This window comes from Mus musculus, chromosome 18, assembly GCF_000001635.26.
Source record: "Mus musculus strain C57BL/6J chromosome 18, GRCm38.p6 C57BL/6J".
NCBI lineage: Eukaryota > Metazoa > Chordata > Mammalia > Rodentia > Muridae > Mus > Mus musculus.
The window spans coordinates 60,791,739-60,855,000 of record NC_000084.6 but is presented as its reverse complement, the minus strand read 5'-3'; the positions used below and the strand labels follow the sequence as shown (position 1 = coordinate 60,855,000).

Genomic DNA, 63,262 nt, shown 5'->3' with positions numbered 1-63,262 from the left:
CATAGTGAGTTCCAATATAGTCAGGGACACATAGTGAGACCTTGTCTCTAAAAACAATAAATAAATAAATAAATACATACATACATACATACATAAATAAATAAATAAATACATAAATAAAAAGATTGTTATTATTTTAAATTATGTGTATATGCGTATGGGTATGTGCCCATGTGTAGAGATAATCTCTTGTACACTGTGTAAAAAACAGTCACCTGTCAATTTAAAAAAACTGACCAATGAGCTTAGGCAGAAAATCAGGAGGTGGGACATCCGGGAGATAGAAGAGGGAGAGGGGGATGCTGGGATAGAGACAGACAGGAGATTGGCCCCACCCTCAACCCCCAAATGAAGATATAGGCAGCAGCAACAGAGTATCAGGTAACCAGCGACGTGACAGAACTTAGAATAAAATAACAGGATGATTAACTTATGAGCTAGTTGGGGGATAACCAAAGCCTATGGCATGAGTGTTTATAAATATATTTGAGTCTCAAGAGTCATTATTCCAGAAGAGGGACCAGGAGGAAAAAACAGGAGCTCACAGAAAACACACAACTACACCCTTGAGTGGAGGTCCCTGAGGAGGTCAGAAGAGGGTATTGGATCCCCTGGAGCTGAAGTTACAGGCAGTTGTGAGCCATCAGATGTAGGTGCTGTGACTCAGACTCTGGTCTTCCACAAGAGCAGCGAGCGAGTGCTCCTGACTACTGAGCGATCTCTCCAGCCCCTGGTTTCCTCCTTTTCCTGACCTGCCTGGGAACCTGAGGTGACTAAGGCAGGATGCTTTTCCCAAGGACACTTAAGTCAAGTGCTCTGGAAGCTTCCAGCTTCTTCCATGAACAAGGTCAACTTTTCCAAACTGGCGGAGAAAGGCTCCGAGGCTAATGTTTTTAATGCACGCCTTTGTTTGCTTCTGCCCTGACTGTGGCCTTTTTATATTTTATGGGCTTAATGTTCTAATTTCGTGCTAGGGCCCTGAGGCAATTCACCGAAGGATGTGATTTTAGAAAATCCAGGAAATAAAGGAATTGTCCGCCAAAGAGGCATCTGACAATGAATTTTATTAGGGACAAAGCAAATCAACCTGTCGCCAGACTGAGGTATTAGCATGTCCTGGTTTAATGTAGGTTTGTCTTTTTAATTTAATACTAGCTCTCCGTTCCTGCCGGGGTCAGCTGGGGATACATACCCGGCTCCTTCTTGGCTCACACTACTGCTTGTAGAAAGCACCCTGGCCTCTTCTCAAGGCACTTGCCAGTAGTGACCAGAGAGCCTACTGTGCACAGCCTCTGAGCTGGGGGCAGGTCCATGTGCTCAGACAGGGACCACGAGATCCTTTTTAAGGGCCTGTTCATTATCGTTTGGAGAATGCCCCAGAGGAGGAGGAACTTGTGGGGAGAGGCTAGTGCGAAAGAGCACGGGTCTTTGAATGCTTGCCTGCTCATTCCGCACGCTCATCAGCCTACCATACCACATCACATCATACTACACATGACTGTGCAAGTGAAACCCCAGGCTCATCATTCACCCACCTGCCGGCGTCTACTTTCCAGGTCTCTAGTTGCCCGAACCTATGGTGGCCCTACTCTCTGAAGGCTGTATCCCTAAAACCTGACCCTTTGCATCCCTCTCCTACCAATTTAATTCCTAGGGGTGGGGTACTGTGGTTCTTTTGGGAACACCTTAGACCCCACACCCTTTTGTTTCCTGGCGGTTTGACAAAACCCCTCTGAGTGTTTTTCTTTGCCCGAATCTGGGCAGGTAAGCCCTGCCTTCAGAGAACCCAGCAGACTGGCCACCGTAGCTCTAGCTGCATCATCAAATCCATCAGGCCACCCAGGATCCTGTGGGCAAGTTGCTTGACTCTCTGAATGCTGGCTCTCCCTCCTTCCAACTCCTCACCACCTCTTCTTCACTCTCAGCAGACCTTGCCTCCCACTTGGAAGAGGAAAATAGAAGTTCAAGATGAAATCTCCCTTAACCTCCCACTGCAAACCCACATCCACATGCGCTCCCATTCTCTCCACGAGCCTGCTTTGGGCTTCTATTGAAGTCCTCCCTCCTCCGTTCTCAGACCAGCCCTTCACCCACACCAATGCCTCCCTCCCACGTACCCTCAGACATCGCTTCCCAGCTTCCTAAAATGCCCCCCACCACCCCATCTCTCTCCCCTGGATCTAAGTTGATTTTTAAACCAACTTCGGTCTCTTCCATCTCAAAACACTCCTCCCCCAATAACACACACACACACACACACACACACACACACACACAGAGTGTTAGTTCTTTTTCTCCCCTCCACGCAAACCTGCCCAACAGCCCAGCATCTCCCCAGCCCTCCCACACTTGTGGTACCATTGTCCCTGCCCTGTTCTGCATGCAGCACTTTCTGAGTCAGTCTTCAGTGATAGCAATCAGACCAAGCATGACCCATGTCCATCTCTTCTGGCCTTAGAGCACTTCCCAGCATTTCACATTACTGAAACTCTGCGCTCAGCTCCCTCGTGAGCCCCCTCTGGCTTTGCTATTCTGCTGCAGCAGGCTTGTCTTTTGAACAGCCCTACCTGTGGGCATGCCTCAAAAACACCTCTGGTACTACCTTCTTTCTCTCTGTGTGTTCTTGGTGGGCATGGTGTCTACATCTAGAGTCCCAAAGAACTTCTTTCCATTGACAAATTTCTTTCTTTTCTCTGACTCAGACCTCTAATTTGTGCCCAAACCAGGTTTCAAAGTACCTACTAGGGACCTGGGACTCTCTGGACACTTGCACAGGCCATGTATAATTCATATGGTGTCCTGTCCCTCTAGGGCTCAAATTGCCCCTGCTCTCCAACCAGCCTCAAGCTAAGGAAACCTCTAAAATGGAGTCTGTCTTGTGCTGTCCCTTTGCGCCCTTCAGTCCCCACATCGGAGTCCTCCTGTGCCCTGCCAGCAAGGCCTTCACCTGGGGTATATAGCTCAGTGGGGAGTTCTTGTTTAGCCTTCACAAGGCTCTGTTCTCCAACCCCAGCACCCCATCCTGGGCAGCACACATACACACAGAGGAAAGCAAACATCTATTTGCCTTTTGCCCTTTCTAGCCACAGGGTGGATGAAGTAGGACAGATTCTGCTTCTCCTCTGCCATTGCCTCCCTCAACCCTTCCCCAAGCCCACTTCCTGCTACCTCATCTAAAAGGTTCCGCCTACCTGTCTGCACAGACACCCCAGAAGACACACAAACACCCCAGAAGACACACCCTGAACTGCTTCTTGCTTACCATCCCATTCCAGCCGGAGTTAGTGGTGGCTGGGACCAGCTCTGGGGACCTCCATAGGTCATTGTTCTATGCCACAGATGTTGCTCCACCCTCTGTTTGCTACCCTGCTGCCTGCACCTCTCACCATTATTGATTTTACCCCTCACTCTACTCTCTGGACACTTGCACAGGCCATGTATAATTCATATGGTGTCCTGTCCCTCTAGGGTTCAAATTGCCCCTGCTCTCCAACCAGCCTCAAGCTAAGGAAACCTCTAAAATGGAGTCTGCCTTGTGTTGTCCCTTTGCGCCCTTCAGTCCCCGAATCGAAGTCCTCCTGTGCCCTGCCAGCAAGGCCTTCACTCGCCTCTCCCCTTAGTTGTAACCTTTCCCAGGGCAGAACAAGGTTAAGACAGAGTGTCACTGTATAGGTAGCCATGGTTGTCTTGAACTTATTATGTAAACCAGATTCGCCTCCAACTCAGAGCAAGCCTCTGGTCTCTGCCTCTGGAGTGCTAGGATTTCAGGCATTGGACACCACCCCCAGCTTCAGCCATACCATCTGCCTCAAGATCTTCTACCAGGTGCCCCTCTGACCAGGTGCCTCTGACCAGGTGCCTCTTTTACCAGGTGCCCCTCTGACCAGGATTCTGCTGATCCAGACTCCCTCACACCTAGCTCAGGTTTCTTCATAAACACCATTTCCTCTGGGAATCCTTCTACTTCCCCTAAGAAGAGAGAGATTCCTTCTTCCTGTTATTTTACAGTAATTGCTAAGGTACTCAGTTCTATTGCTAAGGAGCTTTCTAAACATTTCTGCTTAGAACGCCCTTCCCCTTCCTGACAACTCTTGGAGGTAGAAAATGGTAATTATCTCCACTTCTCAGATAAACCAAGGCACAGAGAATGCCTAGAATTGCCAAGCTCACTTAATAAGAAACAAAGCCAAAATTTAAATCCAGATCGTGTGACTTCAGTGTAGCTTTCAGACACCATACCATTCCACAGGAAGAGGCTATCCACCCTTTGGTGTACGCTACAGCTATTTGTTTAACAGGTACCTCTCTCATTAGCCTTGGAAGTTCTGCAGACGTATAGACCATGTGGTCTCCAGTAGTAGGTATTCAATAAATATCTGCCTGGTGTCTGAATGTAGATTAGTCTCCTGTGTCCTCACACACTACGTACCACCCATTCCTGTCACCTGGTCCTGTGTGCTTCTCCCTGGAATGTGCATTTGTCACTTTTCTTGTCCCTGTGGCCAAATATCACAAGAACAACTTATATTAGAAAGGTTTATTATGGGGGCTGGAGGGATGGCTCAGCAGTTAAGAGCACTGACTGCTCTTCCAGAGGTCCTGAGTTCAATTCCCAGCAACCACATGGTGGCTCACAACCATCTGTAATGGGATCAGATGCCCTCTTCTGGTGTGTCTGGGGAGAGCAACAGTGTACTCACATATATAAAATAAATAAATAAATCTTTAAAAAAAGAAAGAGGCCAGGTGGTGGTCGCGCACGCCTTTAATCCCAGCACTTGGGAGGCAGAGGCAGGTGGATTTCTGAGTTCAAGGCCAGCCTGGTCTACAAAGTGAGTTCCAGGACAGCCAGGGCTACACAGAGAAACCCTGTCTCGAAAAAAAAAAAAAAAAGAAAGAAAGAAAGAAAGAAAGAAAGAAAAGAAAGATTTACTATGGCTCACAGTTCACAGGCCATGAAGGAAGGAAAGATGGTGGCAGGAGCTTTGGTTACATGTCAGCTGACCAGAAAACAGAGAAAGAAAAATACAAGCAGGCCCTACCCAGACATATCCACAGGAGTATCTCTTAGGTAATTCTAAAGTCCAGTCACCACTAAGGATTAATTATCATATGTGCTTATGTGGGTCCTAAACTTTCGTAGAAATGTATGTTGACACATATTTCTAGAGTGAAAGCTATCAGCAGATTTCCAACCAGTCCTTGAGGAACAGCCGCCTCAAATATTCTCAGGGTACTCCCATTCTCTCCTGGTCAGTGCCTCCTCAACAAACACAGTAGCCTACATCCGGAGTCTTTTCTGTATTTTGGACTTTCTTCTTCCCAATTCTACAGCCTAGCAGTACAGGGTTCTGTTTGGGGTTCCCTTACCAAATACCAAGGTGGTTCTCACATTCTGACTCACTCAGTACCTCCAGCCTCTCTGTGGTGCTTAAAAGTTCCTGCTGTCTTTGGGGCTAAATTTAAATGTCTCTTGGGGGTTGGGTGCTCCTCCTCCATGCTTCCATGAGCTCTGACTTCTCTCGACAAGGTGCACCAGACATCTGAACTGTAATTACTAGGTTATTCACTGTGTCTCCCACATGGGTGATTTTTGAGTCAACTGTTTGCTTTGTTTCTCTTTACGTGCTCCTAGCCTAGCTAGGCGCGATCCAAACATATAGAGCTCAGGTAAGGGTTTGTTTAGAGATTCAACACACTAGTGACATCTCATGCCTCATTCATGGATCCTAAACACTGTGTGAAATGAATACTCGGAAGCTGGGGACAGTGATCAGGAAGTTCAAAACTGAATAAAGGCGCCGCAGGCATCAAAAAACCTAGACAGTAAATCCCTTCAAAGGGTAAGAATTAAGATGCAGGAGACTTTTTTTTTTTTTTTTTTTTTTTAAATCATGGCGGCCCAGAGGGCGGGTCTAGATCGGGACACGCCTTCGAGCCAATGGCAGAGCTAGTTAGCCTTCGTGGCTCAGCCCTCTTGGATGGGATTGCCCACTCCAGCTGCAAGACTACACTTCCCAGCGTGCCGCGCGGCCCGGTGACGCGGAGCCGGAAGTGAGGAACATGAGGTTCTAGGGCGCGAGGGAAGCGGCTAGCGGGGGCGAGGGGGCGTGCACGTGAATCCCCTGGCCAGATCTCTGGCATGGCCGAGGCCAGGAAGCGGCGGGAGCTGCTTCCCCTCATTTACCATCATCTGTTGCAAGCAGGCTACGTCCGCGCGGCGCGGGAAGTAAAGGAGCAGAGCGGCCAGGTAAGCGTCAGATGGCCCAGTACAAGATCTAGAGAGCAGTAGCCCGCTCCCCTCCCGGGAGACCTGGCCAGCGGGAGTCAGAGATGCGGGCTAGGGTGGAGGAAGAACATTAAGCTCTGCTCTACTCCCTGCGACTTATAGCCACTTCCCAGGGCTCAGTTTCCCCATGGGTGCAGTGGGCGGGCCGGAAACTGGTCCAACTAGTGCAGCTTTGTAATTCCCGCCCGGGTTCCCGGTAGCGGCAGGTTTAAGTTTCCCTAGTATCTGGCCACGTGGCTCTATGCAGTTTCCCTGGGACACCACATGGGAGTCCAGCTGGAGTGGATTGTCACCACTGTTGTTGGGAACACGGAGACGAAGGTCCCCTAAGTTGATGATCTAGAATGCAGGGCGTGCAGGCAGGCCCTTGGCTGTCTTCGGTTATGACAAGACTTGAACCCGTGGTGCGGTGATTTCAAAGTTCATTCATTTGGCAACTTTTGTTTTGTTTTGTTTTTTCGAGACAGGGTTTCTCTGTATAGCCCTGGCTGTCCTGGAACTCACTCTGTAGACAGGCTGGCCTCGAACTCAGAAATCCGCCTGCCTCTGCCTCCCAAGTGCTGGGATTAAAGGCGTGCGCCACCACTGCCCGGCTGGCAACTTTTAATTTGGCCCTGTCGTGCGGATGATGAAATGGGACGCGCCAGTTTCAGACTCCTCTGCCCGTCTCACAGCCTAATAGCTGGTACAAAAAAAAAAAAAAAAAAAAAAAACCCAAAGTGACTGTACAGTTAACATATTAAGCTATAGAACGAGAAATTGGAGATGCTAAAACATGGGTGGAAGAACCTGGGTGGGAAATATCCAGGACTGCTTCCCTAAGGATGTAGTAGCTGATCTGAGATCTCGAGGGAGATGGGTATTAGAAGCTCTGATGCGAGGCTTCTGAGTGTCCTAGCCACCAGAAAGTTTGCTGAGCCTGAAGTTTGAAATACATGACTTGGAATGGAGTCTCCCAAAGCAGACAGACAGGAATGGCTGATGGGTAGTCTTCCCAGAACTGTGTGTGATTAAGTCACTGGTGAAATGGATATTGACCTGGAGGATCCCGGGTGTTGTAGTGTCTGCCTTTAATCCCAGCACTCTAGAGGTAGAAGCAGGTAGATCTATTTTTTTTGGGGGGGGGGGCAGGGGGGTGTTTTGAGACAGGGTTTCTCTGTATAGCTGGCCTTGAACTCAGAAAGCCACCTGCCTCTGCCTCCCAAGTGCTGGAATTAAAGGCATGCGCAACCACCGCCCAGTTGGTAGATCTCTTAAGTTCAAAGCTAGCCTGGTCTACATAGTGAGTTCAAGACCAGCCAAGGTTTGCATAATGAGACCCTATCTCAAAAAAAAAAAAAAAAACCTTAAGCTGGGGTTGGGTGCACCCTGAGTTGGCCCATAACTTTAATCCCATCACTCTGGGGACCAAAAAGGATGGATTTCTGTGAGTTCAAGGCCGGCCTGATCTACATAGTGAGTTCCAGGACAGCCAAGGCTACACAGAGAAACTCTGTCTTGAAAAACAAAAAAACAGACTTAAAGCCCAAAGTTGCTGGGCCCTTAAGATGTTATCTATTGCTTTCTTAATCTTCCTGTATGGTTCTCCATGTCCATTCATACTCAAACTATAAAACAGAGGAAATGGGTTATAGTGCCCATTGTTGTGGTTCCTGTGCCCAAGCCAGAGTTCCCTGCTCTCACAGAAAAGATGCAAATACAAACAAACAAACATACATACATACTTAAATACATATATGTATGTGTATTTAAGTATGTATGTATGTGGCTTAGCATATTGTGGCAGGTGCTGGCCATAATAAGGCTAACAAGTGTCAGCCCTCGGTTATAATTAAGATGGTCAGAGAAGCTTTAATGGGGAAGGTGACGTTGGAGTAGAGACTAGAAGGAAATGAGGAGATAGGCTGTGTGGTTGGCAAGAGAAAGTCTCAGTAGCAAGAATGGCAAAGCCCTGTTAGGAATTGGTAGCCCAATATACTTTGTCATGACGATACAGTTGGAGCAGGATGGAACTGACTGACTGACTGACTGGACTGTGCCCTTCAGACCTGACAGGGTTTCTCTGTATAGCCCTGGCTCTCCTGGAACTCACTCTATAGACCAGGCTGACCTTGAACTCAGAGATCTGCCTGCCTCTTATCTCCTGGGAGTAGAGGGAGATACTATCCATTTCCCTCTTACATTTATGGTGCTGTGAAGAAGGATCCTGAAGTTTGCAGAGGTAGAAGATGAGCTGAGCGGTCCAATAGGTGCTCTCCCTGACTCCAGGCCAATCTGTTTCGGTGCTAGCATGTTCTTTCCTTTGCACATGGCTCTTTGGAGTCCATTGGAGCTATTCTTCAGTCTTAATGGTCACACAGAGTGTGTCCTCACCTTAGGCCTGGATTCTACCTGTCAACCTCTGTTTTAACTCCGACCCTAGCACTCAGTCTCTTTCCAGACATCCACTGGGTTCCGTTATGTCACGTGGAAGCTTTCAGGGTTTGGGCTGTCTTGTATTTGGGGGAAGATTGACTAGCCAGGAAGCCCTGTCATGTGGCTTCCATCCCTGTACTGTAGTAGGATGCTGGGTAGTGCTAGTTTGGACTGTTGAGTGCCTACCTCTCAGAGGCGCCCCTTTCTGATGTATCCTATTGAAAGGTTTGTAGCTGGAACTGTTTGTCCTTCTTGACTCTGGAAGACTGTGAATGGTGCTGGTGAAGCCCAGAGGACCTGGAAGAGCAAACGGCATTTTCCAAAGCACTTGTTGCAGGCCCTGATGTCAGGGAGCATCAGGCCCAGGGACGATGCCTATCGTGTTGGGTATTTTTTTTGAAGCTCTCTCTCTCTCTCCATTTCTCTACAGAAGAGTTTCCTGACTCAGCCCGTCACCCTTCTGGACATCTATACACACTGGCAACAGTAAGTCTGGTGGAATGGAAGGGAGGGAGCAGGGATACCCTAACACGTCATCTTTGCATTGAGCTAATATGTGAATGTGTTCTAATGGCCCACTGTGGGCATACTTGTCACCTTCATTTGGTCAGTTCCACCTCCCCCACTTTCCATGTGTGTTCTGTTTTAAAGAGAGGATCTCACTATGTAGATCAGGCTACCCTTGAACTCACGGAGATCCTGTTGCTGCTGCTGCCTCTTGCATGCTGGGACAATTGGAGTGTGTCTGGGATTAAAGGCGCACGCCTTGGGAGGCAGAGGCAGCCTGGTTGGTCTACAAAGTGAGTTCCAGGACAGCCAGGGCTACACACAGAAACCCTGTCTCAAAAAAACAAAACAAAATAAAACAAAACAAAAAACCAAATGCTCACACCTTTAATCCCAGCACTCCGGGGATATTGAGGTAGTCAGGTCTCTGAGTTCAAGTCCAGCCTCGTCTACAGAGTGAGTTCTAAGAGTCTCAAGAAATAAAGGAAAAGAAATGGAACAGCTGGGTTTTTATTTTTTTATTTTTGTTTTGTTTTGTCTTTTCAAGACAGAGTCCCTGGGTAGCCCTGGCTGTCCTGGAACTCCCTCTGTAGACCAGGAATTCAAAGATCCACCAGCCTCTGCCACCCGAGTGCTGGGACTAAAAGGCATGAGCCTGCACGGCCTGGCTTGTTTCTTCTAGGTTGTAATCAATGCGGCAGGCACAAGTCAAAGGAGATGCTAGTGGTAGTGAGAACTAGTGAAGGCAGGAGCCTGGCGCCCAACCTGAGCGCTTACCATCTGAGCTGCTGAAAAGTGAGGTTGGTAGTGACAGTTCTATCATGGCAGCACCGAAGGCAGGGGATGCCAGGCTCCGGAGGAGTACTCGGGTCAGTGAAAATATTGCCCACCCTCCCTCCATACTTTTCATGCTCCTCTGCTGCTCGACAAGCTCGGAGCACGGGTGCGTCCTTGCCCAGGTGTGTGGGTGTTGCTTTCTGTGCTTCCTTCCCCAGCAAACTGTTGGAGCTGTGCCACACACAGTTTCCTGCCTCTGCCCCCTCTGTGGGTGAGGGGTACAGAGTGGGCCAAAGATCTCACCCACTGAGCCAGTCCAGAGCAGCGATTACCTATCAAGTCAAACCCAGTAAACGAGCTACATGACCTTGAGCAACGTTTGTGACCTCCTAGAATAACATCATCTGTAAAGTGAACTCTATCATCACGTATTGGGAAGAAGTTCAAACACAGTGATCTATTTGATAACAGTCCTAAAACTGGCCAGTGAGATCTGTCCTGGCACTGGTCCTCAGATACTACATTCTTGATGTTACAGAGAACAAGCAAGAAGGGGGGGAAAAAAAATCCCTGTTCTTGTGAAATTCACATTCTGTTGGGGGATGGGGTGGGGGGGTGGAACAAACTTATACCTGTAATAAAGCCTCTTCTAACAGCTTCCTGGCAGGTGGCCTTCCTAGGAAGAAGGAACCTGGGTAACACAGCCCAAACTGTGGACAGCAGTGTCAAACCCAGCTAGGAAGAATGGGGCTTAATGACTTCCTGCCGGTAGAAGGGTGGAATCAAAGTTCAAGGGACTAAGCTGTCTGAAGACTTACAGCACGCGTGCGCGCACACACACACACACACACACACACACACACTCCCCACTCTGCTTCCTTCCAGACTCCAGTTCGATGGTGGTTCCTTTCTCTAGGTGTGTGCCAGATACTGGGTGGGATGCTGTATGCTCTCTGGGGGCCTGTTTGTATAGTAGTGGAGTCGTCCAGAAATCAACCAGAGAAGGAAACGAAACTGAACGCCAGGGCGGAGTGCTGGGGGGAGGGGGGAAGGGGTGTCAGCAAAGATGCTTCACGCCAAACTCGAGAGTAACGAGAGTAACGGAGGCTCCTTCCTCTTTGATGACTCTAGCTTGTGTCAAGTTAACTGGCAAAACCAGTCAGAGCTGGGCGTGGTGGCGCACGCCTTTAATCCCAGCACTCGGGAGGCAGAGGCAGGCGGATTTCTGAGTTCGAGGCCAGCCTGGTCTACAAAGTGAGTGCCAGGACAGCCAGGGCTACACAGAGAAAACCTGTCTCGAAAAACAAAAAAAAAAAAAAAAAAACCCAGTCAGGACAGCACCACAAGAGAAGGACGCAGTTCTAGGGTCGGGAGAACCTGGATGGTTCTGTGCAGCCTATGGGCTGTGGCCAGTCAGCCGATAGTAGTGAGTGAGCTGCTGCCGTCCTGTCACCTCGTCGGCTGCTTGGGACCCTGAGACTGGTTAAGGTGCATTAGGAAGCGGGTGAAGAACAGATCATTTCTGCACTGTGTCGGCGCCACTGTTTAAACTCTGTGTGCCCATTTCCTTTGAAAGACTGAATAGGTAAACAGGTATCTTTCCAAACCTCATGGATTTGTCCCATCTCCCCTGCCCTGCAGGACCTCAGAGCTTGGCCAGAAGCAGAAGGCAGAGGATGATGAGACCCTTCAGGCTAAGAAGTCTCGAGTGTCGGATCCTGTTAGCAGCTCAGAGAGCTCGGATCAGGAGAAGGAAGAGGAGGCAGCAACCGAAAGGGCCAAAGCCAGTAAGAGCCCTCCTTGCTGTGTGAGATTGGGACCCGCCTTGGCAGTTGCGGGCTTCTAGTCTGCTCTACCGGGGTGTCTGCCTCTGAATCATTGTTTAGTGTCAAACAAGAAAAGGTGGGGCTTCTCAGAGGGAGGTTGTAGTACCTGGGAGGCCTTCCTTTGGCAGGCATTTTAACCCCTGAGGGCAGGCATTCTAATCCTCTGAGGATCCAAGGATGAATCCTAAGATCCCAGGAGGCTGGGTAAAGTGGCGCACACTTTTAATCTCAGCACAGAGACAAGTGAATCTGAGAATTTGAGGCCAGCCTGGTCAACATAGTAAGTTCCAGGCCAACCAGGGCTACAAAGTGAGAACCTGTCTCCCCCCCCAATCTCCCTTCCCCCAAACAGGATGGCCCACACAGTCAGTTGCTCAGTTCACTTCACAAGGACTGTTTCCACAGCTCCTGGATGCTGCTGCTAGAGATTGGCTAGGCATGGGGGGGTGGGGGGGAGGCATTTGTGCAGGTGTTGAGTCCATTTCAGAAGGTTGATAGTTCTGGCTTCTGTGTGGCCCTGGGGCTGCTTTCAGACTTGCTGGTTGTTTTAGTTACTGTTCTGCTGCTATGAGGAGGCACCGTGAGCAAAGCAACTGACATAAAAGGAAGCATTTAGCTGAAGGGCTGGCTTACAGTGTCAGGGGAGTTCATCCATGATCCCCATAGCAGCAGCCAGGCAGGCATGGCACCGTAGCAGTTCCTGTGAGCTTACATCCTGATCTGTAGACAGTGAACAGAAAGCTGGAGACTGGGCTTGGTGTAGGCCTTTGAGACCTGGAAGCGCACCCCCGTGATACACCTCCATCCACCAACCAGGAACCAAACATTCAAATATAGTCTCATTCAAACCACCATACTAATTGTCCTCTTATTTTGGCGGTATGTGGTGGGTCTGGTAGCTATGTGGCCTCTTCTCTCCTGACAGAAGCAGCTAGAATGCTACACCCAGCAACTGGCTGTGTCTCTGTGTCCCACAAATATCATATTGCTTATACAGAAGACAGTTTCTTGATTTTTAAGTAGGTTTTCTGCTTATAAAAGAAGTGCAGGATTTATTATAAAATGTTCATTACAGAACATTTGGAAGTTGTTTTAAGAAAAGGCAGGGGAGAAGTCACCCACATTCTTGACATCTATACCCCCACAATCTTGTCTTTCATTATTCCTCCTGTGTATGTTCTGTCAGATGCTCAAGAGGACATTTTCGGTGCATATTTTATATCTTAATCTTAAATTATAAATGCAAAGCAGGTCCAGTTTATAGACAGAAGCACAGAGAAGGGAAATGTAAGAATCCTTGTTGCCAGCCCCATCACTTCCTACCCATGTCTCTTGGTCGGCAGCCCATAAACCTGCCCTGTTGCTTCCAGTCAAACAGGAGTCCAGCTGTGTGCATGTGGACTGACCCACAGCGGGCTTCAAACAGAAATGGCAAATGCTTGTGCTATTAGGTATCTGATAGTAATCGGTTTTTTTAAAAATACCTTACTCTTTAACAGTTTCATACAGTATGTGTTGATCATGCCCATGCCCAGCTCCCCCGGGGCACGCCCCCAGTATGTCCCCTCTCCTTAGTACCCTCTTTTTGTTTCCCGAGTTTGTTTTTTTATTGTTGCAATCAACTGGCTGGATCCAGTTAGTGCTGCCTGCAGGGTGTTGACTGATCCTGTGTAGGTCACCGGGCTACATCAGGTTCATGAGTATGACCTTGTCGTGACCATGTTTCATCAGCTTTGCATTCTTTTGTTTTTGTTTTTGTTTTTTTGTTGTTGTTATTGTTTTGGTTTTTTTTTTTTTGTTTTTCGAGACAGGATTTCTCTATGTAGCCCTAGCTGTCCTGGAACTCACTCTGTAGACCAGGCCGGCCTCTAACTCAGAAATCCACCTGCCTCTGCCTCCCAAGTGCTGGGATTAAAGGTGTGCACCACCACTGCCCAGCCAGCTCTGCATTCTTTTTTTTTTTTTAATATTTTTTTTATTAGGTATTTTCCTCATTTACATTTCCAATGCTATCCCAAAAGTCCCCCATACCCTTCCCCCCACTCCCCTACCCACCCACTCCCACTTTTTGGCCCTGGCGCAGCTCTGCATTCTTAACACCATCTATTCTATAATGCTCCCTGAGCCATGTAGGCTTGATAAATGTCCCACTGAGGGCTAAGAGCTCAGGTGTCACTCAGTCTCAACTTTGACAAGTTAGGAGTCTCTGCATTGCTATTGCAGAAAGGTGAATGTGTGTGCATGCGTGTGTTTGAAATGTTCTCATGGCAAACTGACAGTAGTAAGTCCCATCACTTATACCCCCAGCCTACAGTCTTGAGCTAGTAGTCACTTTTAAGAATTATTTATTTTATATATATATATATATATATATATATATATATATATATATATATATATATATATATACACACACACATACATACATACATACATACATACATACATACATACACACACGGTATCTAGACACACCAGAAGAGGGCATCGGATCCCATTAACAGATGGTTGTGAGCCACCATGTGGTTGCTGGGAATTGAACTCAGGACCTCTGGAAGAGCAGTCAGTGCTCTTAACCACTGAGCCATCTCTCCAGCCCTATAATTGACTTTTTACATTTTGGGTTTTTGTTGTTTCCCCCTAGTTCTTCTTGCAACAGGGTCCTGATGTGTACCCCAGACTGGCCTCAAACTCAGGGACGTCCTGCCTCAGCTTTCTGGGTGTCTGGCTTAATTTAAGAGTCCTCAGAAGTATTTATGGGTAACATGACAGGGTGTGAAGTTCTTCAAAATAATGTATGATGGGGAAGGGAAAATGAGACATTGGGTGAACTGAGGTTGGCTACGGGTTGATATAAAGTTACAATAACAGCTGAGGCTGCATATCATACATACACACACACACACAAAAGCTGGAGTTAGGTGACTTTGGTGTACTTCTGAATATTTTGGAAACTTTGCTCATGTGCAGAAAAGGGAGTGTCAAAGAGCCCCGAAATGAATTCAGTCCTGCCGTTCATTTCAACACCTGTCTCTTTAGTGATAACTTCTTCCCCTGAATGCCTGAGATCCAAAGCACCGTTTCTTAAAACCCTCGAGAGTCTGAATCTCAGTGTCTCCTACTAGTCCCAGGCTCCTGGGTCGGCACAATTGACGACCACATAGCTTCCTCTATGGCCTGGGGCTGGCTGCTTGACCACTGCCCTGCCTGCCAGTGACTTATCAGGACTGATGATGGTTGGCACCCAACCCAAAGAGTAGTCACCAGAGTTGGGCATGTCTTGTGGTGGTGGGTGGTAAGATTATAAGCCTGTCCTTTCCCTCTGGGGGCCTCCAGATCTCATGCCACAGAACAGCTGGGAGTCCCTCGGGGATGCAGGCACAGTAACCACCATGGGTTCTGGGCGAGGCCTTCTCATGGTTCTGGGCTAGGCCTCAGGTCCTCATACTAGCACCAAGCAACTAGTACCTGTAGGACCATTAGGTGGTGTAAAGTCTGCCCATCTTCTTAGATGAGAAGAGCCCACCTTGCTCACAGCGTTTGTGTCTTGCAGCCCCAAGACCGACACCTGTCAATTCTGCAACCGCAGCTTTGCCATCAAAAGTAAAAGAAAAGGTGAGTTTATTTCCGAGTTACTCATTACCTGTGGGAGCTGTATCCAGTGGAGCATAGTCTGCCGTGTCAGGATAGGGTCGTGTGGTTCAGCGTGTGTCTCTAGGTGTCTGTGACTTCATCTAGCTATGCCTCGGGTGCCTTTTCTGTGAAACAGAAGTGATGCCTCAAACCACACACTTGGGCAAGTGCCTTCCTCTGTCGTCCTTGCACCCACTCACCGGTTGTATAAACAGCTCCCCTCCAGTCCCTGGTGTGCTACTAGGCCGTCAGTACCATCATAAGGAATGCACTGTACACATTTTCTAGATCAAAAAATACTTCAAAAATGTCATTTTCCAGTAATCCATACACACTGTTGCAGACACATAAATGATGTGTCACCCGAACCAGGCGATAGCTATCGTATGTAAAAGCAATGATGAAATAATAATAGTATCACAGTGAACTATAGCTTCATGTAAAGTAGGAACTACTCTGACCCAGAAGCAGTAATGCTCCCTTAATGCTTGTGTGGAAGGCATCTTTGTCTTGCTGTAGAGATGAGATGACAAACCAGTGGACTGTGAAAGGCCAGAGCTGGCTGCTCTTAGTCTGTGGGAGAGGTGGGACACTCAGAGAGCTCGGAAGTCGCCTTGTAGGACCCAGTGTCCTCCTGATGCTTTTCACATGTCCTGTCATGACAGAGTGCTCATCCCTCCCATACTCTGTAGGGAAAGACCAAGACAGCCAACAAGACGGTGAACTCTGTGTCGCACCCTGGGTCCGGAAAGACGGTGGTCCACCTGCTCTCTGGGAAGTCACCCAAAAAGTCAGCAGAGCCCTTGGCAAACACTGTCTTGGCCTCAGAAACTGAGGAGGAGGGCAATGCCCAAGCCCTCGGACCCACTGCCAAGTCTGGTGAGACCCCCAGAGCCTGGGGCAAGGGGTCAGGACTGAACACTGTGGAGAGACATTCTGAGTGTGGGTTTGTCTCTGACAGCCAGGGTCTTACAACAGCCATTTCCACCTTTTCTGACTTCCTAGACTATTTTAAATTTACTTTTATTTTATATGCATCGGTGATTTGCCTGCATGTACATCTGTATGAGATATCACACTTTGTAGTTATAGACAGTTGTGAACTGCCATGTAGGTGCTGGGAGTTGAACCCAGGTCCTCTGGAAGAGGAGTCAGTGCTCTTAACCTCTAAGCCATCTTTCCAGCCCGCTATATGGGCTTTTTAGAGGGTGGCGTTTCCGGCCTTCTCTCTCTGGTGGATTATAGGGAACACTGTGGTCACCTGGAAACTAAATGAAAAGGTGTAGGTCTTGATGCAAAATAGGCCTTTGCCCAGCTTGTCCCCCATTCCCCAACTTGATAGCAAATAGTGACTTGATTAACTAGCAGGTACTTCTAGCCTTTCCAAGACCTCAGAGAGGCCTGCAAAAATAGGTAGTGAGGGTCCCTGTTCCAGCTAGGGGACTTTGGGTCAGAGCAGATAGCAAGCCCTGTACAGTTGAGAAGCATGTGCTACCTAGGTTTGACTAACAACCTGCATGGAGGCTCTGGGAGGGGAGAGGACTGTGGGAAGGATCCTTAGTCCCCTGTGTCCCCCCCCTCAGGAACGGTGTCAGCGGGCCAAGGCAGCAGTTCCAGTGAAGATTCCTCCATCTCAAGCGATGAGACAGATGTCGAGGTAATTGCCACCCATCCCCAGGGATTGATCTCTTCCAGCTTCTGACCCTCTCTTGCCAGTGTTCAGATCCCAGTGGCCAGTCATCAGCCCAGCAGTTGTGTCCGACAGCTGCATGGTTACAGACAGGGCTAGGCAGTTGGAGAATGAGGACCTCAGTACTGCTCTGGATATGCTGGGTATCAGAGTCCAGTGCTGGGAGAGGAAGACACGGGAGCAGAGACCTGAGTAGGAGTAACTGGGACATGTGGCCAGGGGTAGGACTGCCTCGAGGATTCTGAGCCCAGTGGTGAATGTGCGTTTGGGGATAGAATTGGATGGGATCCTTGGTCTGCAGCCTTGTCTCTTTGTAGGATCGTTGGGGGGGTGGGGGGTCATCACAGGGTTTTATGCACCGAAGTGAGGTGGCCTGGCTCGCATCTCAAAAAGATTGCTGTAGCGTGGCCTGGAGGAAGATTTAGAGTAAAATTAGTGAGGCCCACTGGCAGACTGTCAGGTAACAGCCACAGGTGCCAGTGGCAGGAACCAGTATGCCCCATATGTATGACATATATTATTTGGCATAATAACCAACCTCTACCCCAGTACAAAGCCACAAGCTTATAAAAACAAAAGACAAAAACCATGAGGGTGTTTATATTCCAGTTGTTGGATCTTGGGCATGAACTTTGTAAATCACAAGACTGTATCACACTTTCAAAAGGTTGGACATTTAAGGGGGTAGCAGGAGCCAGGGATAGACTGTGCCTACGCAGCTGCCCCACCAAACCCAGTGGCCCTGTGTAGCCCGAGCCATCCCCTTCTGTTCAAGACTTGACCACAGCTGTTCCCTGCCTGCCGTCTCTCTGTTGGGCCCTGAGTGTAATAAGGCCCACGGGATTCCTCTGTGTCCCTTTACTCCAAGCCTTGCTCCCACAAATCCAGCTCCTACGTATACGTATACAGCACGTGTACAGCACTGGCAACAGGAAACCAGCGCGGAGCTCCTGCCGCTGCGTTTGAAAGAGGGTGGTGCCATAGGCTGGTGTGGGGCGTGAGGGGCAGCGTGAAACAGGCGCTGACTGGCCTGCTGGCTACCTCAGGCCTGTCGGGATTTTGGAATGCTAAGGAAGTCCCAGGAAGAAGTTCAAGTCAGTGCAGATCCAGGCTCCTCTGTCCGGAAAGTACCTCAGTCAGATGCTTTTTAGTTGAGTGGCCCCTCAGGATGGACCCTCTTATAAACATGTCAGTGGGCAGGCAGGCGCGGTGGCCGAGTTCTGCCCCAAAGGTAGCCAGGGGTCCTTATAAGCCTTTTGTGCTGCCCTTAAATGATCTGTGCCTTTTTAGGAGAAGGGTGTAAGATTCTGTCTGCCTCTGGGAGATGGAAAGGAACATGCTTTTAAGAAGGGGCTTGTATTCCTTTTCTGTTGCTAAGAACAGCCCCCATAGGCTCATCTATCTGAATGCTTGGTCACCAGGGAGTGGAACTATTTGAAAGGATTACAAGGGTTAGGAGGTGTGGCCTTGTTGGAGAAACCCCATCACCGCTGGGGGTGGGCTCTGAGGTCTCAAAGGTTTCCAAAGTCCTTTTGTCTTTGTCTACCTGTGGATCAGGCTGCAGCTCCCAGCTACTTCTCCAGCAACACGTTCTTCCTTTTAAACGACCACCTTGGTCACGGCGTCTCTGCACAGCAATAGGGCAGTGACTCAGACGCCAAAGCAAGTTTTTTAAGAAAAAAGTTTAGTTGAACTTATGGTTTCAAAGGGTTAAGAGTTTGTGACGGCAGAGCAAAGGCACAAGAACTGGAACCGCTCGGAGCTCGAACCCCGATTCACAAGCAGGAGGCAGTGAGAAAACGCAGGGCATAAGCCTACCCCAGTGACACACGCCCTCCAGCGGGGCAAACACTTCTCGTAGTTGGGAGCCTATGGGGCCGTTCCCATTCAGATTGGCAGAGAGCTGACAGCAGAGGGGGAAGGCTCTTCATGTGCTGCATCTCTTGCCTGCTTCTAGGTGAAATCTCCAGCAAAACCAGCCCAGGCCAAAGCTTCAGCAGCCCCTGCCAAGGATCCTCCAGCAAGAACAGCCCCAGGCCCTACCAAGTTAGGGAATGTGGCGCCCACACCTGCTAAACCAGCCAGGGCGGCAGCGGCAGCTGCTGCTGCTGCTGTGGCTGCTGCTGCTGCTGCAGCAGCAGAAGAGTCTGAGAGCAGTGAGGAGGACTCAGACAGTGAGGACGAGGCCCCTGCTGGTCTGCCCAGCCAGGTGAGTCCAGGGGCTGCTATCCGTGACCCGCTGCCTGTAGTTCCCCCCCCCCCCCATGCTGGCAAAGCCACTGTGTGATGGAGAACTCCTGAAGAGGGCCCATTCTAGAGAGAGAAGCAATGGCAACTGGCCAGGGGGCTTCGGTGCCTGTGGAAACGTCCACTGGGCCCACACCGCAGCCAGAGTGGCTGATGCCTTTGGGGAGTTGGGGGGTTGTCCTGCACCTACTCTGGTGATGATGTTAATTTTCTTGGTTTTCGTGTGTGGTCAGTGTAGCTGCCCTCAGCACAGCTGCTCGGAAGAGACCTGAGGCTTTCTTCATTCTGAGTCGGTTTCCCTATAGCCCAAGCTGGCCTCTAACGCATTCTCTTCCTGCCTGAGCGCCCCAAGTTTGGGGGCTACAGGCACGTGCTATCTTGCTGTCTTAAGTTTTCTATCGCTTCAAAGAGTCGTCATCACAAAGCAACTTATAAAAGCGAGAATTCAAATGGGTGCTTGCAGTTCCATGGCCGTCCTGACTGAGAACATGGTGTCAGCCAGGCATGGCACTGGAACAGTAGCTAAAAGCCTTAAAACTGGTCCACAGGCAGAGAGAACGCTACCTTCAAAGCCATTTAGTACACCTTCTCTAATAAAGCCAGGCCTTCCAAACGCTCCCACCGATGGAAGGGGTGGGGATGGGGGAGACACAGCAAGTATTCAGATATCACATGTGTCCCAGTGAGTCCTGAGAATGTTCAAGGGCTTGGTTCTCTCTTTAGCCAAACCAGACCCTGAGCCGGCAACCACCAGAGAGAATCTCTTTTGTTCCTCTTCTGGGGCCTTTCCCATGGAGTGTAATTCAGATAGCAGTCTCACAGTCCTGCACACATGCTGGGCGGAGCAGAAAGGGCTGGAAAGCTTTTAGAGGTAGAACAAGAAGAAGTGAAGGGGTCTGTATCCAGGACTGGGGCAGGGGTAGGGGGTGGGGCGGGGGCATGGCAGTTATTAAAATGTTAAAGAAGAGTTGGTTGACAACATGAAGTGGACAAGGAAGGACCCAGAAGGAGATGTGACCACAGACCTATAGTTGAAGGGTGTAGAGGATATAGTTGGCTGCTGAAGTTCTGTGGCAATAACTTGGGACCCAGCCTACTTGGGGCTGCATTGTGGGTATTGGTTCATGTCTGAAGAGAGGAGCCAAATGCAGCTTGTGTACAATTACTGCCCCTCCACACAGAAGGCCTTAGAAGGTCCAAAGCCATTTATTTTCTAGGAAGCTTAGGGCAGAGCGGACAAGGCAGTCATGAGAAGACTGTAGAAGCTTGTAGCCACCCTACCAAACAGGGAGGCAGTGGTGAGCCTTTGGCTGAGAACAGTGAGGAGAATGGATAAAGAGGAGGCCAGTGAAGGGACTGCATCTAGAACAGTAGTTCTCAGCCTCCCTCATGCTGTGAGCCAATACAGTTCCTCATGTTGTGGGGACCCCCAACCACAAAATCATTTCATGGCTACTTCATAACTGTAATTTTGCTACTGCTATGAATCAAAATGTAAATATCTGGTATGCAAGATATCTGATGTGTGACCCCCACAGGGGGTCGTGACCCACAGGATGATGACAGCTGATCTAGGAGTCCTGTCTACCACAGGAAGCCCTGGGGAGTTTGAGCCTTTTTCCATGCTCAGGCTGTTCTTGAAGAACTTTGCATACACCCCTTCTCTGCCTTGAGCATTGCTGTCTAGTTAATGAGCCGGACAGTCTCACAGGCCAGTGCTTGTACCCACAGAACAGACTATTCCAGCTAAGGATTTAACCATTTACGTGCTAGGGCTCTGTCCAGGGCCAGAATGAAGGCCACTATATGGTGTCACTGGGTGCTGAGGAGGTCAGTGCTCAGGAAGCCGAGGGCCAGCCGGGGTGGCTGGGGCACCAGTGAAGGTGAGAAAGGAAAGTGTTATCTCCAGAACCTCTGGGCTTCTTCCTGATGGCATCACCTAAGGACTGAAAAAGAAGAACGGGCTATTCTTTCTCTTCACCAGGTAAAAGCCTCTGGAAAAGGTCCCCATGTCAGAGCCGACTCGGTGTCTGCCAAGGGGATCTCTGGGAAAGGGCCCATCTTAGCAACCCCAGGGAAGACTGGGCCTGCAGCCACCCAGGCCAAGGCAGAAAGGCCAGAGAAGGACTCGGAAACCAGCAGTGAGGACGATTCTGATAGTGAGGATGAAATGCCAGTCACTGTGAATACTCCTCAGGTAAAGCCTGGGGGGAGAAGGGAGGCATTATAGCCCAGACCTGAAGGCTGCTAACCTGTCTCCTCAGCTGGTCCCAGCCCCTGTCCCTTCTCCTCAGCTGGGCCCAGCCCCTGTCCCTTCTCAGCTGTGCCCAGCCCCTGTCCCTTCTCAGCTGGTCCTAACCCCGTCCCTTCTCTTCAGCTGGGCCCAGCCCCTGTCCCTTCTCCTCAGCTGTGCCCAGCCCCTGTCCCTTCTCCTCAGCTGGTCCTAACCCCTGTCCCTTCTCCTCAGCTGGGCCCAGCCCCTGTCCCTTCTCCTCAACTGGTCCTAACCCCTGTCCCTTCTCCTCAGCTGGGCCCAACCCCTGTCCCTTCTCAGTTAGTCCCAGCTCCCATCCCTTCTCCTCAGCAGGTCCCAGCCCCCATCCCTTTTTACTGGTAAGGCTCCCTGCTCCTGTCAGGTCTCTGCCCACATCTGCCTAATGATTTACTCCTCAATTTCTCATACCAGGCAAGGACTTCTGGGAAGAGCCCTCGGGCCAGAGGTACCTCAGCCCCCGCCAAGGAGTCATCCCAGAAAGGGGCTCCTGCAGTCACCCCTGGAAAGGCAAGGCCTGTGGCAGCCCAGGCAGGGAAACCAGAAGCCAAGAGCAGTGAGGAGTCAGAGAGTGACAGTGGGGAGACACCAGCTGCTGCGACTCTGACCACGAGTCCTGCCAAGGTGAGGCCAGGTGTGCCTTGTGCTCTGCCTAGAAAGGAAGGCCTCCTTCTTCAAAACCAGAGCACGTCCCCTGATCTTGCCCTCTGTCACTCCCAGGTGAAACCTTTGGGGAAGAGCTCCCAGGTCAGACCTGTTTCCACCGTCACCCCGGGGTCATCGGGAAAAGGTGCCAACCTGCCCTGCCCTGGGAAGGTGGGGTCAGCAGCTCTCAGGGTCCAAATGGTAAAGAAAGAAGATGTCTCGGAGAGCAGCAGTGCAGAGCTGGACAGTGACGGGCCTGGGAGCCCAGCCAAGGTGAGTCCTCAGAGGTCTCAGCCCGGGAGCCTACATGGCCTTACACCCCAGGTCTGTCGTCTGGGTCTCTAATTGCTGCCTGTCTCCTACCTGGGGCTCCCACTGATCTCATTCCAGGCAAAGGCCTCCCTTGCGCTCCCTCAGAAGGTGAGGCCTGTGGCCACCCAGGTCAAGACTGACAGGGGCAAAGGCCACTCAGGGAGCAGTGAGGAGTCATCTGACAGCGAAGAGGAGGCAGCACCAGCAGCCTCTGCTGCTCAGGTGGGGACCAGGGAAGAGAGGCAGTCTGGCTGTCCTGGCCCGCCCCAGTCAGAAACCCCACCTCTCAGAATTAGATGGGTTCTGGTTAGTAAGGAGACCAGGGGGAGCTGCATCTCAGAACGAATTAGTCCAGGAGTCTCCCCCAACCTCCATCTGCACTTTCTCCACAGGCTAAGCCAGCTCTGGAAAAGCAGATGAAAGCTTCCTCTAGGAAAGGCACGCCTGCATCCGCAACAGGAGCGAGCACCTCGTCCCATTGTAAGGCAGGAGCGGTGACCTCTTCAGCCAGCCTGTCATCCCCAGCTCTGGCCAAGGGCACCCAGAGGTCAGATGTGGACTCTTCCAGTGAGTCTGAGTCAGAAGGAGCTGCTCCCAGCACCCCCAGGGTACAGGTAAGGGCTGGATTTACCCAGGTAGGCTCACTCCCAGCCCCCATGGGGCATCTCTGGCCCTTGAGAAACTCTTTCTTCTCCTTGACTTTCTAGGGGAAGTCTGGGGGCAAGGGCCTCCAAGGGAAAGCTGCCTTGGGGCAAGGGGTGGCCCCAGTGCACACTCAGAAGACAGGGCCTTCGGTCAAAGCTATGGCTCAGGAAGACTCAGAGAGCCTCGAGGAGGACTCCAGCAGTGAGGAAGAGGATGAGACCCCAGCACAGGTGAGGTAGGGAGGAAGCAGCCTGAACCAAGACTGGGGATGAGCTCAGTGGAGGCTGCCCTTGGCCCTAGGAGCACAGAATCCTGGGACTCAGGCTCAACTAAGTCTCACGTTCTCACACGCTCTTGTTTCCTGAGCCCCCTGGCTCTAGGTTCCTACACATCTGGGTGTGCCACGCATTCTGCCCACTGCCACTCTAGACAGAAGTCTGTGGCTTTGGCCTTGGGGAAGTTGCCACCTGGGGCAAGGTGTGATATAGTACACACCGTTACAGCAGGATAGGGATGTGCAGTAGGGCTAGCCAAGCATGGTACCCGAGATATTTTAAGAGGAGTGTCATGTCGGTGAGGAACTGAAAGTCGTCTGGTGAGGTAGAGGGTAGACTCTTTGCAGAAGCCAAGAAAGTTGGCTCGGGTCGCACCACAAGCAGGATTAAATGGCAGAGGCCAAGAGCCAGGTTACCTGGGCTCAAGTCCAGTTCTATTCCTGGGGCCTTGGCTACAGTCCCATCTGTCATCAATCCACCCTTGTGGGTATGGGTAAGGCCTCGCCTGCCGGAAGCCCGGGGACCTGCCTTCCTGGCCGTGGGCTAGGCTGCTGGGGGCAGAGTTGCAAGGCACACCACCTGGCCCGAGAGAGCAGGAAATGAAAAGGAGCTTGTCACGGTCTGCGCTATGGGGGACCTTCCTTAAGTCCTAACTCTGTCGTACACATGAGAGGCATTGGGAGTTGGAGCTACTTTGAAACTAACTAGATGGTGATATCTGAGTGAGTCGGGGCCTTTCTCAGGTCCACACTCACCGAATTGCACTCAGAGCCTATCAGTGTCTGTCTTACTCTGGCTGAGGCCATAGCTCCTAGCTGGGTGGTATAGTGTTTGCCTACCATGCACCAGGCCCTGGGTTCCATCTCCGGCACAGCACTGACTCCGTAATGTGGGTTTGTACAAGCTGAACACCCTGACAGGCATGGGGGGGGGGGTGAGATTAAGCAGAAGCAATGACTCTATCGTGTTCTGTTAACCTGCCCAGTTCCTAGTTCCTGGGCTGAGACGGATGCTTGAGCTCTGCATTTCAGGGAGAAGAAAGCACAGATTGACGATTCTATATGGCACTCAGCTTCCATTCTGTAGAGTAGAATTTAATGACAGACACGGAGTCTAGTTGAAAGGGAACCTAAAAAGCAGTTGTGTTTGGGTAGGAGTATATTTAAAAGGCTTTACAGTGCTGAATTTGAGTGTGTGTTAGTGCCAGTTAGACTACTTAAACACATAGTCTGTTTAATCTTTGCAGAAATCCCATAGATAATGTTTTATTTTTACACTCCTTTTATAGAGATGAAAGTGAGGCCTGGTAAGATTAAGTGGCTTCTTCTTGGTTGTGTTTTGTTTTTGGAATCAGGTCTCACTGCATAGCTCTGGCTGTCATGGAACTTGCTCTGTAGACCAGGCTGGCCTCAGACTCACAGAGCTATGACTATCCCTGCCTACCAAGTGCTGGTTAAAGTCGTGCACTGCCATACCTGGCATCAGGGACTTCCTTTTTTTTTTTTTTTTTTTTTTCCAAGACAGGGTTTCTCTGTGTAGCCCTGGCTGTCCTGGAGCTCACTCTGTAGCCCAGGCTAGCCTTGAACCCAGAAATCCTCCTGCCTCTGCCTCCCAAGTGCTGGGATTAAAGGCGGGCACCACCATCGCCCAGCAATCTTTTTTTTTTTTTCTTGTTTTTTGTGTTTTGTTTTTCAAGACAGGGTTTCTCTGTGTAGCTCTGGCTGTCCTGGAACTCACTCTGTAGACCAGGCTGGCCTCGAACTCAGAAATCCGCCTGCCTCTGCCTCCCGAGTGCTGGGATTAAAGGTGTGTGCCACCATGCCTGGCTTGGCATCAGGGACTTTTTTTTTTTAAACATTTATTTATTTTATGTATATGAGTACACTGTAGCTGTCTTCAGACACATCAGAAGAGGGCATTGGATCCCATTACAGATGGTTGTGAGCCACCATGTGGTTGCTGGGAATTGAACTCAGGACCTCTGGAAAAGCAGTCAGTGCTTTTAACCACTGAGCCATCTCTTCAGCCCAAAATATTGGTACATCTTTTTTTTTTTTTTTTTTTTGGCTTTTTCAAGTCAGGGTTTTTCTGTATAGCCCTGGGCTGTCCTGGAACTCACTCTGTGGACCAGGCTGGCCTCGAACTCAGAAATCTGCCTGCCTCTGCCTCCCAAGTGCTGGGATTAAAGGCATGCGCCACCACTGCCTGGCTTGGCATCAGGGATTTCTTAAACTCACACTGCTGTTAGTTGGAAGGAGGAGCCAGCATCGGCTCAGTGTCTGCAGCATCAGTGTTCTTTGATGACTGCTCTGTTGCCCTTTGCCCTTCCTAATTCCCTTCCCTTCCTTCCAGGCCACGCCCTTGGGGAGACTTCCTCAGGCCAAAGCCAACCCACCTCCCACTAAGACACCTCCAGCGTCTGCATCTGGAAAAGCTGTGGCTGCTCCAACCAAGGCAAGTAGGACCAGAAACCACAAGACACGTTAGGATAAAATCTCAAAGGGCGTAGTCCCACAGTGATCCAGCATGGACCACCCGCTGTCCCACCCCCTGTGATATTACAGCCACACACTAGTAGAAGGATGACTGCCGCCCTTTCCTCCTCCAATACCATTGCCACCTCTCGATTCAGGGAAAACCACCTGTTCCGAACAGCACCGTCTCTGCAAGGGGCCAGCGGTCTGTGCCAGCCGCGGGAAAAGCAGGGGCCCCAGCAACCCAAGCCCAGAAGGGTCCCGTGGCTGGCACAGGGGAGGACTCAGAGAGCAGCAGTAAAGAGGAGTCTGACAGTGAAGAAGAGACGCCAGCCCAGGTACCCACCCAGCTGGACTTGGGGTTAGAGCACCATGTGTTTTGGCCCAGGCCTATAGGCACACTTGACATGCCTCTCCCCTTGCTGTTTCTCCAGATAAAACCTGTGGGGAAGACCTCTCAGGTCAGAGCTGCCTCAGCCCCTGCCAAGGAGTCTCCTAAAAAAGGAGCCCATCCAGGAACCCCCGGCAAGACGGGATCTTCAGCTACCCAGGCCCAGCCAGGGAAGACAGAGGACTCAGACAGCAGTAGTGAAGAGTCTGACAGTGACACAGAGATGCCATCAGCCCAGGTGAGCTCTGCCAGGCCCGAGAGCCACCGTCACCAACTCTGCTCATAAACAGATCGTGCCCCAGAGGGGAGAAAGAACAGATAGAAGTCCTAACTCCAGGATCCCTTGCCTCCAGGTCCTCCCCACCATGCCCCTGGATGAAATGAGCTGTAAGTCCCAAACCAAGGCCATCCTAGTATAGGACATCCTAGGTACTCCTACAGCTCCGCAGGGGCCTCTGCAGCACTGGGCACGGCAGTCCCATGCAAGCTGAGTCAGGTTCTGCTGAGGAACCTGGAGCTATCCTGCAAAGACACCCCTGTCAGAGTCACCAGGAAGCTTGGGCTACGGCGCAAGTCTCTGTCTAAGAAGGGCCCGTCTCGCTCAGTGATGCCTAGGCCCAAGGAGTGGAAAAGAAAGAGAAGCTGTCTCATACTCAAACCATTGTCCAGTTCTCAGCCTGGTTGGTTGCAGCGAGCAGTGGGGCTTGCTCTGGCTGACAGTCTCTAGTCTGAGCTCAGGCAGCCTGGTAGAATCGGTACGTGATGGCCTCTGGTGTCGCACCTTAGGGAGGTGGCAGCAAGATCAGAAAGAAAATGGTTGGTCCTTGTCAGTTTCAGCCGACCGTGGCTTTATAGAAACAAAGGGAATGTCACATATAAGTGGAGATTTTGTAGCTTCTCCTGAGAAACCCAGTCCTACTTGCCGATTGAGCACAGGCCACCCGAGCAGGGAGACATAGAGCCCTCCCTGGGCCTCCCTTAAGTTGGCATCACCACCAGCTCTTCTTCACTGATTGACAAGTTCTGTGGCTTTGGACCACCCGGCCCGTGAAGAATGCTCTTAACAGGGCTTAAGAAGTGTCACTCTTCCGCATTTTCCCCTCACTGGGAACCCTCCCGTGTCACGTGCTTACTCAAGTCTTGTCCCCTCCAAAGGATGCTATCTCCCAGCCTGCCAGAGGCAAAGCGTCAGGTCCAGCGTCCCCAGAGAAGAGCATAGAAGGGTCCTCAGAGAGCAGTGATGAGGATCTGCCCTCCGGCCAGGTAGGCTGTAGCTACTCTAAAGGCTGCCCCTGGCTGGGCCAGGCTGCCGCTCTCTGTGAGAGGGTGCAGCTTCCCAACAGGGATAGTCTCACCACATGCAGGTAGCACTTCACAGCTCCTAGCTGTCTTCTGATACACTCCTGGTGTGGTCGGGCCTCAGGCTTCACACCCCTGGCTCCACTCTGCTGCCCAGGAGCCTTTTAGGACTCTGATGTTTTATGTAAACTGGAGTTGGTCATGGTGCCCAGGCACCTGCCTGAGCACTGTTAGGCGGGCACGTTGTCCTGGCGGCCTGTTCGGGGCCAGGGTTGAGGCCCCTTATCTTCTCGTGAAGAAGTTTGAGGAACCCAGAACACTACTGCCCAAGCCTCTCTGGTCCCCATGGACAGTTGGGGCTCTAGATCCTCCCTTGCGACCTTCGTTGGAATCTGTGGGCCCCACCCCAGGTCAGGCCTATGCAATTTATGGCACCTGCTCATTGTCTGCTGGTCCCCACTCCTGCCTGGCCTTGTTCCCAAGGGTGAGGTCCGGGACACCTTCTCTGATTTCAGGAGCCCAACATAGCCACCAAGATGGTACAAGCTCTGTGTGAACCCAGGCCTTTGTAGAGGCAGCACTGCCCTCTTTCTGAGGGAGTAGGGTATTTCCATTTGAAGGAGAGAGGGGCCTGTGACTCTGAGGCAGCTCAGAGAACATTTGAATCCTGGCAGTCTGCACTTTCTCCTGCCCAGCTGTCCCTTTAGCCCCCTTCCAGGCTTGGCTTTTGCCCTCTGGCTCTGCAGTCTTTCTGAGGTACCTCCCTCACTCCTAAAGGACAGACAGCCAGTATGGAAGGTTGCCTTGGTTTTTCTCTGTGTGAGTAGACTTGCACAATTAAAATGAGCATTATGCTAAAATTGAACCTTTAAAGTGGTCTTGCAGATCTGGGGGTCTCTATTTTGAAAAAAAACAAAGCCAATAATTTTCTAGGTTCCCAGAAGGAATTCAGGGAAACGGGCACAGCCCAGGAAGCTGTGGTTTCCCTCTGGGAGAGTGCTAGCCTACGCGGGATTGCTGTCGCTGTTGGGCATTTATGAAGCACTTCTCTATGGAGAGCTGCAGATGGTCCTTCCTAGGGCTCCCCGTCTGGTTGGTTGTTTTTCATTAGCCTGTCCGTGGGAGAAAAGGCCGGGTAGTCCAGCTCTGGGCCAGCTCTGATCCCAGGTTCTGTCCTGCAGCTCTGTGTAATGCCGTGTGGAGTGTAAGCCTCAAGCTGAGGCTGGCTGGAACCCGGGGTGGCTACAAGTTAGAAAGAAGTGGGCATGTGAGGTAATGCAGGCACGAGACGGCATGGCTGATCCATTCTGTTGTAGCCATGTATCGTACTGCGTCACGCACATAGTCATGCGTAACCTCCCACATAAATTATTATTAAATGTATCAGCGTTTGCCTGCATGTATGTATGTATGTGCACCACATGCCTGCCCGGTGCCTGTGGAGACGAGAAGAGGGTGTCAGATCCCTCTGGAACTAGAGGTACAGACAGTTGTGAGGTGCTCTGTGAATGCTAGGAATCAAACCCAGGTCCTCTAACCTCCGAGCCATCTCTCCAGCCCCCTTAAATTGTTTTAAAGGCTACTTCAGCTGCTGTTTTGCCAAAACAAAGGCATAGGCTATGTCCTTATTGAGTGAGAACAGGGGACCTGTTAAAAAAAAATCTAAATTTTAGAATTAAGTCAAGGCTTGCATGGTTAGGTCTGGCTCCCAGAGCGCTTCCTTCCAGTCCTGTATCTTGAAACCAGTTTGCTGGTCGTCCTGGACGAGGTGCTTGTCCACTCTGAGAGCCTCAGCCTCAGCTCCGAGTCAGACTGGGGTTTATAAACCTCAGGTCTCCTAGCTGCATCCCCAGAAAGTGTCGTTTCTAAGTCTCATGGGGAAGGATGAGCCCCCAGGTAATAGTCATCTTCCTCCTCTCTGGGGGGGGCGGGGAGGGGTCCTCAGGGGGTCCCAGTGCTGAGGACACACCCTCCACTGCACTGCACCTCTAGCCCCACAAAGCTGCTTTGAGGGAAGCTCTCGGTGACTGTCCCCTTCGACAGAGCTCCACCTCCCCTCTCTGCCCCAGACTAACTGGAATAAGTAGATAGAAGCCCAGCTAAGACAGCGGGCAGTGGGCACCGCCCAAAAGGGCCCCAAATCTGCTTCTGTAAGCATCATTCCTGCAAATAGGTAGGGTATCCCCCTAATCTGCTCTCAGCACCCCAGGGGGGTGGAGGTGAGATGCTCAGGTGGCTGTGGCGGTAGCGTCCTCTTCCACCGCTTTGCCTCTCTGATCAAAGCACAGCCCACACCCGCTGGGCTTTGTGCTTTCCCCAGGTGACCACACGCAGCACCCACCACAGAATGAGGAGCAGAGGCGCTACAGACCTAAGCACTGCCCCTGTGCCCAGCCCACCCTCATCAGCCAGGCCGCTGCCTCCTCTATCGCCTGCCCGTCGCCTGTCGTCCCTGCCTCGAGATGGGGTGGTGTGGGCAGGTGGGGCTGGAGGAGGCTGTGCTGCAGAGCTGCTTTTAACATTCCAAGACGCTATTGTTTGCCTCAGTGGGTTTGCTGCCTCTCTTGGTCCCCAACAATCTGTTCTTCTGTCTTCTCACATATATATAGATCCCCCTCCCTCCACCGCAAGCCTTCTCCCACTTTCCATCCTTCTCCTTCTCATCACGTGGGAAGGGAAGGCTCTGGAAGTGGCAGCTCAGAGCAGCCGCGGGGGAGGCTGTTTGGCAGGGTAGGGAGGGCCTGAGCGCAGCGGTGCCGCCGCCACACTTGGTGGGTACCATAGTGCTAAAGTTTGTTGCTTTCTCTGTGTCTCACAGCCCCTGGGGCGGTGGGAGCTTGGTAAAGCACTGCAGGCAGGAGGGTGTCCGTGGATAGAGACCCAGCTACCCCTCAGGCAGCCCTCTCATTAGCCAGAGCACCAACAGCCTTCAGCCAGCACTGGCGTTTGGAGAGTAGAAAGTGGAATTCTAGTTCCCTAACTACTGCCTCTGTACCTTCATCGGCTAGGACTCTGAAAGGAAATAGATCTGGAGTCCCCTGGTATGTTGGTGACATATTTGGGAATCTGGTCCACTGCCAAATTGACCCTCCCAGTACTAGGATCTGCTGCTGCTCTGCCGTCTCAGTGAGATACAGAGCAGACCCACAGGTGAAGTGCATCAGGGCATGTTAGAACATATCTGTAATCCCAGCATCCAGGAGACAAGGTAGGAATATCAGAGGCCAATGTGGTAGGCTATACAATGAGACCCTGTCTCAGGATTAAAAAAGTAAAACTGAACCCTACGCATTATCCCAACCTGCAGCTGTCCCGGTCCTGAGCAGGTTGGCTTTGTGCACATTCTACTTGAGTCCTTGACTTTGAAGCTGGTCTCAGGCCCGTCACGTCATCCATCAGAATTTCAATATGCAACTCAAAATGATAAGAGTCTTCCTAGTCCTTGTAGACACAACCACAAGACAGTATCTCGGCTAGAAAGCTGACCGGCAAGCAGGCCTTGTGCCTGTTTCTCCAAAGTATCTGTCTGATGAGTGGCATTTTTCATGCTTGTCCTGTTTAAGAGTGAGTCTAATAAATAAGGTTAGTATGTGGAGATCTGTTCCTCTAATTCCAGCAGTGGAGGCAGAGGCAGGTAGATTTCTTCATCCAAGGATAGACTGGTCTACAGAGCAAAACCTGTCTCAAAGCAAATAAGGGCCACATATACACATATATCCTGAGCGCTCTAGTCTGTTGGCTGGCCTACCCATCCCACCCCCCCTGTTACTCCAGGCAGTTTGTGTACTAAAGAAACTAGTTCAGTATAACTGGGGTCTGCATGCTGAGCCACATCTCAGGGAGGATGCTGTCAGGGTCTCTGGGGGAAGGGACAATGAGACTCCAGGGAAATCATACAGTCACACTGTTACAGGAAATGCTTTTTAGAATTCCCCACTCAGCAGGTGGCCATCTGATGTCACTAGAAGAAAGGCTAAATTAGACATTCCAGCTCTCGCCTTGCTTCCTTCCCATGTGGCTGTGTGGCCTGGGCGCTCCTCTTCTCCCCTCTGGACTTAAGGCTTTCCTGTTAGGCCAGTGGAGTGGGTGGATACTGCTTAGCTTGGGGTCACTGTGAAGGTCAGCTGGGCTCTAAGAGCTCTGAAGTGCTGTGCTGTGCTGGGTGTCTGGCTGTTATGGGGTGGGAGTGGGCCTAGAAGACCCCAACTCCTTGAAGTTTGCATTACAAAGCCCCTCCCTCACCCATTTCCTCTCCCCTTCCCCTGACCAAGCCTTTAATCAGAGGCGGGATGTTTCTGTTTTTGGTTTTCAAGGCGATTAAATCCCCTCCAGTTTCTGTCAACCGTAACAGTAGTCCAGCTGTCCCAGCTCCTACCCCAGAAGGAGTCCAGGCTGTGAACACCACAAAGAAGGCCTCAGGCACCACTGCCCAGAGCTCCTCCTCTGAGAGTGAGGACGGGGACGAGGACTTGATTCCTGCCACACAACCCTCCACCTATGGTAAGCGCTGCTGCAGTGGGTGCTGTTCGGCCAGGACGGGCCCCAGCCACGCATGCCCTCCCCACTGAGGCCAGAAGGCACTAACCAGGTGGCCTAGCAGAGGCATTGGCGAGGACTGGGGACTCAGCCTTAGGCACTGTATTGTTCCCTTAATGAGGAAAGCTCGTCTGCCTCATTTTGAAGGAATTACATTCGAGGCTTCTGTGTGCTGGCTCCAAGCCTGAAAGCCAGAGGGAGCATTCTGGTGGCTACAGGAACCAGGCTAGTCTAAACCAGAGCTCTGCTATAGCCACCTGGCCGTGGGGTACACTATTAGCCTGGCAGTGAGCTTCCATCCCCTTAGCATAGAAAAAGGAGACAGGTAACATTTTATACTTATTCTCTTCCCAGAACCTAAGGTGACTGAGTGTCTTTGTATGTGGCGAGGCCCTCTGGTAGCGCAATCATCTTCAGTTATATATCAGGACACTGTGTCGTGCCGGGCGGTGGTGGCGCACGCCTTTAATCCCAGCACCTGGGAGGCAGAGGCAGGCGGATTTCCGAGTTTAAGGCCAGCCTGATCTACAAAGAGAGTTCCAGGACAGCCAGGGCTATACAGAGAAACCCTGTCTCGAAAAACCAAAAAAAAAAAAAAAAAAAAAAAAAAGGACACTGTGTCGTTAAGTATGGACAGCAAGATTCCTACTGTCAGCAAAATACTGCTGTTTATTTGGCGAGTACATAGTGGTGACATGAGCTCACATTAGGCTGTGGTAAACATCTCAGCACCCAGCAGCTCTCCCACTGGTCCTAACTGAGCAGTTGCTCACTGTGACCTGCACAAGAGAAAAAGATGAGGGTAAGGCTTGGAGTCACCGCCACAGCAGCCATTTTCAAATGACATGGTGACAGCTGCTGTCTGGAAGGCTTGGGAAGCCAGCGTCCCCTTTATGATCCCTAAGCTCAGCATAGGTCCGAGGGAAGAGTGATCTGGTAATGCCTTGCTGGGGAGTCCTACGGCTTTGTATCCTGATGTGCCCCCCCTTCTCCTCCGTTTCAGCTCTCAGAACCAGTGTGACGACGCCCGCAGCCCTCTCACGAGCAGCTTCCCAACCCAGCAAGAGTGAGCAGTCTAGCCGGATGCCAAAAGGCAAGAAAGCAAAGGCGGCGGCGTCCGCTCAGGTACTGTCGGGTAAGAGAGGGCTGTGGTGGGGTCACTCTCTGCTGCCTTGCCATGTGTCCTCAGGCCACACGCCAGTCACTAGCTTGCTCCCAGCCCCCTGGCACTGTCATACAGGCCAGGAGCCAAGCTCCCAAATCCCATGGTGTTGTCCGGAAGAGCGGGCTGGGAGCCCGAAGGCAAGCGGAAGCCCCTGTCCTCCCAGCTTGCCTGAGTGTGGATTCGTTTTCTGGATTTGAGACGCTGAAACCGACTCTTGAGTTGCTTGCCTCTCTTAGTATTCGTAATGGAAGTGGCCTTACTGTTTCCTCCAGCCTTCACAGTCCAGTGCATTATTAATATCTAGGGCAAGATTAGTGGACAATGTCTAAATAAAACAGGGCTCATCCCACCAGGGTTGGTCCAGGCCAGAACCTGGGTCCTCCAGCTCCAAGATCTTTGCTCTGGAGGCCTAATGGGGTTTGTTAACGTGAGGGAAGAGTCTATCGGACACCCAACACCCTAAGGGGCAGGAGAAGAAGGCTGTACTGAAGCCCCTCCCAGCTTCGGGGAGCTACTGTGCCACCCTGTTACCCGGTGCATCACAGACTAGCCCAAAAAGAGCCTCTGGCGGCCGGGTGATCCAGTGGGTAGTGAGATGGCCTGAGCATCTGCCCTGCTGGGCACCGAGGCTGCAGCAGGCACGAGACCTTCACGGAGTCCTAAGCCAGCAGAGACACAGCCATTACACAGAAAAAGCAGCATAAATTAGTTGTCACCAACTGCTAGGTGTTGCAAAGGGAACAGCACAGAACAGAGAATAATGGGTGACCTGCTTTAGAAAAGGCGGGCAGGGAAGGCTTCTCTGGGAACATGAGCAGAGCCTGCCCTGCAGGAAGGGAACCCAGAGGTACTAGAGCCCTAGGTGATTGACATAGGGCGGGTAAGATAAAGTAGCAAGGGGGTCAGGCCATACCTGGACTGCTTTGTGTCTGCAGCTCCAGGAGGCTTAGCAAAGGCTCATCTATTGTCTGTGTGCTCTTCCTGACTTCTAGCAGGATGGGAAGCAGGGGTGCCCTGAGGGACCACCTAGCCAGGGACACATCCCAGAGGAGACACAGGTGATGGCCACTGGAGTTGGGGCTGCGCTGTCCTCCCCTGGGCCCAGATTAGAGAGCAAAGCCATAGCTCACCACCTGGTACCCATCTTTCCAGCTGCGATGGCTCCTCTATTCTCCACCTTGGCCTCAGGGCTTTTCTTGCTTGAACATCCCTGCCTCTTTACCCATGCCAGTCATTTCTGGCTCAGGGTAGCACAGATGCTGTTCTGAGAATCTATGGGTCTCAGGGCCTCCTCGTACCATCAGTGGATAACAGAGGGACCCTGGGTCTCTCCCACTGGTGTTGAAAGCTCATTCTTAAAAAGCCAGTAAGCAGGGGGCTGGAGAGATGGCTCAGTGGTTAAGAGCACCGCCTGCTCTTCCAGAGGTAATGAATTCAAATCCCAGCAAATACATGGTGGCCCACAACCTTCTGAAATGAGATATGATACCCTCTTCCAGTGTGTCTGAAGATAGCTACGGTGTACTTATATATAATAAATAAATCTTTTTTTTTTAAGCCAGTAAGCATGGGGCAGGGGCACAGCTCACTTACTGTGCAAGCATGAGGCCCTGAGCTCATTCTCCTGTACCCACAGGGGAAAGCCAGGCATGGTAGTGGGCGTTTGTAATCCCAATACTGGGGCACGTTAACCAGCCAGCCTAGCCTAATTGGTGAGCCCCAAGTCACATTAAAAGACAGAAGGCTTCATATGACTGGGTTCTCTTCTGCTCCACCTCAGTGAAAGGCCAGCATGGTTGTGTGTGTAGTCAGCAGCCCCTCTTTCACCTCCCTGGGCCTCAGTGTGCTAGTGCCAGGTAAGGAGCCACAGTGCCCACCAGAGGGCTGTGGGAAAGTCATAGAAAGCCATGCGTAGTGCTTCCCACGTGGAGCCTGGCCTGCCGTGTCCTTCTCACTGTAACTTAACCTTGTGTTCCTACTTTACCAAACTAGACCAGCAGTGCCGTGGAAACACTCCCCATGATGCCTCCCCAGAGCGCACCCATCCAGCCCAAAGCCACCAACAAGCTCGGGAAATCCAAGCTCCCTGAGAAGCAGCAGCTTGCCCCAGGCTACCCCAAGGCCCCCAGGAGCTCGGAGGACAGCAGTGACACTTCTTCCGAGGACGAGGAGGATGCCAAGAGACCCCAGATGCCCAAGTCGGCCCACAGGCTGGGTGAGGATTCCCAGAGGGAGGGTGGGAGATGAGGCACAGCCTGGTAGAACTGTAGGCTCTGGCCTTCTCAGCCCACCCTGGCCTTGTCTCATCCCCTGATAATACCTTTACAACTTCAAAGACCCAACTGCTGTTCGACAGCTGGCAGCTTCTTGGTGTTAAGCTCCGATTATTGAAGGCCCCGAGTCCCAGGACTCTGCTTCCCTTAGGGGGGCGGGGGCAGAAAAGTGGGAGCCTCAGGAACCAGAGGGGAAATGATGCCATTCGTGTGTCGGGCCAGGTGCTCCAGACTAGCATGGGTGGACAGCAGGAGGCTTCGTGCAGGAGGATGAGGAACAGAGAAAGACCCAGGCCTCGGAGGCCTCCTGGGGAGCTCTGCCTGGCCTGAATAACAGGGCCGCCAGGGACTCACACTCAACGGGAAACCTCTGCTTCCACACTAGATCCAGACCCTTCCCAGAAGGAAACTGTGGTAGAGGAGACCCCTACAGAATCCAGCGAAGATGAGATGGTGGCCCCCTCACAGGTAACTGCCAGGCAGGGCTGGAACTTGGAAGCTGCCTTTAGACTTCAGCCACCCCCTGGATGAGTGTCTAGATCCCCATTCCCAGGGCCCTGGGTAAGGTCCTGTCAGTGGGGTGCCTCTAATCAATCGGATAGAACCTCACCTCATGCTCTGGGGCCCAGGGAAGAGATTCAGATGGATTCTGAGACATGACCAGAGAAGACGACTTCTTAGGTCTCTCTTAAGGCTCTTCCTATACAGGACAGACTCCAGTGACTTTCTCACGTGTGGGGAGTGGGTGCGTGTTGGGGTCAGTCCTCTCCTTCCACTTTCACGAAGGTTACTGGATTGTACTCAAGCTGTCAGGCTCGACTCGTGTCAGTGCCTCTACCCTCTGAGCCATCTTGCCAGCCCAAAAAACGTTAACCATCTTCTGTGATGGTACTAGTCCATTGGCAATAAGAAAGTCCCCTTTTAATGTGCCTTACATATGCGTTAATTCACATAGCTTAGAAGGCACAAGCTGAAGGCCTATGTCCCCCGTGGGCTCAGTGCCGCCCGCTCATGCTTGGCTGGGTTGGCCTGATCCGGGGTCACCGACTGATTCCCTTGAGCCTTGCCTCTGGGATACGGCTAGGGGCTCGATGCGTCTTTCACACTGGACTTCTTCAGTCTCTCCTCTCAGGTTACATGACTCCCGGCTTGACTGTGGCTAATTCCCAGGCTTCAAAAGCTACTCCTAGGCCAGACTCCAACTCCTTAGCTTCTTCTGCCCCGGCCACCAAAGACAACCCGGATGGCAAGCAGAAGTCAAAATCCCAACACGCAGCAGACACCGCACTCCCTAAAACCGGTGAGTGGGGACAGCAAGACATGGAGAAGCAGGGCTGCTGGTCCCTGCTTGTTATGGGCAGCATTTGTCTGTGTCCCTTCCAAGAGTCTCATATTCGAGCCTGTGGGGTCCTCTGGGAACTAGAGGTACCCTTAAATGCAGCTGGCGCCCAGGACCAGGTTGCCAGCTCTGGGCAGTCTGGGAACAGATATAGCCAGCCATTTGAAGCTATTTCTTTAAAGCTTGTGGAGGAGGCCTTGGCTCTCCGTCCGTCCCTACTGACTTCTCAGTCAGTGGACAAGGGTCCTGGGTATAGGGACCCAGAATGACTCAGACTAGGCCAGCAGCCTTGTTTAGAGAATTCAATACCTAGAGGAGACCCTGGATAAGGGACAGGCCTCCGGGGGCTGCTCTGGCTCACACTGCTGTAGCCTTGACAAGCTCCTGACCCTGTGTCTTAATCACACAAGGTAAGAGCAATGCCATCGTGCAGGGTCAAAAGCAGAGCATAAAGAAAACTGTCACATGACATTTGGAGGGACCCAGGGGAAGGGACTGTTGGGAGTGCCCACATCCCTGACTTATATAACATGAAGCATCCCGTCCCACTCCTGTCCGCTTCTCCTTAACCGCACTCACTGCTAGGGTTCAGCCCCTGTGCCCAGCATGTAGGCATTCCTTGCTGCACAGGTGACCTGGGAGGCCAGCGGGGGTTCTGGGCCCAGGCTCTGGGGGCTGGTAACTTCAGCTTCCCAGCGCTGGGTCAGAGGCGGAGCTGTTGCTCACTTTCTTCGCCAGTGTTCTTGTCTATGTGAGAGGCGGGTGCGAGCGACAAGGAGACATTTTCGAGGGGGCTGTGGAAGGTTTTTTTTTTTTTTTTTACACGTGTAGTCAGCACACAATTATCAAAGGCAAGCAGAGGCGTAGAAAATTCTAAACAAAGGCTGCACCAGAAGCCACTCTGGCAGGCAGTAAACCTGCTTAGTCAGCCACTGCATGCATACACAGCATACTCAGGAGTGCCCCCCAATCTGCCTGTCGCCCCAGCCTTGATGGGCTAAGGACCCATGGTGTGTCTACAGACGGGAGCTGAGCATTGGTCTGTAGGACCCCCTCGTGTGTTATAACCCACAGTTCATGGCAGAAGACATCATTGTATGTCTAGCTTCTTCCTCTAAGGTGGGAAACAGCCTTGAGGGACTGTGACGCCTTGAGGGACTGTGACCTGGCCAAAGCCCTACACTAAGTTGATAAAGGCAGTCCTAGAACCAGTGTCACCCATGTCCCACCTACTGTGCCCTCCGTCTCATTAGCAGACTTCAGGTCCTCTCCTTAGCATTCTGGGATCTCTGTCGATCCACAAACATAGCTAAGCATAGGAGACAGATAGAGCAGAGTGACCCCTGGATCTCAGTTTCCCATTTATGCAGTTGTAAAGTACACCCCCTCAGTTGTCATGCATTGTGCAAGATCTCACCCTCAGCTTTCCAGACTTGTGACCTCCAAGACCTGTGATCTACAGGTAGGAAAGAGGCCTCCTCGGGCTCCACGCCTCAGAAGCCCAAGAAGCTCAAGAAGAGCACCTCAAGCTCGCCGGCCCCCACACAGACACTGCCGAACAGCATCACCCAGCGCCTCCTGGAGCAGGCCTGGCCCCTGAGCGAGGCGCAGGTGCAGGCCTCTGTGGTGAAGGTCCTGACAGAGCTTCTGGAGCAGGAACGGCTGAAGGCCACAGAGGCCATCAAGGAGAGTGGGAAGAAGAGCCAGAAGCGGAAGTTATCAGGGGACCTAGAAGCTGGGGCCCCAAAGAACAAGAAGAAGAAGGAGCAGCCAGTGCCCAGGGCAAGCGCTGTTTCCCCAGAAAAGGCTCCCATGACTTCCAAGGCAAAATCAAAGCTTGACAAAGGGAGTGCTGGTGGCAAGGGGAAGGGGTCTCCTGGCCCCCAAGGAGCCAAGGAGAAGCCCGACGGCGAGTTGCTGGGGATAAAGCTTGAGAGTGGCGAGCAGAGCGACCCGAAGAGCAAGTCGAAAAAGAAGAAATCCCTCAAGAGTAAGTGACTGCTTTCCAGTACGCGCTGCCGGTGCAACCTGGGTGGCAGGGCCCTGCCCCGGCTCTTTATCTCATTCTTTCCACAGAGAACAAGAGCCTGGGAAGTGGTTTGTCCAGAGTTTAACAAGTGTCTGGTGGCAAAGGCAAAAGGAGACTGTAGAGCTGGCCTGCGTCCCCTGCCCCCACGGCCCCTTACAATGCCCAGTATTTAGCCTCAGGGTTTGGAAAACAAACTCAACCCCGGCTTCACAACAGGGAGCTCTCTGCTCCAGCAGAGTCCACGGCCAGTCCCTGGGGTGTGGACTGTCCCCTGGGTTCTCATCCAGAGCCCATCTTTACTCTAGAATTCAGTTCTTTGGTGAAAACAGCCATTCGTTGCCCTCCATGCGGGAACCTGCACCCAGCAGGACTTCTGAGTCACTCACCAGCCCTGGGCCTCGGGCAGTGTTGTTTTCCTTTTCTAAGGGGAAAGCAGGCTCTGAGAAGGAAAGACCACTGGCGCTAGGCAGTCCCTGCTTTAGTTTTGTCTTAAGACAGGGCCTCACAATGTAGCCTTGACCGGCCTGGAACTTTCTGTGTAGAACAGGCTGTTCTCAAACTTACAGCAATCCACCTGCCTCTGCCTCCTGGGTGCTGGGATTAAAAGGGTACTCTACCACGCCCAGCATGGAAGTCCTGAGCACTGCCATTCTGTGGCAGGAGATGTGTCACCTGATCTCTCCCAGGTTCTTGTCCCTTCCCTCACACTCAAGATTAGATAGATAGACTTGCATAGTTCTGAGGCCAGATTGTGTAGTCCACAGTCAGTAAGAGTGGAGCCTGGCACATGGATGGTATCCTGGCCCTATCAGGGCCTGATGTTAAGAGCCGCGAGCTGCCGTGGGCCTCCTGACGCTGACCCATCAGTGTCAAAATCTATTGCTCAGGAAGCTCGCTTTCTTCCCACAGAAAAAAAAGACAAGGAGAAAAAGGAAAAGAAGAAAGGAAAAAAGTCCCTGGCCAAAGACTCTGCCTCGCCGATCCAGAAGAAGAAAAAGAAGAAGGTAGATTGAGTTCCTGAGGGGTCTCAGGGCTAGGAATTCAAACCCTTCCCCTTCTAACACCTAGACCAGGCCCATGCCACCTTTCCAGTCCCTTAATCTAATGGACCTTGTGAGGAGGAGCAGGGGAGGGGTGATGGGAGAGACCTCCACAGGCGGGACAATGGTCAGCTTTCAGGTTGGCTGGCCAGCGGGGAGCCCACTGAAGAAACAGCCAGCCAGCCGCTTCCTGGGATCAGAGGCAGTTCTGCCCAGGGCTGGTATCAGTGGGTCTCGATCCTTACACCTATGGGGGCGTGGATCCTTCGAGGGAGTTCTGTCCTGGACCTGTGGGACAGCGGTGGTGAGGAGAAGCCACAGAACTGATAGCTTGCTTCCTTCTCTCCCCACAGAAGAAGTCAGCCGAGCCTGCCGTGTGAGGCCCAACGCATAGAGCAGGTACCTGACTGCGTCCAGCCTTTCTGGGCAGCTTGGGTAGGCCCAGTGGGAGGGAGTTGGAGAGAGAGAGGGAGAGGGAGAGAGAGAGGGAGAGAGGGGGAGAGAGGGGGAGAGAGGGAGAGAGAGAGAGAGAGAGAGAGAGAGAGAGAGAGAGAGAGACTTCTTTCCTCAGGTTGGTTGGACAGCAGCTGCTGCTGCAGCATGCAGAGGGTCCACCCTGAGGGAGTCTGGTGCCTAAGCTAGCTGCCGCCCATCCCTCCCTTGGTTTTGTTCCCTTTTGTGGAGATAAAGGTCGGCAAAGCTGACCAAAGCCTGGTTTGTTTTCTTCTCCTAGAATCTTGGCAGAGTGTGACCATCCATCCCCAGGCCTCTGACCTCTGGCCAGCGTGAATTGGGCCTGGACTTTTTAACTTTCCCTCCCTCAGCAGAAGATGATGGCTGGCGCGTGCTGGCCAAACCAGTGAACCCGCAGGGAAGCTGCAGTACCAGGAGGAAGCGAGGTGGGACACACACCCCCTCTGAGTGCTACGTGACATGTGTATAGTATATCTATTTTTTTAAGCGACTTGCCTCTCTCCCTTCAAATCCACCGTGCCCAGAGGCCTCCGGACCTCCCTCCATGTTATCTGCAGAGCCAGCAAGGTCCCGCGTGTGGTTCATCCCACACCCTGGACCCCTGGCGCAGCCTGAAGCCTTGCCCCATCAATTTTTCCAGCTATTTTGGTTTTGTTTTTTAAAGAACTCAGAATAAAAGACTTTAAATATAAAGGTTTGCCTTCCCCATGCATCTGGGACTCGGACTGTTACTGGCTACTTAGGACAGACAGTGTAGTGACCCTGGACATGCACAGGTCAGTACTCAGGGCTCCTTCCTGACTTCAAGCCAAGGCCCTAGGTACTGTGAGTAGGACAGTTTGCTAAAGAGGAAGGCTCAGTGAAGCTCCCCAGGGAGGGAGTTGATGCAGGGACGGCTCCCCGTAGGAAGTGGCCTATAAGCTTAAAAGGAGCTGAAGGTGGGTCAGACGCCAGGTAGATGGCTCAAGTGACCAGGGGGCCTTTGGAAACAAGTTACGATGTGGAGGGAGGCAGTGGCGAACAGTGGTGGCTGGCATGAGAAGCGGGGAAGACCCAGTGAGCTAGGCCTTGAGTCACCCTCTGTCTGGGGAACAGTTCTGTGCTGGTGACAGTAAGAAGTGGGCAGAGCTGAAGTATGTTGGAATAATCACTGAACATTCACCTCAACAAAACAAAAAACCAGTACAGAGAAGGAGCAGGTGCAAGTCTCGGGGACCCTGTGCTCAGAGCCTTGGGACGGGCACGCCATACCCAACAGTCAGCCATTCCATCCATTCTCAAGTGTGGATCAGAGTGTGGGATGTAGGTCTAGATCAGAATACAGAGAGCCTCTCCTTGGCTCGGCTGACTCGCAGAAGTATTTAAACCTACAAAATGGAACAGCGTCCTAAACGTTCATCTCGGAGTCCCTGGTGGTGAGGGATCCGCTCCCTTTTCCTGTGACAGTGGGCTAAAGCTGACAAGACACAGGTCCTGCCCAGACAGACAGCCACTGGCAGCCCCCACCTGCATCCATTCCTGACACTAGGTCCCTGTGTCCACTGCCATCTGTCATCACACTTACGCTGTCCTTAGTCCAGAAATGGAATTGGGGACGGGAGGAATGGAAGCTAGGACGTGATGAGATGTGATTTTAAAACCGAGCAGGAGTCTGTTTCTTTCTGACTGTTAAGTAGACACCACGTGTGTCTGGGACCCATCTCCCCAGTCCATGTACGTAGAGGATTAGATTTAAGGTTGTCCTCGGCCTTGGGGTAAACTAACTGGATCCCAACTGAAGAGGCAGAAGCAAGAGTGTTCTACTTTCTTCCTTTATTGTCACTTGAACCATGATCCTACAGGCTGCTGACAAGCTTGGCTGAGCAAGGAACCTGAAAGGGGGTGGGGCTTGAGGGGGGGTGGCAGGATGTGAGGAGGGGTTACTGGGAGGAGGGGCTTGGGTTCTTCTTCCTTGAGGAGAAGGCAGCAAATGTGTCCAGCCTAGGTTAAGGGTAGGGCATCCCTTGTCCCTGTCTGCGGGCCTTTATCTCAGAGCCCCACATTCAAGACTACTAATGGGTCAGAAATGGGGGTTCCCTTTAGATAGCGGTAGCCAGCAAGGCCCTCCAGCGTCCTCCTTCTGTTCTGACTTCATTTGCCGTGTCCTGGGACGATGAAACAGACACCAGTCTCAAGCCCCAGGGTGCAGGGAGACGGGAAGTGGGGTGTGACATCAGGGAACATAAGAAGGGCTGAGGCACAGGAGAGCAGGGGGCGCTGCTGCTGTGCAGAGCTGGCCTCTGTCTTCACAGGGTGACTGGGAAGAGAAGCACAGGTTGATACAGCTGGGCCACCAGTTTGTTGTCCCTGCCTCCTCTGCCCAACATCTTGGAACTGCAGATCAGTCTGTCCCCCTGCTAAGCTCAGGTAGTACTGTGCTCCCAGCCACCATCCCATTCTAGAAAAACCATCCCAGTGATAGTGATGAATGTCCCAGTGTCACCAGAGTCTGCATGTGGGTGGCCCCCTCTGTGATCCCCCCCTTACCTTGACCCAGTTCCTGCCTGGTCACTCCCAGGCCAGAAGATAGGTCTTCCATGTCCAGTGGCTCTGCAAGGGAAGCATCAGGCTCACTGTTATTCTTACCCCAACACACACACACACACACTGTTGCCACTGTGCCTTGAACTTGGCAAAGGAGGCACCAGAGCATACAGTGTGGTTGGGGATACAGTGAGACTGGTGGGTCTGTGGGACTCCAGTGCAGGACAGCGTGCGGAGAAGAAGAGACAAAGATTAGAAGGACACAAGGAGTTCCTGTGTGGAGAAAGGGGCTGGTGTGTGTGTGACTGATGGTGGATGCTCCCAGGGCACAGCCAACCCATGTCCTGACCCCATGTATACTGGGAGGGACCTTTGGACCCTTGGCCTTCCTAGAGCTTCCTAGTCCTTTAGATTATGTGACACGGTGTCCCCTGCTTACCACTGCAGTTATGGCGCCCGCGGCTCTTGGTGTGAGGAACCTCAGTGCCGTTGGGGAACACACACCAGCAGTAGCCAGTGCTCCCGTGGCACTGGAGTGGCAAATAGTTACCGTTCTCGTCGCACTTGGGACGGAACGCACCCGGGTAGACGGCAGGGATGTGGCTGACTTCTTCCTGGCACTTGGTCAGTACTGAAGGCATGATGAAGACAGTGAGTGGGTGGACTCTGGGCCAGGATCTCAGCAGAGCAGAGACCCACACACACACACACACCACTGCCATGGGCTTAATGCCTATCCAAATTGCTTTCCTTATGGGGTAGACCCATAGCCTAGATGAGAAAACTGAGGCCTGAGTCTGAAACCAGTAAGATCCAAAAAGAGAAAGCATGACTTATAGGTGTCATTTGCCCCAGTGAATAATTATTCTGGATTTTGTTACAGTTTGATTCTGGTTTCAGGGGGACAGTAATGGGGACACCTCTGGGAATCTGACCTTCCTTTACTGGGATAAAGTAGAAATGGGGGCTGCCACTTGTTGGGGACGCTGGAGAGGGGATTCAAACATTAGCTAGAAGCTGGTTGAGATAGCATGTAAGGGATTTATATATCAGAGAAACTGAGGTCCAGAGCAGTATGGGCCTCTAGCCTTCCACTTGTGGGACACAGAAGCCCAGTGGGATGGGCTCGTCCAGCACTGCACAGCAAGTTAGAGGCAGCACCAAGGTAAAGCAGAGGCGTTCCCCAATGCTTTATGCCTCAGCCTCCTGTATGCTGGCACTGCCGTGAAGTGAGAGGTGCCCAGGGCTCTATCTGGACAAGTGCTGATTCCGTCTCCTCCTTGTATGTTTATGTACTGCTGGGGGGACTCCTGCCGGGTACGTTTTGAGTTGGTTTTGCTCCAAGACAGAGAGCCTAGAGGCCTCTGTACTCTGGACATGTGTGTGAAAGAACAGACCCACGGATAGGATATAAGGGTTTCCGAACCCTGAAGGAACAGGCGAGAAAAGACTGAGCTGAGAGAGTAGGTCACTGTGACAGGCAGGCCGAAGCTCCCGTCCTGGTACCTTTAGGTGGAGCCTCGGTGGGCTTCTTCTCCTCCAGGGAGTTCTTGCTCATCTCAAACAAGAGCCACTGCTTCATCCAGCTCTCGAAGATCTAACGAGATCAGAGGTGGATGGATGGTCAGGGTCAGGAGTCAACCGCCTACCCTTCTGGACTCTGCCTTGACTACAAACTTGGAGGGGTCCAGCTTCAGCCTCAGTGCCTCTTAAAGACCCACAGGGGTGTCGTGAATGTTAGAAGGCCCTCAGTAGCTTCAAGAGAACAGCAGCCCTAGTCCTCCCTTTGCCTCTTTCTAGTCCTGAAGCTACTGTGGGAAGAAGAAGAGATTCCAACAGGGGCTGTTTACCTTCCAGTTCACGCCATCCATGGAGTTCTTAAGATGCTTCAGATTCTCTGGGAAGGTCCCCTTCAGCTGCGGGTACTCCAGGGGTCCAGACCTCTGCAGAGCGGCAGGGCAAGGGGGAAGTTATAGAGAACCCCCGGAATAAATAAGGGGAGATGTGCACCCCATGTTCCCAGGCCTTCGTTCTGAGGAATGGACATTAGCCACACCAAGCCTGGCCCCTGGTCCCCATGTTGGAGAGCAGCGGTGAGGGGCACCCAGCTATGGAACTCCAGTCAGGGTCAGGAGCTGAACCAGCACCTCCAGTTTTTTCCCTCTGTCTGGGTCCTCTGCCTGTCCTCACACAACCAGTGTTCCCTGCTGTAGGCCAAGAGCCATGTGCCATGCACTGTGCCTGACACGAAGCAAGCATGTGCAATATTAATTTGGGAAGGAGAACATGGTATTGTGGCCAAGTCAATCCATTGGACCTTAATTTGATTTTTTTAAAAGATTTATTTATTTATTTCATGTATGCGAGCACACTGTCTCTGTCTTCAGACACACCAGAAGAGGACATCGGATCCCCATTACAGATGGTTGCGAGCCACCATGAGGTGGTTGGGAATTGAACTCAGGACCTCTGGAAGAGTAGGTGGTGCTCTTAACCTCTGAGCCATCTCTCCAGTCTCAATGGACCATAATTTTTAACTCCTCAAAAGTGAGGTGGCTGGAACCTGGCCTAGTGATGCACGCCTTTAATCCTAGCACTGGGAGCCAGAGGCAGGCAAATTGTGAGTTCAAAGCCAACCTGTTCTACATAGTCGGTTCCAGGACTACATAGACTCTTATCTCAAGGTGGGTAGGGGATGGACTGTACGCAACAGTTAAGGACCACCTTGTATTCCTTGGACTAAGCATGTGTTGAGTTTATAGTGAGCCTAACCCATGAGTGAGGGCCGGGGTCCCACGTGACCCAGGAGACTACCCGCTGGCTCTGATACTCACCGTGAGCAGATGCATCACATGGTCCTGGGTCATGTTGCCGTACTTGGTAACGTTCTTCACAGGCTGTGGGGAAGGGAACAGGGTTACCAGCATTGCAGGGATCAGCAGCTATAGTCTAGTACGAGTCAGGTGCTTGCACTCAACAGCTCAAATCTGCCACCTCCTAACATGGAAGTGCCAGCCCCTCACGCCCTTCCTGCCTCTATGCCCTCTCTGGTCAGGCGGGCAGAAGCTTGTCAGAGCCTTCCCAATAGCAGAGTTTGCTTCCTCCTCCCAAGCCCTCCCATATGTTCCTTCCTGCTTCACTTCAAATTCATGGCCTCTTTTTTCATTCATTGTCATTGCTTGCATATATTATATGTCTATATATATATACACCACTAGTCCTAATTAAACCTGCCCCGTCTGTATCATGCTAACTTATGTATGTTTTCAGGACTGACCATTTGGCACCGTTCGATTGATGTGCTCTGCCCTGGATAAGGTACCAATAGTAATCTTATGAGTAACAGCATTTTTGCAGCCAAAGACTTGGAGGAAGTGGGGGACTATAGGATGCTAAGGTGAAGAAGCACTTTGCAAATTGTGGGACTTGCCCTTTCCCCACCAGGGGAGCCCTAAGAGTTCTGGCCTCCTCAGTCACCTTGGGCAAGCCTCTCTGAGGTGTGCCCTGCTCCTCGCCAGTAGTTAGTGCCCAGATTCCTTGACAACTGTTATCCTTCAGCCCCCCCCCCCTTGGCAAACACCAGCTACCATTTCCTTCCTGCCGCCTTCCTTACCCCAAGGAGCATGTTATCCATGGACATTGGACGCATCAGCAAGGGAGTAGCCATCCGCATCTGGCTCACAGGTTTGGCAGCTGTGGGGCAGGGAGGACAGTATGAGTCCAGGTCCAAGGGAGTAAGGAACCCAGGGGTTAAGATTTGAAACCCGGTGCGGGGGAGGAAGGGAGATCGGGAGGGGCTAAATGGAGAAATGATGTCTGTGAGGTGAGGGACAGGTGGAGCACGCACATTTCGGAAGCTTCATGCGAAGGCTCTCCAGTTGCAGGTTCTGGGAGGTGATGGTCAGCTTGTCTAGGCGGCCCTGTTGCTGGTACAGGAAGTAAGCAGTGGTGGCCTGCCCAGCCAAGAGCAGAGCCACCAGGACAGAGACACCGGTGTACAGAGCTCCACGGCTGCACCTGTTGGGACGGAGTAAGAGCATGATCCAGAGCTGGACGCTGATTGGAAGTGGACCCACGCCCTCTCAGACTCAAACCCTCCCAATAGTGAGGACATCTGCTCCTGCCGCCCCCAAGTGTCCTTCCCAGGAAGATCCACCTGGGGCCCAAGCTCAATGGGAAGGATGAGCCACGTTCCTTGCCTCCTCTGGGCTTTGGTGTCTCCTCTGTGTAGTGACAGGGTAAAGTCCTCCCGAGTCCCGAGTCCCCTCTACCCTGGAGATCTGAGGAGCTAAGCCCCCCTCGGAAGTGGGGAGGGGGATTTGATCTTGTTTTTGCTGGCAGAAAAAGATAGGTGAGTTTACTATGTAAGAGGAAGAAGGGTTTTCATCCACTGTGCCGTCCCCAATCCCCACGGTGACGTCAGGTTTAAAGAGAAAAGGGAAGGAAGTGCGGTAGGGGACAGCAAAAGCCGGATTTATACCTGAAAAGGAGAAGTGGGGCCTAGAGTTTTTACATGTGGAGCGGGAGGAACATTGTCAGGCTGAAGCAGTGCCAGGCACGTGTGCGTGCACACACACACACACACACACACACACACACACATCTCCAAGACAACCCCCTCACCCCCACCCCTGCTCCAGAGTCCATCTGTCCCAGAGTCCCTGGAAATCTGAATAGATCTTCTTCCCCAGTCTCCCAGCTCTCTCATATGTCATGTGAGCAACCCTCAAACCCACAGTGTTAAAATTTGGCTGTCCTCCAACAAGTGTGTGTGTGCGTGTATACTCATGTGTGCTGTGCATGTGTATGTGTATATGTGGTGTGTGTGGTGTTTGTGTATGGTGTGGTGTGGTGTGGTGTGGTGTGGTGTGTGCATGAGTGGTGTGTGGTGTGTATGTAGGGGGTATATCCCTGGCTGTCCTGGAACTCACTTTGTAGACCAGGCTGGCCTCGAACTCAGAAATCTGCCTGCCTCTGCCTCCCGAGTGCTGGGATTAAAGGCGTGTGCCACCACGTCCGGCTAAATCTCCAGATTTTATTATTATTTATATAAATGACCCAGTCTGTGGCTTTCTATTATAGTAACGCAGACTCAGACTAAGTAAGACGAACTACATTGGAAATTCTCGTGATAAGTTTGCATCCTGCCTACTCCAGCAACCAGGAAGGGTAATTTAGGAAACTCCAGAAAACCTGTCTGCCTGGTAACTTATGACATCACAGACACAGCTAATTCTCATTGGCTTGCCAACCCTCTGTATTTCCTAAGCCAAGGGCTGGAGAAAGGAGATCAGACAGGAGGGAGAATAGGTTTAAATTTCTTGGCCTTCTGAAGGAAGATGGAACCTGGGCTCAAGGTCTTCTGCTTCATCTACTTTGGTGACTCATGGAACCCCCGAACCCCTCTACCACCCCATATTCAGATCTAGTCCCAGCTCTACCTGCTACCACATGAGCTTGGGGTAGCCACGTCCCTCTCCTTTCGAACTTCAACCTTTCAGAAGGCCAGTGAACACAGGTTTGTATTGAAGATGTGAACAGTAGCCATAACTGGCATCCTGGCTTGCCTAACTCTGGGGCCAGGAACAAGACACTTCTGCGTGTGGACCAGGTTAGGGCTTGGAATGAGCGGTTGTTAAATAACGAAGAGATGAAACATAAATAACGAAGAGATGAAACACTTGGCCCCACACCGGACACACATTTCCTCTACCAGTAATACTGCTCTCAGGAAGGTCACTATCCATAACAATGCTGCCCTCCAGGAGGCTGGATGTCAAGCCCAGCATCATCTCTCCTTCCACTTTTATTCAATTTAATATTATTTTGTTTTTCTGAGATGGTCTCATGTAGATGAGTCTGGCCTTGAACCCCTGATCCTCCTGCCTCCACCTCCCAAATGCTGGATTCTAGGCATACACAACCACACCCAGCCTCTTACTGCCTCTAGGTTGGCTGGGTCTTGGTTCTGATTGAGTGCCAACTCTTGCCACCTCCTGGTTTTACTTCCTCCTTTGTACTTCCTCCTTGTGTTTAAAAAAAAAAAAATTGACTTAAGTCAGAAACCAACCAGAGCCGTCAGGAATCATGACGCACATGTTGCCAGGCAGAAGTGTTCACAAAAATGCCCCAAATCAAACCTGTAGGGAATGGCCCTGGACCTTAAGGCCTGGTCAGTCTTGGAAGCAGTAACTGAAGTAAAGTGAAGATTGTCATGGATTTGTTGAATACACAGCCCTCAATGAGAGGCCTGAGGTCAGAGGGCTCCTACCTCCTCGCTCCACAAATGAGGCCTCTACAGGACCCAGACAGGACTCAGACTGGTCCTGACTCAAATGCTATGCCCAACACTCAGCAGCTGAGATAACCTGGAAGTTAATTACTAGATGAGCTCAAATTCCTTCTGTGTAATAATAATGCCAGCCATAGTGGCACACACTTTTAATCCCAACACTCAGGAGAAGTTAAGTTTCTCTTAGCTCAAGGCCAAGTAGCTTGGTCTACTCCGTGAATTCCAGCCCAACTACATAGTAAAACTAGCCTTAAAAAAAAAGGCACAGGCAGAGGGAGATAACAAAAATGCCCAACTCCTAGCTACAGTAACTGTAGGAATTAAGATAGAATCTGTAGTTTGTTTATCATTATCGTGATGATCAATGTCGTCTGAGGACCGGTAGAAGGAACCCAATAGATGAACAGTTCTTATAGCCATTGCTGTTAAGCAGTGGGACCCAAAAAAGAGGCTGTGGTTTTTCTGTGGTCACCCATGACAGCAGTAAAAGTTACTTCAGAATTCCCCATTGCTCTAAGAATCCATATCTGGTTACCTTCTTGCTAGAATGCCATTCGTGGTCAATCTCCCAGAGTCTCTTTCAAAACCTCTTTCTGCCTGGAGACTGCTGACGTCACATCTGGTTTTAGTTCCCCATAGGCAAGCAAATAGGCAGCTTGGGGGTTGGGGGAACAAGGCAAGAAGGCAAGCAAATTCTAACCCTGTTTGGTTTTTTTTTGGGGGGGGGGGTTGGGAGTGTAAGGCTGAGGTCATTTAGGGACCGGGAGAGGAGCCCAGGGCTATCTGGATGGCTGTGGCAACCATGTAACACATGGACCAGGAACTCCATCTCTGTGAGCAGCTTTTGGGATGGCAGGCAGCTCTCTTCCCCTACACACATACAGAAAGGCTCATCCCGTGTCAGGTGTGGACTCCGGTCTGGTGAGGCCCTGCTTGCCTGGGCTCATACACGTCTTCTAGCAGTTAAGGAAGACAATGAGGAGTCACTTCTACTGTCCTCAGAAATGGGTTCTGAGGCTGTTGGCATGGGAACCCTTTTCCAGATTAGAGGCTAGGAAATCAAACAGACTTACTGAAGACAAGGGAGAACAGATTCAAGGGGGAACACTATGGTCTTAAGTCTTCTGACCTAGAGTTATGGCCCAGCTTCAGAGGATCTGTGAAAGCCCTTACTTGTATGGTGAAACTCAAATCCAGGGCTCTCTTAACACAAGTCCTAAAGGAGGCCCTTGGTTTACAGAGGGGAAGTCAGTACCCTTGGCAGGTTGGAGGGGAGGAGGGCAAGATTACTCAGAGCCAAATGTGGTAACACTTGCCTCTGATCCCAGCTCTTGGGAGGAAGAGGCAGGTAGTTCAAGGCCAGCCTGGTCTATAAAATGAGTTTCATTATGTTTCATTATGTAGAATCCCCGGCATTCTCTATATTTTGATATAGAGAAACCCTATCTCAAAATAAATAAATAAATAAATAAATAAATAAATAAATAAATAAAATTCACTCAGAAAATCAGCGCTCAAGGTCACTCAAGGCAACCTTCCTGCAACAGAGCTCTGTGTCCCTCCCCAGGCCTGCATTCTGTGTCCTCCAGAGGTAAGGGCTCTCTGCTGGTATTCACACATACCTTTCTGGCTCTCTAGGGCGGTTGCCCAGTATGGGCAACTGTTCATGGTTAGAGATGAGGTCGCGTTGGTCATCCATGGCTCTAGCCTCTAGTTTTTCCCACAGGCGCTGCTGCTGCTGCTGCTGTTGCTGCTGCTGCTGCTGCTGCTGCTGCTGTGTGTCTGGGACCCTTGAGCCCCAAGATCACCTCTTAAAGCTGATACTGGAAGGAATCTGATTCGCCCACAGCAGGTCACTCCGCCCACATGGTAGATGTGGAACTGAAAGCCACAAATCTGGAAATTCCCCACTCACTCAAAGCTGCCTCCCTGGGCAGGATGAAGGGGGAGTTCCCTAAACAGGTAGAAAGGCCTGCATGATCCCATTGGCTGGCCAGGGCTATCATCACTTGTTTCTAGGCAGACTTCTGGATTCATCAGGCTCTTTGGACGGTTCTAGAAGCAGGCACTTTCCCCAGGGAAGGAATTATTTTTGAAGCAGAAAGTGCCTTTGTCTACCCACCCCCACCCCCACTACCCCTCATCTATGAATAAATGAAGGATGAAAGAGGCTTAGACAAGTCCCCCTCTCTCTGGTCTGATGTCCCCTATGCTCCTATCTACACAGTGTTCGTGTGTGAAGGCCCTTGTGCTGACACTTATCATCATAGACTAACTGTGATCAAATCATAACTGGTCATGCTTTATAGGATCTTTACAGTGTCTCAGAGGAGTGTGCCTTCTCCCGTGTTTCAAGTGGAAACTGGTGTAGAGAGGCTGTGTGTGCCCAGGCTCACACTGTGGTGTAGAGAGAGAGGCTGCGTGTGCCCAGGCTCATACATGCAAGCAGAGATGGTTGGAGCCCAGATTTTTAGCCATTCTCTTCTGCTTCCCAGGGCTCAGACTGTGTAGTGTCAGTATGACAGGGAGTGAGGAAATAGAGGCTGGAAAAGGGCGCCATAGAGATTTCACTGTGTTGACAAGATTTCATCATCCATATCTGTGCCTACACTGGGACCTAGCCAGAAAGATCTTCAGTCTCTGCACTTGGTCTCTGACAAAAGAATCACTAAGGCCTTGGGATCTGGAGTGGCAAGGGCATTTTGTTGTTGTTTTAGAGAGGGTCTCAGGTAGCCCAGGCTGGCCTCAAACTCACTAAGTAGTTAAGGATGGGTTTGAACTTCTGATCTTCCTCCCTCCACCTCCTGAGTGCTGGGATTATACACCTGCACCACCACACCAAGTTTATGCAATGCTGGGGACTGTGAAATAGAATAAGATAGAAAAGGCCAATTATTATTATTATTAGATATTAATTTATTGACTTATTTATTGATTTATGTAAAACACTGTTTATACTGCCTATTCGCTCCCTAACAACCTGCTCACTGCCATGTGCACTTCTGTAAAATCTTGTTTGTTTGCTTCCCAACGCACCTTGTGGTTCAAGAGCATAAAATAAGAGCCAGCTGGTGGTGCTTTAATCCCTGGAGAATCTATGTGAGTTCAAGACCAGCCTGGTCTACAGAATGAATTCCAGGATAGACATGAGTTCAATTCCCAGCAACCACATGGTGGCTCACAACCATCTGGAATGGAATCCAATGTCCTCTTCTGGTATGTCTGAAGACAGCTACAGTATATATACATACACACACACACACACACACACATATATATATCTCAACAACAAAAGAAAGAAAAAAAAGAAATCCTGTCTTTTTTTTTAAGATTTATTTATTTATTATATGTAAGTACACTGTAGCTGTCTTCAGACACTCCAGAAGAGGGAGTCAGATCTTGTTACAGATGGTTGTGAGCCACCATGTGGTTGCTGGGATTTGAACTCCGGACCTTCGGAAGAGCAGTCGGGTGCTCTTACCCACTGAGCCATCTCACCAGTCCAAAATCCTGTGATTGTGTAACCAAAGAGCATAAAATGAGAGAACACAAACTGGACCCAGTATCAAAGGCTTTGAAGAGCTGTACTGGCTTTGGTCCACTGGTGACATCATCTCTGTTCCACTGGTGACATCATCTCTCTTCCACTCTCATTGGTATCAGAGTGCTTATTTCACAAAGTTCCCTACAACAACTGAACCCAGGGCTTCCTTCATGATGTGATAGACAAATACTCTACCAACTGATCTACACCCCCCACAGCCCAGAGGATATTGTTATATGTAAATTAGGATGGAGGCGTGTTGCCAGAACGACCGACCATTTGATGAGAGGATGAGGACTGGAACTCTTTTCAGGGGAAAGAGACGAAGATTGAGCATAATCACATTACAAAGTAACTTAATCATATTTTCATATACAGAACTTCTATAAAAACCCCAGCGGACAGGGTCTGAATATCTTTCATACTTCAAGAGTGCAGCACGGCCAACACTACAACAGAAGTTCCTGCGCCAGAGGCCTATTTCACATACCTCAGGTCATGTACCGCTTACCTCTGCATGTGGCTCTTTTAGGATAAAGTGGTAAGCAGAGTGTTTCCCTGCGTTCCCCTTGTATGAGCTGAGATGGTTTGAATGAGAATGGCCTGTGCCCATAGACTCATATATTTGAATGCTTAGTTACCAGACAGTAGAACTGTTTGAGAAGGATTAGGGGGTGTGACTTTGTTGGAGTAGGTATTCACTGGGTATGAGCTTTGAAGTTTCAAAGACCCACACCAAGTCCATTCTCTCTGTCTCTGTCTCTCTGTCTCTGTCTCTGTCTCTCTCTCTGCCTGCTGTCTTCAGATTAAGATATAAAGCCCTGGGGGCTGGAGAGATGGCTCAGTGATTAAGAGCACTGACTGCTCTTCTAGAGGTCCTGAGTTCAATTCTCAGCAACTACATGGTAGCTTACAACCATCTGTAATGGGACCCAATGCCCTCTTCTGGTGTGTCTGAGAGCTTCAGTGTACTCATATACATAAAATAAATAAGTAAATCTTAAAAAAATATATCTATATAAAGCCCTCAGCTGCTGCTCCAGCACTAACACACTTTCACTCTCTGCTTCTTGCCATGATGCTCATGGACCAACCCTCTAAATCTGTAAGCAAGCCTACAATACATACTTTCTTTCTTTCTTTCTTTTTTTTATTTATTTATTTATTTATTTATTTTTTTTTTTTGGTTTTTCGAGAGAGGGTTTCTCTGTATAGCCCTGGCTGTCCTGGAACTCACTTTGTAGACCAGGCGGGCCTCGAACTCAGAAATCCTCCTGCCTCTACCTCCCGAGTGCTGGGATTAAAGGCGTGTGCCACCACACTCGGCTACATACTTTCTTTAGAGTTTTCTTGGTTATGATGTTTCTTCACAGCAATTGAACGGTAATTAAGACACAGCCAAGCAGTGGTGGCTCATGCCTTTAATCCCAGCACTCTGGAGGCAGAAGTAGGCTAACCTGGTCTGTAGAGTAAATTCTAGCATAGCTAAGGATACACAGAGAAACACTGTTTCAAAACAACAGCAACAACAACAATAACAAAGACACCTTTTGAATCTAAATTGTTTCCCATAGGCTCTCTGTTTGAGTGCTTGGTCCCTGAAGGTTGTGGAACCTTTAGAAATTGGGGTCTGTCTGGCAGTAGTAGAATACTAGGGGGTGTACCCCTAACTGTGCCTGCTCGCTCTGCTTCCTAGTCCAATGTAAACAGGCATTGCCTCCTATCCCACTGCCATGCCTGAGCCACTCACTATGTCTCACCTCTCCTGTTAGGATGGACTACAACTCTTTGACCATCAACCAAAAGAAATCTTCCCTTCCACAAGTTGTTTCTATTGCGTATTTAGTCACAGTGACCCAAAAGTGACTGACTCAGCCCTCCTATATAACAGCCTAACCCCTGACAGAGAAAGGCACAAACCCATTCTAAGCATCTATCTTCTCTTGTGGCAGAATACCAGATGTTAGGCCTTCTTCCTCCAGGCCGCACACAGAAAGCAACTTCTTTGGAGATCACGACCATCACAGGGACAACATCTGAGGAATCTGGAACTGTTCTCCAGAGGGACAGCCCAGCCAGATAACCCTGTGCAGGCCCTCACTGACCCAGCCGAGCCGTACTCATGGGCCACAGACTCCAGTTCAGAAAGCCAAGGGTCATAAAACATCCAAACGAACATGTGTTACCATTAAAGGGAGCAGGCAAAAACAGTCAAGTGGAGAAAACACAAGGAAGAAATAAATTCCCTAACTTTCCCAGTGCCGGAAAGGATGGAGCTGTGTCTAGAGTCACAAAGAGGATGCAAACATGTGTGACTGTGTTGAAGAATGAAGAAGAACTCTTGAGACATTAAAAATAGAAACTGGGGCTGGAGAGATGGCTCAGTAGTTAAGAGCACTGACTGCTCTTCCGAAGGTCCTGAGTTCAAATCCCAGCAACCACATGGTGGCTCACAACCATCCGTAATGAGATCAGACGCCCTCTTCTGGTGCATCTGAAGACAGCTACAGTGTACTTAGATATAATAATAAATAAATAAATCTTAAAAAAAAAAACATAGAAACTGGGTGTGGTGTCACACACCTTTAGTCCCAGCACTCCAGAGAGACAGAGGCAGGAAGGAGCTCTGAATTCTGGTGAGAGAGAAAGGAGAGGGAGGGGAAGGGGGAGGGAGAGGGGAAAAAGAGGTGGGTGGGGCTGGGGCTGGGGTGGGGCTGGGGTACTGGAAAGATGGCTCAATGGTTAAGAGCACTTGCTGCTTTCCCAGAAAAACCTAGGTTCAAATTCCCTGCACCCACATAATGGCTCACAACTCACAACAACTTGTAACCACAACTCTGTAATTCCAATCCCAGGGGATTTGACACCCTCTTCTGGTCTCTGGGGCACCACGTGTGCACATGATTCATAGATATGCAGACAAAACACTCCATATACATAAAGTAAATAAATAAAACTTTTTTGAAAGGTATGTATTAATCAACAATCAAATGGACCACCCCCCCCAATTTCCAGGAAAGTAGTTGAGAAGGATGAAAGAAAAAAAAATCAAAGGGAAAAGATTAAAAAAAAATTAATGACCAATCTAGGAAGGCCAACAGTCATATGCCAGAGTTCTAAAAACAGAGAACAGAGAAAATAGAGGGAGGTAAATTACCAGTGATGTAATTCAATACAATTCCCAGAAGTCAATAACTTAAATTTCCAAACTGAAAGGACCCAGTGAGTACCAAGAACAAGATTAAAAAAATAATAATTTCACAGACAGGTGGTGGTAGCATATGCCTTTGATCCCAGCACTCCAGAGGCAGAAGCAGGAAGATCTCTGAGGTTGAGGCCAACCTGATCTACAGAGTGAGCTTCAGGATACCCAAGGCTACACAGAGAAATTCTCGACAAAACAAAATAATAATGATAATAAATAATAATAATAACAGCTATTATTACTATTTCACACTAAGGTATGAAGTTCCAGAAAAGTAAAGACTAAGAATATTCTGTGAATTTTCAGAAAGATGAAATAAGGCATACACAAAGATTCTGACATCAAAATGCCTTAAGGCTTCTTAATTATGACTCTGGAAACACAGATAAGGGAATGATGCCTTCAAATCCTATGGGAAAAATAATTTCCATTCTAAAATCTTCACGGAAACAAATCATCACAGAGTGTATATTAGCTTCCCAACACTGTGACAAAATGCCTGATGGAAGTAACTCAAGAAAGTGTTAATAGAGCTGGAGAGATGGCTCAGCAGTTAAGAGGACCTGGGTTCACTTCCCAGCAACCACATGGCAGCTCACAGCTTTAATTGCAGTTTTAGGGGATCAGACACCTCATTCAGACATACATGCAGGCAAAGCAGCAATGCACATAAAGTGTTAATGATTAATCTTGTCATTTTGACGGGATTTAGAGCCACCATGGAAACCCAGCACTCAAAAGGTAAATCTCTGAGTAGGTAGGTGAATCTTGAGTTCCAGGACAGCCAGGGCTGGACAGAGAAATCCTGGCTGTGACAAAATGCCTGACTGGAAGTCACTCAAGAAAGTGTCAATAGGGCTGGAGAGATGACTCAACACACTGCCTGGGGTGGGAGTCGGGGACAAAAATAAAGAAACAAAGAAACAAAAAGCTATCCAGAAAATTTCTGTCTACAATGTAAAAAATCAGAAGACATTACAGGGAAGTTATTCAGAGACACAGAAGCAGATAACTGAAAACAGGTGCTGAGACGGAAGACTGGATGAAAAGGACCGAGAAGGTCTGTTATTTTTTCACAGGAAACCTTAGCCTTACAGAAATATTTTATCCGTTTTGTTTGTTTGTTTGTTTGTTTGTTTGTTTGAGACAAGATTTCTCTGTGTGGCCCTGGCAGACCTAGAACTCACTGTGTAGACTAGGATGGCCTTCAACTCACAGAAATCCACCTGCCTTTTCCTCGTGGGCCACTACTCTGGAATTAAACTAGGTAAACTTTGACACAAAGTAAAACTAAACTTAAAACGAAGACAAAATGTATCAAATTCAGTAGCGTCTGAGCTGATCTTGTTAAAAGCCAACACAAACCCTTCTCCCTGAGAAGGAACTTTGACCCCCAAGGTCTAATGAGTCCAGTCAGGAGATTGGGTCCTGGCACCCAGGGTGGGCTGGAAAATAGCCCCCTCCAAGACTCCTAACAGGACCACAGGTCACCGGCCCCCAGGTGTCACACAGACTCATTGTCCAGTGTGGTATCCCTACTTCAGAGGCTCCTGGCTACATGGGAGGGAGGCAGTTACTAGCCGCAGGAAGACTTGGATATCACACCCTCATGGGAAGGTAGAATCCAGTTCTCCACTGTTGTAACAAAGTGTCTGACTCAAAAAGGGAAAAGAAAATGACTCCTGTCACACAGCAAGATCCATAGAACAGGAACTGTCCCCCAGAGGGTGTCGGGTGGGAAGCACACAGGAGCTCTGTCAGAGTCCCTGAGTCCCAGCCGGGGCTGGCTGGTCTAGAGAAAATGCAACACTCTGTGGCATCTATTTTCCCCACAAACCCTCAGGCTCCTGAGTCTTATCAAAAGGACCTAGGACCAACCTTAAGGGCCACTTGCCAGCCACAAACAGAACAATGCAGTAGAATAATTTGCCTGCCTCTGTGGACAGAGTTGTGGCTCCATCCCAGGTGACCAGGAAAAGCTCTTTATGGAGAAGAGGCAGGAGAGGAGAAGATAGAATGTGAGGGTACTGGAGCTCAGCTACCACAGCATTTGTCTAGTGTGTACAAAGTTTGGCAGCATTTGACCCCAGTACCCCATAAGTAACCCACATGCTGGCACATGCCTGTAATTCCAGAATTCAGGAGATAGAGGCAGAAGGGTGAGAAGTTCAAAGGCACCAGGTGCGGAGGCGCAAGCCTTTAAATCCTAGCACTGGAGAGGCAGAGGCGGGTGGATCTCTGAGTTCAAGGCCAGCTTGGTCTACAGAGGGAGTTCCAGGACAGCCAAGACCACACAGAGAAACCCTGCCTCAAAGAAACCAAAACACACGAAGAAGAAGAAGAAGAAGAAGAAGAAGAAGAAGAAGAAGAAGAAGAAGAAGAAGAAGAAGAAGAAGAAGAAGAAGAAGAGAAGGAGGAGGAGGAGGAGGAGGAGGAGGAGGAGGAGGAGGAGAGGAGGAGGAGAACAAGATTAAAGTCATCTTCAGATAAATAGCAGTTTTTATTTTTTTAAAGATTTATTTACTTATTTTATGTATGTGAGTACACTGTAGCTGTCTTCAGACACACCAGAAGAGGGCATCGTATTCCATTACAGATGGTTGTGAGCCACCATGTGGTTGCTGGGAATTGAACTCAGGACCTCTGGAAGAACAGTCAGTGCTCTTAACCACTGAGCCATCTCTCCAGCCCCTAAATAACAATTTTTGTTGTTTTGTTTGTTTGGTTTTTGGTTTTGGGGTTTTTTTGTTTGTTTGGTTTTTGGTTTTTCTAGACAGGGTTTCTCTGTATAGCCCTGGCTGTCCTGGAACTCACTCTGTAGAACAGGCTGGTCTTGAACTCAGAAATCCTCCTGCCTCTGCCTCCCAAGTGCTGGGACTAAAGGCATGCACCACCACTGCCCGACCAATTTTTAAATTTTATTTATTTATTTTATCTTTTGGTTTTTCGAGACAGGGTTTCTCTGTATAGCCCTGGCTGTCCTGGAACTCACTTTGTAGACCAGGCTGGCTTGGAACTCAGAAATCCGTCTGCCTCTGCCTACCAAGTGCTGGGATTAAAGGCTTGTGCCACCACGCCTGGCCGTAAAATTTACTTTTTTTTAAGCAAGATCTTCCTACATGGTCCTGGGTGAACTGGAACTCTGTGTAGACCGTACTGGCCTTAGACTCACAGAAATCTGCCTGCCTCTCTCTCCCCAGTGCTGGAATTAAAGGTGTGTTACCATGCCCACATCATTGTTATACCCATATGTGAGCTGGTGCTCTGTCATAGCTGGTGCTTCTGCATAGAGTCAGAAGATGTGTGTCTTAAACCTCAGAGAAATTCTCAGTAACCATCGGTTTTGCTTTTGTCGTGAAAGAGCCTCATTTCCGTCACTTTGTTGATGCAGGATTTGGAACAGGGTAGTCACCCCTCTGTGCCTTAGTTTCCCTACCTATAAAACAGGCATGCTAAGACCTATCTCATTGGGCTGCTGCACAGGTTAAGCACATACATATTTGACATGAAGAAAGCATGCCCTAAGACTTAGTCTGTGCAGTGATGTCATTTTCTTCCTGCAGATTTGTTCAATCTGACTGTGGGGATGTGACGTAATATTAGGCACTGCTCAGCAGAGAAAGAGGGGACCTTCCTCTTTCTCTCTGGACCTTCCTAGAGTCTGGTCCTGTGCTCTCATCTGTGCAATAGTTTGAATGTCTTCCTGAGACTCCTGCCTTCGCCAAGTGCATCTGGACATCTGGACACTTGGGCTCCTGGAAGTATGGCTTCCCTCCAGTTTACCTTGGATAGGTTTGGCAGCTATGACTCTCTCTCTCTCTCTCTCTCTCTCTCTCTCTCTCTCTCTCTCTCTCTCTCTCTTCTCCTCCTTGCCCTAAGTCTCTGATGACCTACTCCAGATCTCAAGCAGATCTTATATACCATCTCCCAAGGTAGTGACTGTATAGACCTTAACAGAGCCCAGAACCCAATACACCTTTGGCCCCGACAAGGGATCTGAAAAGGTGCAATTAAAAAAAAAAAAAATCTGTTTTTATTTCTTTTTGTGTGTGCCACATGAATATAGGCCAAAGAAGCCAGAAGAGGGTGTTAATCCTTGAAGCTAAAGTTTCAGGTGATTGTGAGACATTCCTGAGTACTGAGAACCAAACCTAGGGTCTCTGAAAAAGCAGCAAGCTCTCTTGGCTGAACCATCTCTACAGCCCCAGATAGGTGTTGTGTTGGGTGAGGGAACCTGCCTGGGCTCTAGTGCTGTGCTTTGGTTAAGGTTTCTATTGCTGCAACAAAACGGCATAACCAAAAAAAGCAAGTCTGGGGGAAAGAGTTTATTTGTCTGACACTTCCACATTGCTGTTCTTTATAGAAGAAGTCAGGTCAGGAATTCAAACAGGGCAGGCTCCTGGAGGAAGGCACTGGTGCAGAGTCCACAGAAGGGTGCTTGCTGCTTACTGGTTTGCTTTCTTGCTTATCCTGGTTGTTTGTTTGTTTTGTTTTTTGTTTTTTGTTTTTGTTTTTTGTTTTGTTTTTTCGAGACAGGGTTTCTCTGTATAGCCCTGGCTGTCCTGGAACTCACTTTTTAGACCAGGCTGGGGGCTGGAGAGATGGCTCAGGGTTAAGAGCGCCAACTACTCTTCCAGAGGTCCTGAGTTCAAATCCCAGCAACCACATGATGGCTCACAACCATCTGTAATGAGATATGATGCCCTCTTCTGGTGTATCTGGAGACAGCTACAGTGTACTCATATACATAAAATAAATTAATAAATATTAAAAAAAGGAAAAAGTTTAGACCAGGCTGGCCTCGAACTCAGAAATCCGCCTGTCTCTGCCTCCCGAGTGCTGGGATTAAAGGTGTGCGCCACCACGCCCGGCTTCATCCTGGTTTCTTATAGAACCCAGAACCACCATCCCAGGAATGGCACCACCCACACAATGCGCCATGCCCTCTCTAGTTGACCACTAATTAACAAAATGTTGTACAGCTGGATCTCATGGGGGCGGTTTCTCAGCAAGGCTCCTCCTCTCTGATGACTCTAGCCTGTGTCAGTTTGACACAAAAACCACTCAGTACACCCTGTATCTGATCTATCTGCCCCAGACAAGGGAACGTCTCTCCTTTGGCCATTCATTTGTTCAGTAAAACAGCCTGTTTTTTTTGGTGAAGGTGCAGCCTCAGTTGCAATTGAAGGCCCAGGACTGAAGGGGTCATGCAGTGTTTTGGAGATGCCAGTACCATGAGATGACCACCAAGAGCAGCAGCAGCAGTGGAGTACAGGCATCTGGAGCCTAGAGGATGACGCGTGTGCTACAAAGGGCCTGGCTGGAGAAGTGACCCAAGCCCTTGGAAGAGCCCAGATGATCGTGAGTTGGATCCCAGACATTGGACGGTTGGAGATTGACTTTTGCTTTTGATTATGACTGTGCCCTGATATTTTCCCTCTTGAAGGAAGAAACTGTTTTAGTGGAGCCCACAGTTAAGAGACTATTAATTGTAAAAAGACTTTGAATTTTAAAAGAGATGGATATTTTTAAAGAGATTGAAAATTTAAGAATATGTAAAGACTGGGACTTTAGTTATTTAGATCTGTAAAAACAGCCTGTCTGCAGAAAGGAAGCTCCAGGTGGATGTTGCAGCCAGAGCAAAGGCTGCATGTGATACTTTGTTGTGGTTGGAAGAAGACCCAGGAGGCAGCGTGGCTGTACCAACCATCTCCATTTCTTAGGCTTTGCTCTGAAAGCAACTGGGAGAGGCCTTGAGCAGAGAAGAACTCTTTATTTTTATTTTTTTAACACCCACCTCAAATGGGTTTGTGTCTTTTTAATTTTTTAAAGATTTATCTATTTTTATTTATATGAATACACTGTAGCTGTCTGCAGGCACACACCAGAAGAGTGCATCAGACCCCATCACAGATGGTTGTGAGCCACCATGTGGTTGCTGGGAATTGAACTCAGGACCTCTGGAAGAACAGTCAGTGCTCTGAACCGCTGAGCCATCTCTGGAGCCCAGAGAAGAACTTTTTATCAGACTTGTACTTTAGAAGGCTGGCCATGTCTGTTGCATTGAGAATCTGAGATAGCCGAAAGGCCTCATGCGACAGTGGTAATGGTCAACAGGGAGACTGACTAGGGAGGCTCTGTAGCAAAGGGCCTCTAGGCAGTCCCAGACTCTCTCTGGGAGAGAGAGCTGTCTATTCTCATCCAGTTGGAGGGGCTGGGCTGCTGAGTCCAAGTCACTGCTAGGATTTTCCCATACTCTATATAAACAATTTACAACCTGGGCTCCCCAACTTTTCCCAAGTGGGAGGTATCATCTGGCAGGTAGGAAAGAAGAGGGCATGATCCTCCAGACAACTCTTGAACCTCTGGGATTCATTCATTCAACTATCGAGGCAGCAAGTCTATGCCAGCACTGAAATGGGTCAGAAGCAGGGTCAGGAGGCCCCAGAGGCCCTTAGAGGCTCAGGCATCCTGGTGGGGTAATAGCCGAGTCTGTCCAGAAATCAGGTACTAACTGTGGCTCAGGGTCCAGGGGCTGGAAATCAGAAGTCTGTCCGTGGCTCCTCAAATCCAGGGAGCCTTCAGGAGGCCTTGGTGAGAGGCTCCCATTTAGAATGCAGAAGTGAGGGAGAGTCTAAGGTCAAGTGGGCTGACAACAGAGACAGAAAGTGGGGTCTACACTCCACTGAGTCTTCTTGCTTGGGTGATGCAGAAGGTGATGCTTACACAAGCAGAAAGTCCTTGCCATATTTGAGGAACAGAAAGCAGTGCTGTGTGTTTGAGTGAAGCGAGTCAGGCAGGGGGAGGTGGGAGGAGGGGAGTCTTGGCTATTACCAATCCAAATCTTGAGCCTTGAGTCCCTGCTAGGTTATTTAAAAAGCCGTCGTAAATAGAGGAGATACTGGGCATGAAGGTTCTGGGTCTGCTTCGTGTGTGAAGTAGATGTATGTGACGTATAGGTCCAGGGAGGGCGGGAGGGGGAGCCAGGGACCAGAGAGATGGTGCTGGATTCAGGTAGATCTGGGGACATCTGGGGGAGGGGTTCATGGAGGAGAGTAAGGGAGGGGGAGGGGAGGATGGGGGTCCATCATGATGGCATTCCCTGAAGTGAGACAATGGTAGTGGGTGGGACCCAGAGTTTTGCT

General features: G+C 50.4%; 2 protein-coding genes and 1 non-coding gene across 10 annotated transcripts; 1 reads left to right on the top strand and 2 right to left on the bottom strand.

The window, feature by feature from the left end:
• Positions 1-6,017: 6,017 nt before the first annotated feature.
• On the top strand, positions 6,018-41,263 carry Tcof1 (treacle ribosome biogenesis factor 1). 7 transcript variants are annotated; one of them, XR_385982.4, is made up of 26 exons: positions 6,018-6,250; positions 9,135-9,190; positions 11,630-11,775; positions 15,368-15,429; positions 16,140-16,326; positions 17,031-17,104; positions 19,095-19,346; positions 21,369-21,581; positions 22,071-22,280; positions 22,377-22,574; positions 22,692-22,835; positions 23,006-23,227; positions 23,321-23,488; positions 25,886-25,987; positions 26,166-26,345; positions 26,442-26,636; positions 27,554-27,661; positions 32,011-32,197; positions 33,237-33,368; positions 35,391-35,613; positions 36,057-36,139; positions 36,791-36,971; positions 38,473-39,000; positions 39,949-40,043; positions 40,433-40,478; positions 40,813-41,246. XR_385982.4 is itself a non-coding variant. In XM_006525777.2 (26 exons), exons 1-25 carry the CDS (start codon positions 6,143-6,145, stop codon positions 40,457-40,459), a joined length of 4,068 nt encoding a protein of 1,355 aa, XP_006525840.1. In that variant the 5' UTR covers positions 6,018-6,142; the 3' UTR covers positions 40,460-40,478; positions 40,813-41,263. The 7 variants fall into 7 exon arrangements, 5 of the variants coding, with proteins under 5 accessions (XP_006525840.1, XP_011245176.1, XP_011245177.1 ...); XM_006525777.2 differs by having other exon boundaries at positions 33,237-33,358; positions 40,436-40,478; positions 40,813-41,263; NM_001198984.1 differs by having other exon boundaries at positions 6,037-6,250; positions 33,237-33,358.
• A 1,085-nt stretch (positions 41,264-42,348) lies between these two features.
• On the bottom strand, positions 42,349-51,152 carry Cd74 (CD74 antigen (invariant polypeptide of major histocompatibility complex, class II antigen-associated)). Of its 2 annotated transcripts, NM_001042605.1 has the most exons (9): positions 50,991-51,152; positions 46,924-47,093; positions 46,690-46,769; positions 45,911-45,973; positions 44,927-45,019; positions 44,583-44,673; positions 43,516-43,707; positions 43,080-43,142; positions 42,349-42,849 (listed from the first exon to the last, which is right to left on the bottom strand). In NM_001042605.1, the coding sequence occupies exons 1-9, from the start codon at positions 51,065-51,067 to the stop codon at positions 42,839-42,841; spliced, it is 840 nt and encodes a 279-aa protein (NP_001036070.1). In that variant the 5' UTR covers positions 51,068-51,152; the 3' UTR covers positions 42,349-42,838. The 2 variants fall into 2 exon arrangements, with proteins under 2 accessions (NP_001036070.1, NP_034675.1); NM_010545.3 differs by lacking the exon at positions 43,516-43,707.
• Mir5107 (microRNA 5107) lies at positions 42,838-42,925 on the bottom strand. The gene has a single exon (NR_039567.1). It is a non-coding gene; the product is annotated as a microRNA 5107 (primary transcript).
• Positions 51,153-63,262: the final 12,110 nt, after the last annotated feature.

What these genes read in the sequence shown, in the direction of transcription:
- Cd74 (NM_001042605.1), bottom strand. Translation starts at nt 51,067, where the DNA reads ATGGATGACCAACGCGACCTCATCTCTAACCATGAACAGTTGCCCATA. An exon ending in TCGCATGAAGCTTCCGAAAT is followed by an intron (nt 46,770 to 46,923) that starts GTGCGTGCTCCA and finishes CCTGCCCCACAG; the next exon opens with CTGCCAAACCTGTGAGCCAG. An exon ending in TGGATAACATGCTCCTTGGG is followed by an intron (nt 45,974 to 46,689) that starts GTAAGGAAGGCG and finishes CCTTCCCCACAG; the next exon opens with CCTGTGAAGAACGTTACCAA.
- Tcof1 (NM_001198984.1), top strand. Translation starts at nt 6,143, where the DNA reads ATGGCCGAGGCCAGGAAGCGGCGGGAGCTGCTTCCCCTCATTTACCAT. An exon ending in CTGTGGCTGCTCCAACCAAG is followed by an intron (nt 25,988 to 26,165) that starts GCAAGTAGGACC and finishes CTCTCGATTCAG; the next exon opens with GGAAAACCACCTGTTCCGAA. An exon ending in AGGATCTGCCCTCCGGCCAG is followed by an intron (nt 27,662 to 32,010) that starts GTAGGCTGTAGC and finishes TTGGTTTTCAAG; the next exon opens with GCGATTAAATCCCCTCCAGT.